This window comes from Lepus europaeus, unplaced genomic scaffold (genome assembly GCF_033115175.1).
Source record: "Lepus europaeus isolate LE1 unplaced genomic scaffold, mLepTim1.pri SCAFFOLD_3_1, whole genome shotgun sequence".
Lineage (NCBI taxonomy): Eukaryota > Metazoa > Chordata > Mammalia > Lagomorpha > Leporidae > Lepus > Lepus europaeus.
In genome coordinates this window covers 4876448-4948536 of record NW_026909276.1, presented here as the reverse complement: position 1 = coordinate 4948536, position 72089 = coordinate 4876448, and the positions used below count along the sequence as shown (strand labels likewise).

General features: G+C 43.0%; 3 pseudogenes; 2 read left to right on the top strand and 1 right to left on the bottom strand.

Moving 5' to 3' along the window:
- The first annotated feature begins 10348 nt into the window (after window positions 1-10348).
- On the top strand, window positions 10349-11250 carry LOC133755336 (calcium release-activated calcium channel protein 1-like; annotated as a pseudogene).
- Window positions 11251-24650: 13400 nt separating this feature from the next.
- On the top strand, window positions 24651-31620 carry LOC133755046 (protein-L-isoaspartate O-methyltransferase domain-containing protein 1-like; annotated as a pseudogene).
- Window positions 31621-43072: 11452 nt separating this feature from the next.
- On the bottom strand, window positions 43073-43446 carry LOC133755340 (small ribosomal subunit protein eS24-like; annotated as a pseudogene).
- Between the last annotated feature and the right edge of the window lie 28643 nt (window positions 43447-72089).

Here is a 72089-nt window from a genome sequence, read left to right as displayed (position 1 = left end):
CATAGAAATCCTGCTTTATAAAAAACAAAAGGGGGGAATGTTAGGAAACTGGTGCAGTTTTAGCCAGGTGGCTGCACAGCCCAGCTACCTGAGCCAGGCTCCACCCCCATCCTAATGGGATTCCCTGCCTGCCCTCAGGCAAAGTTTTAAAAGGGCCTGTTCCTGAATACATGCTCTCTTGGCTCTGCTCCCTGCTCTGTTGGCTTCTCTTCCTCTTGCCTCTCTCCTCCCTCCTCTCTCCTCTCTGTCTCTCTCTCTTACAGTCTCCTCTTTTTCCTTCACTGCCCCTTCACTCTAGTCTGTAGGGTATTCTCCAATAAACCCTGTCCCTTAAAAAATTATTTGATTAATAAAGAAATTACTTAAATATATTAATAACAAAACTATCTTTCCAACTATTAAATTTAAGTATGGAAACCTAACAAAAGTAGAGAATGAAGGGGCTGGCACTGCCTTGTAAGATCCCTTAAGCAGGCGTCCCACAAACCGGACCCCAGAAACACAGACTCCACTCCAATCGATGCAAAAGGCAAGAGGAAAGTTTATTACATTTGCAAATGGGCCGTCTCAGCAGCACCCTCTGGTAAGGTGCAGAGAGAGAGAGTGGCCTCGAACAATAGCTTACAGAGTATTTAAAGCTTAAAACCACAGCATTAGCATATTTGATTGTGTTACAATTCTATTGGGCAAGCTACAGGTTACTAGCATTTTATTGGGTAAGTTAATGGTTGCTAGGTAAGGGGCTTGGGATGGGGGGTCGGGAATAGTTTCTTCTTATCAGCCAAAGCAAGCAAGGACGAGGATGGCAGTAGAACAGTAAAACCTTAGTATGTCACAAGATAAGGGGTTGGAGACTTTCCGTTCTTCTTTGTTCTCTAAAAATAACACATGTTTTACAAGCTCAGCCATTATACAGAAGTAAAAAAAATTGGCTAGTGTTAACCTTAGTTCCCCCATCTTGTCTCTTGATTAGCCCTTTCAGTCACACAACCTTATTGTAACTCTTTTCCGGACTCCTGCAAGTGTTATCGCGTGAGACCATTACACAGACACAGAGCAGTTTCACAAGGCAGTTTCCCAAGTTTATTCTGCAGGCAGGTGGAGACACAGTTATCTTAAGAAATGGCTACTGTCAGCAGCCAAACTTTTTAACCCTTGCTAAAATTATTTTAATATTTACTTTTAGCAGGGGTCTTATAGCCTGAAGTGCCAGCATCCCATATGGGCACTGATTCAAGTCTCAGATGCTCCACTTCCAATCCAGCTCTCTGCAGTGGCCTGGAAAAGTAATAGAATATGGCTCAAGTCCTTGGTCCCCTGCACCCACATGGGAGACCTGGAAGAAGCTCCTGGCCCCTGGCTTTGGATTGGTGCAGCTCCGGCCATTGTAGCCAATTGGCGAGTGAACCAATGGATGGAAGACCTCTCTCTCCCTGCCTCTCCTTCTCTCTCTCTGTGTAACTCTGACTTTCAAATAAATAAATAAATCTTAAAAAGCAAAAAAAAAAAAAGTAGAGAATGAGATTTTGACAAAACATAAAATGTCTTTTCCTCATTTAATAATTAGAAATGTAAAATATTCTCTTGTAGTCTGTTTAACAATTGCTCAACCAGATAACTTGGAAATAAAACCTGATGATAAAGTACTAAAATTTAATTAAAAATTAGAACAGTGTTGTTACCAAAGGCTTGGACTCTGTCCCAAGTGCCAATTAAAATAATGAGGACATGGTTTTGGGGTGAATAAAACAGAACAGTTAATCTTTTGCAAATGAGGACACAAAAGTCTATCAAATCTTGATGATAGTTACCAAATAATCAGTCCCTTGCTGCTCAGATGGTCAATTCATCAGAGTGTTGGTAAAAGGAAAGGGTTAATTTTAAAAAGTCAGTGGTCTTGGGGGAAAGAGAGATCACCCAATCCAAAATGAGCTCTTTCCCAACAAGCCAACAGGACAGTTGCAAAGTGAGGTTAGAAATAAAACAATGAGTCTATTTGATTAACAATTATGCAGATTTTCATGCTTTGTTCTGATGTGGGTTCTACCTTGGCAGGGGGGTGCAGCATGGATCCCTCAGCTGGCAGTTTCTTGATAGGGAGCTCAACATCAGTTGGGAGGAGACTTTGTTTAGTTCGGTCAAAAGTCTACCATTCCAAATCATCCCCTTTCAGTGGACTCCTGAAATTCTTATGAAAACAATATTCACAAGATTGTGTTAGATTAGATGCCTTCATGAAGTTAAAATGAGGGGAGGGAAGGTACCTTTATTATGGCTAATAATTCCTCATTGTCAAGTTTTCTGATCCATATGTATGGAATAGGGGAATTGACTCCATTCTGGCTACTTTCTGCTGAATGAAAGTAACGTAGGGGAATTTTTGGATTGGAAAATTGACATTGTTTTGACCCTTGCTTTCTCCCTTTGAAGAGAGATAAAGGCAAGAACATTTATTTAGCTTCTGGCTCATATGTTCATTTGTAAAGTTTCTGTAACATAGTGACTTTAAACCCTAAGTAAATTCCCAATAATATTACTAGAATGTTAGTCCTAATTTAAAATTCCTCCTAAAATAGACCTGGTTCCAGATGGTATCCAGGAAATGAATTTGAAAACCAGTCTCTACCTCCTTGGGAAAGGGGAGCCACACAGGTAGTTTCTGCATGTTTTACTTTGCAGGTGCCTTATCATTTCACAGTAATATTAAAAGCAACGACATATCAACATTACTCTACCTAAACAGCAAATCATAAAACTGTTAGCAGTTTTCACTAAGAATTTTTAACCTCAAGTAAGTAAAGCCATTGACTAGGGAAAGGAAGGGGAGGGGAGGGGAAGGGAAGGGAAGGAAAGGGAAGGGAGAGGAGGGAAGGGAAGGGAAGGGAAGGGAAGGGAAGGGAAGGGAAGGGAAGGGAAGGGGAGGGGAGTGAAGGAAAAGGAAGAAGAGAGAAGGGGAGGGGAGGGAGGGAAGGGAGGGGAGAGGAGGGAAGGGGATGGGAGGGGAGTGAAGGGAAGGGAAGAGGAGGGAAGGGAAGGGAGGGGAGGGAGGGGAAGGGAAGGGAGAGGCGGGAAGGGGAGGGGAGGGGAGGGGATGGGAGGGAAGTGAAGGGAAGGGGAGGGGAGGGGATGGGAGGGAAGTGAAGGGAAGGGGAGGGGAGGGGAAGGGAAGGGAGGGGGGGAGGGGAGGGAGAGAAGGGAATGGAAGGGGAGGGGAGGGAGGGGAAGGAGGGGAGTGGAGGGAAGGAAAGGAAAGGACTAAGAATGGGACAAATATCCCTGAAGCTCCTGCATTTTCTTTTTTATTTATTTTATTTTATTTTATTTATTTTTTATTTTTGACAGGCAGAGTGGACAGTGAGAGAGAGACAGAGAGAAAGGTCTTCCTTTTGCCGTTGGTTCACCCTCCAATGGCCGCCGCGGTTGGTGCGCTGCAGCCGGCGCACCACGCTGATCCGATGGCAGGAGCCAGGTGCTTCTCCTGGTCTCCCATGGGGTGCAGGGACCAAGCACTTGGGCCATCCTCCACTGCACTCCCTGGCCACAGCAGAGAGCTGGCCTGGAAGAGGGGCAACCGGGACAGGATCGGTGCCCCAACCGGGACTAGAACCCGGTGTGCCAGCGCCGCAAGGTGGAGGATTAGCCTAGTGAGCCGCGGCGCCGGCCCAGCTCCTGCATTTTTTAAATTGACAAGGACTCCTAACCTGTCTCCTTGGGCATCAACAGCCACATACACAGTTGCTGGATGGTTTTAGGGATTTAAATGTTTACTCCATCCCATTTACCAGAAACCTCACAAAACCTCTACTATTGGAAATCTACTTAACAGGGGCTGATGCTGTGGCATATTGGGTAAAGCAGCCACCTGCAGTGCCAGCATCCCATTTGGGTGCCAGTTAGGGCCGGTCCCTGCTGCTTCAGTTGTGATCCAGCTCTCTGCTGTGGCCTGGGAGAACAGTGGAGGATGATTCAGGTACTTGGGCCTGCATCCAGGGTGGAGGGGGTCTGGGAGGAATCTCCTGACTCCTAGATTCAGATCCCAGCTCTGGCCATTGTGGCCACCTGGGACGTGAACCAGTGGATGTGTTAGGTAGGAAGTCAGATATGAGCTTATGTGTGTGTGACAGGCCTAAAGAGAAGACTATGTCCAGCATATGCATCTGTAACTCAAAGTCATCCTGATGGTGTTTCAGGGGCAGCCAGTAGTCGCATCCTGCCCTGCCCCCCTTCTACCTGGTAACCTGCCAGGTGGGGGTCCCCACCCCTTCTGCCTGACAAATCTTCCACAATCTCACAGATGCAGCCCAGTATCTGCATTTCAAACACCCTGCTCCAGGTCCCAATTCTCTAGGGGGTCCTGCTCACCCTCCCTCCTGTCTGATACCTTCAGGGGAAAACTCAGATAAAGTTTTTCTATTTACATCCAAAAAGTCCTTTGTTTCAAGAGGAGCACAGGCAGGGAAGCAAGACTCATCTCCTTAACACCCCCCACCCCCCACCCCCTGCCTCAACCGGCCTGCATTCTCAGCCCTCTGCCTCTCTGCTGAGCCACCCACCTGGCCTGCCCAGGTGTACTCTCTCCACTCAACCATGTAACCTTGCTCTCTGCCAGTCTGAGCGACTGGGCACTCTCTCCCAGGACCTGTCTGGAGAGGTGCCCATCCGTTCTTATGGATGTCCCTTCCCTAATAAATCTTGCTATTTTACCTCGCACTACTCTGTCTCACACCTGAATTCTTTCTTACACGAAGACAAGAACCCTGCCATTTCTCCAGTAACAGATGGAGGACATCTCTCTCTCTCTCTCTCCCTCTCTCTCTCTCTATCTCTTTCTCTCTCTCTCTGCCTCTGCTTCTCTGTAACTCTGCCTTTCAAATAAAATAAACATTTAAAAAATCCACTTAACAGCCACCTTCTCTTGAATTTAACACATACACAGGCCATGCAGTATTACAATAGAACACCACTTTCTTCTTAGTAATAGGATTGTAACTATAAGCTGCTCAATCTGCCACAATGCAACTCAAGGTGCTTTGGGATGGAAATTAAATTGAACCACTCGTATTTCACCAAATGAGTCCTTTTCCAAACCATACCCAAATCTTCCTCACAGAGAGACCCAGGCAAAAATCTTAGAATCTTGTCTCCCACAAACCAGTACCACAAAGAATGACCTAACCCAGGTCTAAATGCCATGAACCCAAAGAGCAGAGACAGAAATTTCAGATAGGCTACTGGTTCAACTTACCCAGTCTCAGAGCTGTTGACTCCATACACAAATGGAAGCCATTGTGCTAATAGGTAGCTAATACGCAGCAGGAAGAGAAAGGAAAGTCCAGGAGATAAAGTGCTCTCGGCAGCTGCTGGATGTCCCCAGAGTCCCAGCCACCAGGTTAGCTCACAAGCAATTCTGGGGGTGGAGTGCAAGTGGCCATTGCCCTCCTTACCAGTGTGAGAGGGCCAGGCCACTTGAAGAATACACCCCAGACTTCTGGGCTAGCTCACCAATATGGTTATTGAGCGAATAATCTGGCTCTTGATTCTCACTGCCTCAATTCACCAAAGATGAGGCCTGCCCGGAGGAAAAAGTTTATTGCAAGAAGGCAGCAGCAGCCTTGGGGTAAGAAAAAGGAAGTTCTCTCAATCCAAACAAGCACTTTTTTACCAAACAACCAAGCACAGATGATTTTTAAAGAGACAGGACTAATTGAGGGTGAATCTTCAAATAAAACAATGAGCCTATTCAATTAACAATTATGCAGATTTTCAGGCTTTGTTCTGAGGAAGGTCCCACCAGCCAGTCAGGGGAGTCCAGGGTGTCACCAGGAAGGTACCTTCTGCCTCAGTTGGGAGAGGGTTCTTTGTCAGCTGGGGCAAAAACCTGCCATTCCTAATCATCTCCTTTTCTCAGTAGGCTTCTGAAATTCTTATGCAAATATTATTCACAAGATTACAGCAAAAGAGGGTGCCTTCATTAAGGTAACTATTTGAAAATGCATTTTTTGTGGTTACAGGACTACCATTCTGTTGGAGGAGGATATTTTGAAGGCTTATATAGAGGTTATAAGGAAGGGCATGCTGCTGTGAGGACTTAGATGACCTAATGAGGAGTCCTTTTAAGAGTGGGCAAGACACTTACTTCTCCCCACAACCTGTCTATTAGCAAGACAGAAGTGGAGAGTCCACTCCTCAGAGTTTCTAGTTTTATCATGAGAATAGAAAGGAAGTAAGGATCCCACCCTTCTGACCTCCTAGTTTTACCATGAGAATAGAATTTGCCTATCTTACTGTTCCCAAGGTTTTTTGTTTTAACAAGAGCAGGCTAGACAGGAATATGATTCTGGCCTTCTGATGGTTTTTGTCCCTGCCCTCAGATAGATTGTAAGCTGTTATTATTCTGCTCATCTGTGGAGAATCCCACAGGAATCTTAAAAAGAGTCATGGGGCCGGCGCCGTGGCTCAATGGGCTAATCCTCCACCTTGTGGCACTGGCACACCAGGTTCTAGTCCTGGTTGGGGTGCCGGATTCTGTCCCAGTTGCCCCTCTTCCAGGCCAGCTCTCTGCTGTGGCCTGGGAGTACAGTGGAGGATGGCCCAAGTTCTTGGGCCCTGCACCCCATGGGAGACCAGGAGAAGCACCTGGCTCCTGCCTTAGGATCAGCGCGGTGCGCCAGCCACAGCATGCCGGCCACGGCGGCCATTGGAGGGTGAACCAACAGCAAAAGGAAGACCTTTCTCTCTGTCTCTCTCTCTCACTGTCCACTCTGCATGTCAAAAAAAAAAAAATAGAGTCATGGATCACCTACCTGAAAAGGAGATGAACTGTGGAAACTCCACAGTAAAACACTGAAAAGTTACCACTAGCCACAAAATAAAAGTAAAATGGAGTTATAAGTTAGGAGCTGAGGCAATGCCTAACGGCTGTTAGGGACACACTCCTAATCATACCAAGAAGACGTCTCTGGTCAGATAACAGTGTGCTACCCACACTGACTGGACTGTTCAAACATAAGTAAGACAGGAACAGTACTGACTGGGCTGTTCAACTAACTGCAAGCAAGTATGAGACCTGAGCTGGATCAAGGTGTAACTATTTTTAATTAGGCCTCCATCTTGTAACTTGAGCTTGACCAGGCCCTGAACTCTGAGCCAGAAGCTCCTAAAAGTAAATAAATGAACTCCCCTTGCAATAAACTCTCCTAACAACAGCCAATAACAGACAACAGAGAAATACCTAGAGTTCCTGGTGTCTTCTCAGGGCAGATAAGGTGACTGATAGTTTCCCGAGACCCTGCAGTTCAGCACGTACACCCCAGCAGCTCAGACCCTATGCTTCAGCCAATCAATTCAAAAGGCATCAACCCCAAAGGCATCCAACCACCTTTAGCAGGTCTGTTCCCGCCACTGAATGCACTAATCAATTCTAGGAGATGTCCTTTGAATTTCCCATGGGATGAAATGATTTGCTAAATGGTACCATGATGTATAGAATGTCTCTGAAAACCCTATAAAAACCCATTAACTGAAGGGTCAGGGCTCTCAATTCAGACCTGCTGGGTTGGTGTTGACTGAGAGTCTAGGCCCAGACCTGCAATAAAACTCTCATGTGCTTTACAGTGGTATCGGCTCCTTGGTGGTCTTTGGGGACAACTGAACTGGGCATAACACGAGGAGGAAACAGCATTGATTGGACAAATCAGAGGATGGCAAGCTGGAGGACTGCCAGAAAATGAGGATAAAAAGGGGAGCCCTTTCACCACTCTCCATCCTCTCAGGGATCATGGCCTGGTGTGTGTGAACCTCTGCATCTCCACACACCTGGAGCTGAAGAGGCAGTCCGCTACTCTGCATGGAGCAGGTAGCAGCACAAGCTAACTTGCAGAGCTGTCCCTGAGCTGTAACCCCACTGTCTGTGTGTGAGTGTGTATGTGTGCATGGGCCCAGTGCTTGTGAACCTCTGGATCTCCTCACACTTGGAGCTGAAGTGCCAGCTCACTAGCCCCCTTGCTAAGTGACACAAGGTGACTATGGGATCAAAACTCCAGCTGAGATGTTGCTACACCACCTTGGCTGGAGTCCTTATCAGCCTACTGCCAGAGTTGACCACGGAGCCAGTCCAGGCCTCTCAGCAGGGGACCTCTCCAACTTCCACTGCAGTTTAGTTCACAGGTTCCAGTGCAAAGAAACAACCTGATATGGGTTAAATATCCTCCAAGAACAAATCTGACTGAAACCTACATTTGTTCTCAGGAAAATAGACTTTCCTTCACCTTCCACTGCAGTTTAGCTCACAGGTTCCAATGCAAATATGGAATAGGAAACATCAAGAATATGAACATAAAACTCATTTGCTGGGACTGGCATTGCAGTATGGCACATTAAATTATCACTTATGATGCCTGCATCTCCTATCAGAGTGTCAACTTGAATCCTAGCAGTGTTCTTTCTGATCCAATCTCCTAACCTGTGCCTAGGAATTAGCAGATAATGTCCTGATTGCTTGACTCCTTGCCACCCACATGAAATACTCAGATGGGGTTCCTGACTCCTGGCTTCAGTCTGGCCCAGGCCCAACTGTTGCAGCCATTTAGGGGAGGGAACCAGTGAATGGAAATCTCTCTCTCTCTCTCTCTCTCTCTCTCTCTCTCTATTCCTCCCCTATTGAAAGGTGTCTGGCACATAACAAATCTTCCCAGAAAGATGAATTGATTAATTCACAGGCTTTTATTGGGGTTCCGCTCCCAGGAGAGGTTCCAAGGCCCCAACAGAGCAACAGAGTGGGGGCCAGGGAAGTCGCACATCAGAGATTGAGAGGGCTCTTTTTATAGATTCAGGGCATGGGGGTTAAAGGTTGAGGGGGGTCTGATCCTCATTGGTTGACCTTTAGGCACCAGCAGGGACCTTGACAAGGACTTTTCTTCCTTGAAAGTGCGGGTAGGGATTCTCCATTCCCAGAAGTGTAGGCCTTCCCCCCTTGCAGATCCCAAAGCTACCACCTATGTGTGTGTATCATCTTTCCTTTCACTCTGCCTTTCAACAAAATAAATAAATCTCTAAAATATCTCCCTTCAGGATCAAGATTCTGGGGGATATTACACTTTAGGAGGAAATGGATTGATTGTTGTTCAGAGTACTCAAAGCAGCTTCTTTATATCCCAGTTCTTTCTCTGTCCACACTGACATTTTTATAGCACTTATGACAGCATCAGTGTGAGTTTTCATTCATTTTCTCATATCTAGTGTGTGACCCATTAAAAAGCAGCATTCCTGATTGTGTGTCTTTTGCTGCTCCATCCCAAATACTTAGAATAGTGTCTAATGCCTGACATGTGAAGATCATTTGTTGAATGAACAAACTGAACTATTTACTAAATGTTAATGAAGGAGCTCATGTATAATCAGTCCGTTTATAAAATAAAGCCTAGACGACTATGAAATGTTTATATTGTATATAAAATATATATGAATTTGCAATCTGCCTTTGAACTCGGTCATAAGCATCAGCATCCTGGTCTCCTTAATTTGTTGTGGGCAGTAAGAAGACTTCTGTCTGCTCTGTTTAAAGATCCCCATGGTTCTCAATGTTCAGAGAGCTTTTTTACTGGTGACCTTCCATGTCCACCTGGTTTCTCTTTGTACCAAGCCTGGACTTGAGGATTGTGATTGTGGCTATGGATCCCAGCTCAAAACTCAAAATGTACCCACTGAAATATTTTCTGATTTCCTTTTTGATTTTCTCTTCAAGCCAATGGCTATTTGACACAGTGTAGATTGACATCCACATATGTGTGACTTCCCATTTTTCTGGAATTGATTTTTATTTTTATTCTATTAGAGTTATGAAAGACAATGATATGAATCCAATTTTCTAAAAATTGTTGATGCATATTTTCTGAATTAACTGATGATCCCACCTGGAGAATTTTTGACAGCTGTTAAGAACACATGTTCTGCTGCTGTCAGGTAGAATGCTCTCTGTGTAACTGTTAGGAAAAGTTGATTTACAATGTTGTTCGAATCTACCACTCTTGAAAGTGAAGTATTGATGTGCTACGTTTGTTCTATTGTTGTTTATCCCTTCAGAGTTCTCAACATTTGCTTATATTTTCTAGTGTTCTGAGGTTGGGTATACATGTTGTTCAACCTGGAAAAGTACACAGAGGAACACTCAAGAATATCAATAATAATATGGGAACAAAATAAGGAATTCAAAAAACACATAGAACAATGAAGAAGAATCAATAAATTTTCAAGATGTAGAAAATGGTGAATAAGGGCCGGGCCCTCGTGGGGGGCGGGGGCCACTGCCTTCCAGGCTCCCGAGCCGGCCCACGCCTTTGCAGCGTGCTCCATGCATCCGGAGCCCGCCTGCCCCAGAGCAGCAACAATCCCGAGCTTCCCCTCAGCAGCGGCAGTACCACTAGCGGCAGCTGCCGGAACCACCGCAGTGGGGATGGGGAGTCCCCAGGGTCCCCACCGCCGCTGCTGCCAGCAGTCAGCTACCCGGACTTGATCGGCCAGGGTTACTCCGAGGTGATGAGCCTCAACGAACACTCGATGCAGGCGCTGTCCTGGCGTAAGCTCTACTTGAGCAGTGTCAAGCTCAAAGCCTCCAGCCGGACCTCGGCTCTGCTGTCTGGCTTAGCCATGGTGGCCATGGTGGAGGTGCAGCTGGACACTGAGCAGGACTATCCACCGGGGCTGCTCATCACCTTCAGTGCCTGCACCACGGTGCTGGTGGCCATGCACCTGTTTGCACTCATGATCAGCACCTGCATCCTGCCCAACATCGAGGCTGTCAGCAACGTCGACAACCTCAACTCCGTCAAGGAGTCGCTCCACGAGCGCATGCATCGCCACATCGAGCTGGCCTGGGCCTTCTCCACCGTCATCGGCACTCTGCTTTTCCTGGCCGAGGTCGTGCTGCTCTGCTGGGTCAAGTTCTTGCCCCTCAAGAAGCAGCCGGGGGCAGCCAAGCCCTACCAGCAAGCCCCCAGCTGGTGGTGCGGCCTCCAACAACAGCAGCAAGAGTGGCATCACCCTGGGCCAGGCAGCAGCCATTGCATCCACCACCATCATGGTGCCCTTTGGCCTGGTCTTCATCGTCTTTGCTGTCCACTTTTACCACTCACTGGTCAGCCACAAGACAGACAGTTCCAGGAGCTCAGTGAGCTGGCTGAGTTTGCCCACTTGCAGGACCAGATGGACCACAGAGGGGACCACTCCCTGATGCCCGGCAGCCACTATGCCTAAGCCCTTGTGGTCCAGAGCCCTTCCCCATGACCTTGTCCTGCCAAAGCCTCAAGGACAGCCTGTGCAGGGAGCTGGGCTTCATCGAGGGGCAGAGTGCGGAGGGAAGAGGCTTTTTGTAAAGGAGATTACTGCACTTTGAAACTTTCCTCCAAGTCAGAGTAAGCACTTCCTGTTCTTGCAGCTCCAGGTCAACCTCCTGGTTAGGAGGTGGTGGGGGCCCGGGTGGGGACAGACACCCTCTTTGTCCCTTCTCCTCCCCCATGCCAGTGCCTCCTGGATGCTTCCTGTCCTTTCCATCTTGACTTCCCTCCCTGTTGTGCAGTGAGCGTGTGCAAGTGTGGACACATAAATATACTCACAAGGGAAAAAAGAAATGGTGAATTAAAAAAAAAAACAAATAGAAAACTTCTACTCCAAAGAAACACAATAGAAAAAACATTTTGTTATGTAGAAATGGGATTGGACTTGCATGATCCTCAAACTCTGATGCTTTTCCCTGGCCAAAATCCATGTCTTCTACTGAGAGCATCATCCAATGATTTCTTCAGGGAGTGATCCATCCCACCTGTCAGTGCAAGTGGTAATTGAGGTTAGAACTAGCTCCTGCTGCAGGGGCAAGGGTCATGCTTGTTCTTCCTGCTGTGGCATTGTTGGTGCATGAGGAGTTGGGGCTCAAGTGTGCACATTTTATGAGGGAATGCACAGGCCCCAGGATTTAGCCCTGGCTGTGGACACACTGTCTCTCTGTTCAGCACAAGGCACACCTGCTTCCACTTAGTGTAAGATGCCCAGGGGTGACCAAATTATGTCTCCCTCAAACACAGCCAGGAGGGAGGAAACCCAGGCCACACCCACCTTGAACATGGCTTCTGCACTCTGTCATCAGTGTCTTCAGTGAGAGAGGATGGCATCTGATTCCTATTTCAAAAAAAAATGACATAGCAACTCGGCAAAATGGAATCAGGAATGTTATTGTTATGAAAATGGGCAAATATAAGATACTGTACAAAATTAGTAAGTATTAACTGCACTTCTGAGAAAACATAACATATTAACTTTTATGAGATGTGTATTTGGCTACTTCTTTTCACATCAACTTTTTTTTAAAGATCTGTGTTGTTTATTTGAAAGGCAGAGTTAGAGAAAGACAGGTAGAGACAGAGATCTTCATCTGCTGGTTCACTCCCCAAATGTCCACAATGGGCTGAACTGAGCCAATCTGAATCCAGGAGCCAGGAGTTTCTTCCAGGTCCCCCATGTGGGTGCAGAGGCCCAAGTATTTGGGCCATCTTCCTCTGCTTTCCCAGGCATATTAGCAGAGAGTAGAGATAGAGAGAGAGAGAGAGAGAAAGTTTTCCACTGCTGGTTCATTCCCCAAATGGCCAAATTGGCCAGAGCTGGGCCAATCCAAAGCCAAAAGCCTGGAACTTCTTCTGAATCTTCCATGTGGATACAGGGGCCCATGGACTTAGGGCATCATCTACTGCTTTCCCAAGGAATAGCAGAGAGCTGGATCAGAAGTGGGACAGCTGGGACTTAAACTGGCACCCATATGGATGCTAGTACTGCAGGCAGTGGCTTTACCTGCTACGCCACAGCATCATCCCCAAATATATCATATCTTATGGTGAAAATACCCTAAATTATTTCTATTAATTTTCATTTGTTTTAAAATTTCTTATGGTAAACAAATTTCATTTATTTCATAAATACAGATTTAGGAGCATAGTATCTAAATAAACATTTGACATTTACTTAAAATAAAATAAGCATTATCATTATGTATTGTCACTCTACTGTGCAATGCAACAACGGAACTTTCATCCCCAATGTGTAGTGTAGGATTTTACTATCACTTGTACCATTTACATTTCCCTATCCTCTCTCACCATAGTCACTTCAGACTCTGGTAACTATCCAAATACCCTGACTTCTGAGATCAGCTTTATTATATTTCACATATGAGTAGAATTTTGTGACTTATTTTTCTGTTCCTACCATACTACCTAGATCCCCCTAGTAACAGGTGTGTTTCCTAATAGGGCTTCAGACTGCCAACTCCCACGTACCTCCCCATGATGGCCCCTGGAGTATGCTGGGAAAACCGGGAGGCACCTGCTGCAACTCTGATGGAAGTCTCATTCAAGAGGTGACAGTGACAATGAGTTTTGTACATTGAGCATGAATCAGCAAGGCCCTGCTAGAGTGGTAGAACATACACACCCACAGGATACTCATGGACTTATTTTATCCACATGCACAGTGGCACAACCATGAACTACACAGGGGAATGCAGTCCAGGGTGGGGAAAGCAAGAAACAACTGGAGTACAGCAGGAGCTAGTTTGTCAACCTACAGAAAACTGACCAGCCTCTTGCTGCCTCTGCAGGGCCAGAAGAGAACAGGAGGAGAGTAGGACTTGGAGAGATGGGGCTGCTCTTTGTGACAGGGATGTCTGCCACTCTGAGTCAGGGTCCTCCCAGTGTGCAGATATCCTAGGTACTCTCAACATCAGCCTTAGTGTTGGGCACATGAGTGTCAGGAAAAGTAAGAGTGATCCACCCCTTAACCCCTCACCTGCATCAAGAAAAGTGTCCCTGTTCTTCATACAGATTGTACAGCTCAAGATCCCAGGCAGGCTGTGCTCAGTTACACTCTCCCCTTTCCACCATTCCAGGAGGACTCCCTGGAGCCCAATGTTGACAGCACGAGAGAGATGGGGCAGTACTAGAGCAGAAGGCATCAGATTGGATCAGCAGGGCTGGTGTGAAGACTCTTATGTGGAGGAGGTTTTACCATTGTATTACTCAGTTTTTATTGAAGGAATGGAAGCAGAGTATGGGAACCTTAGGAAGATGTAGTAGGTTTGTGTGGGGCCTCACTGCAAAAATTTTGATTCAAAATTAAAAGGGCTTAAAAAGCTGTTACAAAATATAATTGCATTGGGGGAAGGAGGATGGGTTTGAGGTAGAGGCTTGCAGGAACCTGGGACCTTGTATAGCAAGTGTGGAAGGCACTGGTATAGCTGGTCACATGGAATACCTACCGCAGATCTTACTTTTTGCCCGTTTCCTAGAGAGACCCCAAGATCTATCCCTGGAGATTTTGGTTATTCAGTGTGTTGAGGAGGCTGACTTTGGCCCTAGTATCTGTGGAGTGTACCATTGTGACAGGGCTGGTTCCATGATGTCACTGTTGCCTAGCACCCCTCTATGTTCTACTGCAGTTAGAGGCTTACTGACTTGGAGTTGTTTTGTTTTTTTTTAATTTAGGAAGCTCATTCATCACAGGAGAACACAGGTGGCTGGGACCTGCTTTCTTCATTTCCTGCTGAGTTGGGGACAGTCCCTACAAGGTATGTGGCCGTGACTTCTCCTGGCTAATGAGGAAGGTGATATTTGCTATACTCCCAGTGGTGTCCACTGTATACTGCATATGAATATAGTTGTTTCTGACCCTGTGGGATGGGTGCAAATTTCCCTTTGATATGGATCTGTGGAGGGACATAAATCCCTAGGGAGCCATTATAGTCAACAGTGATCTCAGAGCTGTGGGTGCACCAGACTCAGAGACTTCATGACCTATAATGTGATGGGAATGGCCCTTTATGATGGAAAATGTGGCTGCTGGAGGATACTCATAACCCAATCTGTGTGAGGAGCAGTCTTCCTGTGTGTCAAAGAAGTTGGACAAAGACCCTAAGTCTGATGCTCCCTCTGTCCCTGTACTTCAAAGAAGTCACCTTTCTGGAAACTAGACTCCAGGTGTCATACATCTGTCTGTGGACCTGAATCTTCCTTTGATGAAATGGACAAGAGCTCTGTGAGGGGTAGTTCCCTGCAGTTATCCAGTATTGTTTTATGTACATGTTTTTGTCTTGTAGCTTCTAGCAGATGTGGGCCCTGAAGGTGTAGTAGGCAAAAGGGTGAGCAGACACCATGGCCAAGGATGATCAGTTACAGACCTGGATATTCCACAAAGGAGGAAGAATCCAACCTTGTTCTGTGCCTGTGGTCACAGGGCCCTGGGATCCCTCAGGACAGACAGGCTGCCCTGCTGCCCCTAGACTCCAAGTGCCTCTGGTCATTCACCTGAGTCTCCTTGTTGGTTGCAGCATTACAAAGGAGGGAAGCAGGTGGGGCCTAGGGAGGAGAAGGATGCGAGCTGCTGCCTAGTCATAGATGGGTTGGGGGTCCTGCAGTGAGTCATTGGTCTGCATCTCATCCTAGTTGTGAGACCATTTTTAGAAACACCTGCCTTGAGATAAGACAGGTCTCCGTAGGGTTGGGACCCTGTTTCTGGCTGCCATCACAGTGCTCATCCTGGTGAACATTAGATTAGAGCTGACTGACCCGGTGAGTGATCCAGGGTAACTGGCAGGGATGGAGCTGGATGTGAGGTAGTTGTGGTTTATGCAGTGCTGAGGCCTCTTCTGCACAAGGGGAGGGCCATTCTGAGGTCTCACTCTGTGCCTGATTGAGCTTGCCTTTTTCTGCACCATTATATAGGTTGTGTCCCAGGGTTAAAGACATCTATTCCTTAATTGTGGCCAATGGTCAGAAAGGAGCCAGTGGGTCCCTGAGTCTCTGGGGGTCAGGCTAAAATCTCTTAAAGAAGGCCCAAGGGGAGCCACCACCTTGGAAAAATACGATCCAGAAAATAAGAATTTCAGGGTAGGCCTTGTAAGTGTGCTTAAGATGCAAACAAACATGAAACTGTTCTTCCTATCTGAGACTACAGTCAAATTATGCAGATTTCCAAAGTCTGGTGTTCCTGGTGTAGTCAATGGAATCATTACAATATAAGATGGCGGTGTCTTCTAACTTGATGTAGGCTTGTGGGGCAGCTTTGGTTTTTTTCCTTGATGGATATGCAGGGATGTGCCTGTGTTATGTTCCTACTTATCTCAAAATCTTCAGTAATTCTTGCTAATTGTAAAACTTGCTCTGAGGTGTTTTGTGGGAAGTTAGAAAGTCAACTATAACAGTTTAGTTGGCTGGGAGAGCAATGCAACTTCCTATCTGAGACAGACTGTGGTCATCCTGAAAACCATCCAGGACAGTTTGAAGGCCAACTCTATACTCATGAGGGAAACTGTGGGCACTGAGGTGGCAATGTCTTAGGGTTCTGTGTCCCAACTCAGTGTTGTAAAGGAGAAAAGACAAGAATCAGAAAGATTCCTGGGAAACTCAGATCTAGCTGAGGTAACCATCAAGAGGGGCTAAATTCCAGCAATTATAGTGGACAATATTGACAAGTAATGGTTCAAAGATCATAAAAAATAAGAAAAGCTATATTTTAGCAGATATGGGGTGCACAATAACTTATGAGTCGTAATAGTTTAATGACTAGATGTGTTGACATGACTTCGGATATGTAAGTTTCTATCACTTGAACTAATGGTTCCATAAAACATAGACACTGTTAAGAATTCAATAAAAATGCTAATATGCATGTGCTTATTTCCAACCTGAAGTAATTTTTCCCATTTGTTCTCAAGCCTCATAGTGAGCATCAAGATAAAATTGCCTCAAATACACAAATATCAAACAAACTTGAATTTATTTGTTTTAAATTTTTATTTTCTTGAAAGGCACATACAGATACAGAGAAATAGTCGTTCATTTCTCCAAATGTCCACAATAACAAGTGCTAAGTCAGATAAATCATGAGAGAGGAATTCAATGAGTACCTCTCATGAAAGGAGCAAGGAGCCATTCACTTGAGTCATCATTTGCTGCATCCCAGAGTGTACAGCAGCACAAACCAGAAGTAGTCGGGATATAAACCCAGGCATTCATGTATCAGATGAAGGAACACCAAATAGTGATTTAACATCTGTGCCAAACATCCACTCAATGGTGAGCAAATTGACATAAAAATATAAGGCCATCCTATAATAGCATACTGGGATGTTATAGAAGACCAGGCAAGATTAGCCAGAGCTGGCCCAGATCAGCAGCACTGTCCACCAGACCTCCAGTACAAAATTCACACCTAAAATAATTATTTTTAAATTTCATGGCACCAGGTGCTGTTATTTCAAGCAATTAGGATTGCCAGCTTTATCAAATAAAAAGTGCAGAATGGTCTAATTGGATACATACAGTACATTGAAATACCATACATTTTGAATACCATAGTGGGCAAATTCCCAACATTATCATTTTAGTCTGATATACTGAATATACACTGGAGTAACATTAATAACTTTGAGAATTAATTTTCTTTCTTTCTTTTTTTTTGACAGGCAGAGTGGACAGTGAGAGAGAGAGAGAGAGGGAGAAAGGTCTTCCTTTACTGTTGGTTAACCCTCCAATGGCCGCTGTGGCCAGTGCACTGTGGCCAGTGCACTGTGGCTGGTGCACCATGCTGATCCAAAGCCAGAAGCCAGGTGCTTCTCCTGGTCTCTCATGCAGGTGCAGGGTCCAAGCACTTGGGCCATCCTCCACTGCACTCTCAGGCCACAGCAGAGAGCTGGACTGGAAGAGGGGCAACCGGGATAGAATCTGGCACCCTGACCGGGACTAGAACCCGGTGTGTGGGCACCATAGGTGGAGGATTAGCCTAGTGAGCCGTGGTGCCAGCCAATTTTCTTTTTTAAAGATTTATTTATATATTTGAAAGTCAGTGTTATACAGAGAGAAAAGGAGAAGCAGAGAGAGAGAGAGAGAGAGAGAGAGAGAGAGAGAGATATTCAGTGCATTGGTTCACTCCCCAATTGGCTGCAATGGCCGGAGCTGGGATGATTTGATGCTAGGAGCCAGGAGCTTCATCCAGGTATTCCCACACAGGTGCAGTGGCCCAAGGACTTGGGCCATTTTTTGCTTTCCTAGGCCATAGCAGAGAGCTGGATTGGAAGTAGAGCAGCTGAGACTTGAACTAGCACCAATGTGGGATGCTGGCACTGCAGGCACTGGCTTTATCTGCTACACCACAACACCAACCTTGAGAATTAATTTTTAAATTTGATTTTGTGGAAGCATATATCATTTTCATGTCATAATTGACTTTTTCAATCTTTAACATTATGCTACATATCTTGATCAACATCTTTTTTTCTTACAAAAAGAGCTTTATTATATGTTTTTATTCTTTGCTTCAATACTGCATATCATGATTTCACTTATTCTCACACTGGAAGAATGTTTACCAACATTTATTTACCAAAATTTATATATTTATTTGAAAGACAGAGTTACACAGAGAGAGGGGAGGAGAGAGAGAGAGAAAGAGTGAGAGAGAGAGAGAGAGAGAGAGAGAGAGAGAGAGATCTTCCGTCCACTGGTTCACTCCCCAGTTGGCCGCAACAGCTGGTGCTATGCTGATCCGAAGCCAGGATCCAGGAGCTTCTTTTGGGTCTCCCACTTGGGTGCAGGGGTCCAAGGACTTGGGCCATCTTCTACTGCTTTCCCACTCCATAGCAGAGAGCTGGTCTCAAACTGGCACCCATATGGGGTGCTGGCACTGCAGGCCAGGGCATTAACCCACTGTGCCACAGTGCTGGCCCCCCAAATTTATTTTTTTTTCAAGTTTTAAACTTCATTTCAAATATAGTCATGACAAACATCTAAATAATTATACACTTCAAATCAAAATTTATTTTGCCAGGGATTCCAAGGTAGCAGAATAGAGAAAGATCATACTACACTAGGCTAGAAGAAAATAATAAAAAAAGGTGAAGAAAGTGCATTTTCAGGAGTGAGTTGGAGGGAAAACTGCAGTGAAGATTCTGTGGAAGGAGGAGAGATATTGTGGATCTGTATGGAAGGTGCAGATGTGCAGCAATGTGCACAGACACACCACATAACCCCAGAAGCCAAGAGCTGGAGAAAGTACCAGCTTTGGAGGGTGAGGTGTGATCAGACTGCAGCACCCTGTAACACTGGTGATATAGTCGGAATGAGAGCTTAGTAGACTACACTTTGAATCTGGCCTGGAGACCTGAGGGGAACAGGGTGCATGCTCACCCAGGAAAAAAAGGGGCATAATTCTTTCTACCCACTGTCTCCCTCACACACACAACAGTGCCTGGAAACCAACTGAAAGAGGGTGGGTGCCATTTTGTACATAAGTACTTAGCAGCTATAGCAGCTCTTGTGCACTTGCCCAGAAACTAGCAAGGACAGATGCCATCTTGGCAGCTCCATGCAATGGGGGCAGATAAGGTGCCATGCTGACATTAGCAACAGTTGAAGAGACTCTTGTATGTGCCCAGTAACTGGTGGGAAGAAGGGGTGATTTTGAAATGATTAAGGCTGCAGCCAGTGTGTATTGTGCACATGTGGGATCCAGGGATTTTACCAGAGGGAAAAATCCATGTTTCCCACTGTCTTTGAGTCTGCTAGTTTGATGGGGGCTGGGCACCCATGTACAACTGTGAGGTGCCCCCAGCTTTTCAATGTATTGCTGGCACGAGGTTCAAACCGTCTATGCAGTATACTCACATGCAGCTGGCTCTGGGAACATCTCTGCCTCTCTGTGAATGGGGCCAGGCTAGTGGGGCAGAGTGGATCCTATGTACAACATGACTGTAATTGTGCCTTGTGGGATAACACTATGGGAACCCTGCAACTGAGAGAGTACAGAGTGTTGCTGGTTTTCTGGGTAATTACTGTTTATAGCTCCACACACTCTGAGCTCCCTAATTAGGGTGGGACATTGCAGCAGGATCTGTGCTCATCCTTTGTGCAATTCATATACCAGCATAGGTGAAAGTTACACCCACTGCGGCCTAACACTCAGGCATTGGACACCTTAGAAGAGCAGAGGGAAAGGTGTGATGATGCCAACACAGGTGATCATTCCCTCCCTTCTGTTGACAATTAAGAAAACATACCATGTCCAAAATGGGTGTGACCCTAGATACTCACTCCATCCTGGAGCACAGACTAGAGCCCCCAGGACACACCCAGCTCAAGCATCTGGGTAGTCACTAAAAGAGCAGATGCTCCGCTAAGCCACAGAAGCATAGTTCAAAAATAATCCATCAGAGGAAAAATCCAATAAATGTCTCCACAAATGCCTAAAAATAAATGCAGAAATTCAAGATAAAGAAAAAAGAAAGCAACATAATTCCACCAAAGGAATGCAAACACTTCAATATTAGACTTTGAAGATGAAGAGGTTGATGAAATACCTGAAATGTAATTCAAAAAATTAATCAAAGGATTAAGAAGCAATGAGAAGGCCGGTGCCATGGTTTAACAGGATAATCTTCCGCCTTGTGGCACCAGCACACCGGGTTCTAGTCCCGGTCGGGGCGCTGGATTCTATCCCAGTTGCTCCTCTTCCAGGCCAGCTCTCTGCTATGGCCCGGGAAGGCAGTGGAGGATGGCCCAAGTCCTTGGGCCCTGTACCCACATAGGAGACCAGGATAAGCACCTGGCTCCTGGCTTTGGATCAGCGAGATGTGCCGGCCACAGTGGCCATTGGAGGGTGAACCAACGGCAAAAAGGAAGACCTTTCTCTCTGTCTCTCTCTCTCACTGTCCACTCTGCCTGTTAAAAAAAAGAAGCAATGAGAAAAAATTCAAAAATGAAAGAAATTCATAAATGACATGAAAGAAAACTTGTTCCATAAAGTTGAGATTTTTAGAGAAACCAAAATAAATTATTAGAAATGAAGAGTTAAATATGTCAAATAAAAAGGCAGTGGAAAGTCCTAACAACAGACTGGTTGAGGCGGAAGAAAGAATATCTGAGCTAGAACACAATCACTGGGAATTTTTCAGTAAGAACAACAAAAAAAGAAGAAATTAGAAAAATTTAAAACAGTGTTGGAGACTGTTGGGATACTATCAAAGGACCCAGCATATAGGTCTTAGGAGTTCCTGAAGGTGTGGAAAGAGAAAATGGATTAGAAAACATATTCAGTGAAATAATTACAGAAAACTTCCCTAATTTGGAAAAAAAAAGAGAAGTCAAAGTACACGAGGCACACAGAACTCCTTATAGCCATGACAAGAAAAGTCTTCATCACAACACATTACAATCAAATTTTCAACAATAAAACACAAAGAAAAGATTCTAAAATGAGCATAAAATACCAAATTGCTCTCACAGGGTCTACAACTGCACTCACATCTGAATTCTCATCAGAAACTCTGCAGGCTAGGAGAGAATGGAGAGACATAATACAAGTCTTTGAAAAAACAGTTAACCCCGCATACAGTACCATGTAAAGCTATCATTTATGAATTAAGGTGGAATAAAAAGCTTCCATAACAAACAGAAATTGAGTGTCACCACTCGCTTACCCTTACAAAAGTGCCTTAAGAATGTGCTACACACAGAAACACAGAAAGTTAGACTTCATTATGAAAGAATGTGAAGGCAGTAAAAGTACAAAAGAAATATAAAGCAAACAATATGAATATATATAGAAAAAATGCCAGGGCCAAGCCATTACTTATTGATCATAACCTTGATGTAAATGGCCTGAACTCTCCAGTTAAAAGATACAGACTTGTTGAATGGATTGAAAATCGAGACCTATTTGCTGCTTACAAGAAACACACCTCAACAGCAAGGAGAAATGCAAATTGAAAGTGAAAGAATGGGAAAAGTTATTCCACACTAATGGAAAGCAAAAAAGGGGCTGGTGCCATGGCTCACTTGGTTAATCCTCTGCCTGTGGTGCTGGCATCCCATATGGGCACTGGGTTCTAGTCCTGGTTGCTCCTCTTCCAGTCCAGCTCTCTGCTGTGGCCCAAGGGGGCACTAGAGGATGGCCCAAGTGCTTGGGCCCCTGCACCCACTTGGGAGACCAAGAGAAGGCACCTGGCTCCTGGCTTCTTATTGGTGCAGTGCCAGTGGCCATTTGGAGAGTGAACCAATGGAAGGAAGACCTTTCTCTCTGTCTCTCTCTCTCACTGTCTATAACTCTACCTGTCAAATAAATTAACAACAACAACAAAAAAGAACAAGTGTAGTCATCCTAATATCAGACAATATAGACTTTAACCAAAATATTGTTAAAAGATTCAAAGAAGGGCACTATGTGGAGATTAAGTGATCAATTCAACATAAGATGATACAATAATAAATGTTTAAAATCCAATGCCAGGGCATCTGGTTATTTACAAGAAATAGTAACAGATCTAATGGGAGACATAGATTCCAATACAATAGTAATGAGAGACATCAACACTGATTTTCCTCAATGGACAGATCAACTAGACAGAAAATCAACAAAGAATCAACAGAGCTAATTGATATTATGGATTAAGTAAACCTAAATGATATTGACAGAGCTTTTCATTCCACAGTTGTAAGACACATTATTTTCATCATTGTATGGAACATTCTATATTATAGAACATATGCTAGGCCATAAAGCAAGTCTTAGAAATCTTAAAAATCTGAATCATGCCATGCATCTTCTCTGACCATAATGGAATTAAACAGGAAATTAACAACTCAAGAATTTATAAAACATATGCAAACACATGGAGACTGAAGAACATGTGCCTGAATGAATAGTGGGTCATAGAAGAAATAGAAATAAAAAAAAAAGTTCTGGAAATGAATGAAGATAACACAACACATCAAAACTTATAGAATACAGCCAAAGTAGTGTAAGAGGGAAGTTTATAACAATTGAATGCCTACATCAAAAAATTGGAAAGGTACCAAATAAACAAACTTTCAATACATCTAAGGTGTGGGGTTTCAAAAATGAATGAGACAGAACACAGACATTTTCACATACAGAGTGCTCCCCAGATTGCTCTGGCCAGCACTTTTTATTAGAGGATACCAGCAAGTCTAGAAGCTAGCAAGCACATAGGCACAGTTGGTGTACAACTTTAGGTGGAAAAGGAATCCAGTCTGGTGATCCATGACAGAGAACAGAGCAGTGGTGTAAATCTTCAAAGACAGGTCCATTCAAATACTTGGAAGTCTACAAATTCTGGAAAACATCCCAGGTACCAATTAATGTCCATTAGCCCCCTGCTGTCTCTGCTGCCACATTCCTTTGAGGGTAAGTGTGCCCATTCCCCAGCCTCTTTTGGTGGATATCAGAAACTGTGGCTATACCTCTAACTTCAGGGGAGTGTGTTCTCCTGAGAGACACTTAGGCAGCATCCTTTACTTCCCCCTTTTCTTTATTTTAAGCATAGATCTAGATTAGGTATGCATGAGATGATGCATGTATCAAACACAGGATGAGGACCATAATAACTGGTACCACAAAGTGCAGCAGCCAATGCAGCCAGAATCCCAATTGCCACCATTCAGGTTTAATATTTAAATGAGAAATTTCATTTTTGATGTTATCAATTTCCTTTTGAATTAAATTAGAATTATCTGTGATGTTGAAACAACATAATCCTGGAAATTATTGTCATCCAATTTGATGTTTAAGTGGTAAATAATCAATAGCAGCACAATTTTTTAATTTAATGAATTCATTTTTACATAGATACAACTTTAATAGAACAGTGGTTCTTTCCCCCTAACCCTCCATCCCCCTCCCATCCCACCTCCCATTCCCTCTCCCATCTCCTTCCTCATTATGGATCATTTTTAGTAGGACTTTATATACAGAGGACCAACTCTATGCTAATCATAGATTTCAACAACTTGCCCCCATGCCAACACACAACATGTAGGGTACAGTTTAGGGAGAGAATTTGCAGTTGATTCTTATATTACAATTCAATAGGGACAGAGGTCCTACCTGGGGAGCAAGTGCACAGTGATTACTGTTTTTCCTTTAACAATTAACACTCTTTTTATGATGTCAGTGATCATCTGATGCCCTTGTCATGGGTTGCCAGGGCTATGGAAGCCTTTTGTGACCATACACACCATTGGTATTTGGACACAGCCATAAGCGAAGAGGATGTTCTCTTCTTCCTTCAGAGAACAGTGTCTCCTTTGATGACCTTTTCTTTCCTCTGAGGTCTCACAGAGATCTCCATGTAGGATTTTTTTTGTCAGAGTTTTGTCTTTCCATGCCTGAAATGCTCTTGCAGGCCTTTCAGCCTGACCAGGAAGCCTTGAGGGTTGATTCTGAGGTCAGAATGTTATTTACTGCAAAAGTCATTCTAGGAGTCTGCTGTGTGGACTGCTTCCCATGTTGGTCCTTCCTTCCTTTTTAATTCTATTTTTTTAACCAAGTACTTGATGTTATTTATATTATCACTTTTAAACTTAGACTGGTCTATCTGTTGAAGCATAATTTTATAAAACACCTTCATGAATTTGAATTAACTCTAAATGCAGCGATGGCCTTAGCAGTTTTTTTTAAAAATAGGCAAGCTCTTCTAGGAAGATGGGTGATAACAATTCCAAAAACAGGATAACAACACAGGGTTTCCTACAGGTATCTTTACTTCAGGAGTAACAGTTGTTAAACAGTAAGAGCCAACAGGGAGGGAAAAGCATAACATAATGATTAACAAGATCAAAGTAGAACTGTATGTAAGTTGAGCAAAAATAGTGGTAAATAAAGTCTCAGGAGTTTCTAGAATGTGTTTCTGTTGTGCAGAAGCAATCAGCAATCAATGACTTCATATCTCCCCAGGTGGTCGATTTGTCTTGAGGGACTTGCAATGAAGTGGCTTTGTTTTTGATTCTTTGAAAGAGGGTGAAACAGTGGCACTGATTTTTTGTCTTCTTTAGTTGTAAAGGAGGAATTGTATCCTGTAACTGCTGGTGCCAACTCATGGTGTCTGTAGGTCAGACACAGTGGGCTGGAATCCACACAGGACCTGTAAAGGCATAAAACAGAAACAAACCCTCTTCCCCATGTTTTGAGTGGTTTAGAGCCCTTTGAGTTAGGATGGGGGGGCTACTTATAAACTAACAGTCGTGGTTCTTCATGAGCTGGATGGGAATGCTGTTGTGCTAGGGTTTTAGAATCAAGAGAGGTAGAATTGAATTTTGAAAAATAAGTTAAATGATTAAGTGTAAATAAAAGAATGGCCATTTTATGATTAATCTCCCCAGGGGTGTTTCCCCCTTTTCTTTTGTTTTTGAAGAAGAGTTTTAAGCATATGTTGGGTGTGCTCAACAATGGCTTGACCTGCAGGATTATGGGATATCTTATAATATCTTATAATTGACAAAAATGATTGAATGCAGAAGAGGTATAGGTGGGCCCATTATCAGTCTTTAATTGAATAAGTAACAAATCTTACATTATGGATAATGCTTTACTTGTCAAGATAAAACTAATGTAAATGGTTTATACCATCATCCTTCCTCCAAATAGATTTTTATAAACAAATGTCTGGGCTTGATTTATTAAAAAAAATTGAACACAATGACATAGCAAGTAGATTCTCCTTTAAGTGGAATTGTCCAAATGTAACCTGAATGGGTATTAATAATAACATGTCAATAAGAGAAGGATTTTGATAAAGGACAATGAGTTATGTCCATTTGTCAAAGCTCATTGGCATGATGGCTTGGTGTTGCTCTTATTGGCTCCATAAAGACCACGTGGCTATGCCTGGGCATGACAGATCCCCTGTCACACTGTTACCAGATCTGGTACCTGCTCCAATCACCACCATTTGCCAAGGCTAGAGGAATGCTTTCAGGAACATATCAGCTTTGTGAACTTAGAACTTTCTATACCATATGGATAGCAGTTGCTGCCCATGTCCTGGACCTCAGCACATGTCATTGTCATATTTTACATAAGATCACATCAGGGGAACCATCATCCTGACCTTGATTTGACATCTGCAGTCACAGCCCTGTTGGCCTGACAACTGCACCTGGGTGGGATGGGAGGAGAGGAGCAGCTGCTAATGAGTCCAGCTGGCTGGAAACTCCATTTCAACTACCACACCTTGGTTACCATGGGTTTGGCAAGCTGCTTTTTAGTAAATTATATATTTTTGGAAATGAACCAGTGTCAGTTGACAGACTTCCTGAAAAAAAAAACAGCCAGGTGGGCTCAGCCAGCAAGCCCTTATCTCCTTAGACTCAGAGGCTCAGTGGTGAGGGGTAGCCCTGATGAGTAGCCAGGGAAGATTGAAGGCAAGCCCTGGGAGGCCCTCTCAACCAGACTTTCCTTCACATTTGAATGTACAACCCATCCCACCTGTCAGAAGGCCTCCACCCTTAGGCCTTGCTTTCTGCTGTTATGCTGTCTCTCAGGCCTGCAGGTTCCTCTCCCACCACACACTAAGAGCTGGAACAGGTGGCCTGGAGGGAAGGACAGACACCATGGGCCACTTGGGGTAGACACAGAAACATCAATATCTGCCATAGAAGGTGTCCCATCCTCTTCACTCACAGCTAATGTTAAGCCCATTTCCCTCCATATACATGGCTTGCTACAGTCCCTACTGCCACGACAGCATTTTGCTCCCTCCCATCCATGGAAGGGACCAGGCAGAGACTTCATACTCCAAGTACAGGAAAAATAAATAGAGGAAATATATGTTTTGAACAATAAATATGGTATCTAGAATGTAACACTGCATGACATTTAAAAATGTTACAAAAGCGCTTTTATAGAATTATAATCAATATATATCATTTGGACACAGTAACACAATGGAAACCAGTAACTTTATTACTGCTATTGATTCTGAAACAGACAATAAAGATAGACTCATTTATTTGATGGGAGGAATGTCTCTGAAAGAGTGGAAATTGAAATGATACCATACACTGCCTTTAAGGGTGAATACACACGTAACTGAACAACAAGGAAGATTGTTTTTCACTAGGTTGATGTCTCAAATTAAAATGTCTAACTCATTAAAGTTAGAGCATCTTATCAACCCCATCACACCACACTCCTTGTCAACCTCCCAAATTCACCATCTCTGTATATTAGGAAAATGATTTTTTTTTTGACAGGCAGAGTGGACAGTGAGAGAGAGAGACAAAGAGAAAGGTCTTCCTTTGCCGTTGGTTCACATTCCAATGGCCACCGCAGCCATCACACTGCGGCCAGCGCACCACGCTGATCCGAAGCCAGGAGCCAGGTGCTTCTCCTGGTCTCCCATGGGGTACAGGGCCCAAGGACTTGGGCCATCCTCCACTGCACTCCTGGGCCATAGCAGAGAGCTGGACTGGAAGAGGGGCAACCGGGACAGAATCTGGCGCCCCGACCGGGACTAGAACCCGGTGTGCCGGCGCCGCTAGGTGGAGGATTAGCCTGTTGAGCCATGGTATCGGCCAGGAAAATGATTTTTACCTAAAAATATGCACACTATAGGATAATCATTTTTATTTTCAATATTTATTTTGATCTTCTGCTTTGTTTCAGTTTGTCTGTTTTTGAATAATTTTTTTTTAATTTTTGACAGGCAGAGTGGACAGTGAGAGAGAGAGAGAGACAGAGAGAAAGGTCTTCCTTTGCCATTGGTTCACCCTCTAATGGCCGCCGCGGTAGCGCGCTGCGGCCGGCGCACCGCGCTGTTCCGATGGCAGGAGCCAGGTGCTTATCCTGGTCTCCCATGGGGTGCAGAGCCCAAACACTTGGGCCATCCTCCACTGCACTCACTGGCCACAGCAGAGAGCTGGCCTGGAAGAGGGGCAACCGGGACAGGATCGGTGCCCCGACCGGGACTAGAACCCGGTGTGCCGGCGCCGCATGGCGGAGGATTAGCCTGTTGAGCCACGGCGCCGGCCTGTTTTTGAATAATTTATTTTCCATCCATAATCAGATTTTTAGGCCCTATGCTTTTAATGTTAATTTTCCATGTAAAACCTTCAAATGTATTAAAATTGTATTGTTATTTTTCAATTCATTTTTGCCTTTTTAATTTTATTTTTGAATAAAGAACAAAGAGCTAACTTTGAACATTTTGCTATATTTTTTCATGTGTATCAAGAAGACTTGCATAAAATCTGTTTAGCTTATCTTGCTTAATAGCTGCTACTGTAATTCACAATACATGAGCAAAAATATCTGTTGTGATGTATTTTCTTGGTAACTAAGATGAAAGTGGAAGTCATTGAGATAATTTTGTTGGAATGTTGATTATAAAGGAGGAAATTTTACCTGCAAAATCATTTTCTTTATCCCTTCCTAGAACACAGTGTGTTGGTCATATATGTAGCCATGAGATAAGAGTATGGAGACTATAAGCCACACGGTCATGATCATGTTAATGTTACACTCTCAGACTACTGTATTATCCCCAGATCATATAATTTGGGGAGCTTGTTAGAAAAATACAAATGATTTAGAAAAGCCCATGAGTTCAATTATCTATTATACTCAATCAGGTTTATTCTTAACTGAATGGAAACAATATTTTATTTAGTTATTTATTTATAATCATTATCAATCACCCTCCTTATCTCTTACCCAGGTTGTCCATTATGGTAATTTAGTCTCCCACAAATGATGCATGAAGCCCCTCTGGTATTAGGGAAAAGACTTCCCAGTGTCTGTCCCCCTCAGCTTCAACACAATCCTAGCATTACTTCAGGAGCATAACTGTGAAAGATTTACCAAATCATATAGATATATTGTAGATGATACTATTTTTAGAGTCTAAAACGATGCTTGTTGTTCCTCTTTTCTATTAAAAGAGACAGCTGGGGAAGCAGGACACACAGCAGACTCATAGAATGGCAAATGCCCAAAACAGCACTCCTGCCTCAGAATCAACCCTTCGGACATTCAGATCTGGCTAAAAGGTCCATGAGAGTCTCATATGCATGGAAAGCCATGACACAGTGGCAAAAAACAATCTAAATGAAAGACCCTGGTGAACAAGACCCCAGCAGAAGGAACAGGCCATCAAGGAGAGAGGCGCCTTTCTCTGAAGGGAGGAAGGAACCTCCACTGTGACACAGCCTTGACTAAACAAGTTCAGAGTCGGTGAACTCAAGGGACTTCCATAGCCTAGACAGCTCATAGCAAGAGTCTCGGGTGATTGCTGACATCACAAATAAGAGTGCCAATTGTTAAATCAACAATGGGAGTCACTGGGTACATGCTCCCCACGTAGGATCTCTGTCCTTAATGTGTTTTACTATGAAACTTTAAAACACTACTAATCGAACAATACCCTATACCTTGTGCGGTTGTGTGAATGCAGCCTGTTGAAATCCTTGCTTAGTATATACTAAGTTGATCTTCAGTATATGAAGGTAATTGAAAATGAAACTCGATAAAGGGTGGGATGGGAGAGGGAGAGGGGAGGGCCACGGGAGGGAGGGAGGTTGGGGGGGAAGCCGCAACAATACAAAAGTTGCACTTTGTAAATCCACATTTATGAAATAAAAAAATTTTAAAAAAGAGACAGCTGATTATAATTAATTTAATCAAAACAGCAGTATTATTTTTACTTCAATATGACTTCATTATTGTAGTTTTTTCCTACAATAAGCAAATGTGTAGAGAAAGCAATTTTCAAGACATTTCTTAAAATTTTCCCTTTAAATTAATAAATAGATGGCAGTCAGAAAGCTAGAGAAATTAAGAAAAGGTATTATAATTTAAATAAATACCTATTGGGGACATACTAATACTTGCCTGTTAATTATACACATTCAATTCTTGCTAGTAATGCCTGGCTCATTTTGTTATCACTTATTTTTATCCACAAAATAATTGTAATCATAGCACATCAGGTTAATCTGACACTTAGAGTGTACACAGCAATCCACCTTCCTGATAATTCACTTGTGAGGAAGCAGATAGTGGCTCAACTAGATGGGTTCCTCCCACAGACACAGGAGACCTGGATTGAGTTTCTGCCTCCTGGCTTTGGCCTGGCCCAGCTGAAGCTATTTAGGGCACTTGGGAATGTAAGTAAACAGAAGATTCATTCTTTTCTCTCTCTGTCCCCCTCTCTCCCTCTCTCTCCCTCTCTCCCCCTCTCTCCCTCTCTCCCTCTCCCCCTCTCCTTCTCTCCCTCCCTCCATCTCTACAATTCTACCCTTTCAAAAAAATAAATAAATGAATATTTTTTTTTGACAGGCAGAGTTAGACAGTGAGAGAGAGAGACAGAGAGAAAGGTCTTCCTTCTGTTGGTTCATCCACAAATGGCTGCTATGGCCGGCATACTGCAGTGATCCGAAGCCAGGAGTCAGGTGCTTCCTCCTGGTCTCCCATGCAGGTGCAGGTCCCAAGCACTTGGGTCATACTCCACTGCCTTCATGGGCCGCAGCAGAGAGCTAGACTGGAAGAGGAGCAACCGGGACAGAATCCAGCCCCCAACCAGGACTAGAACCCAGGGTCTGGCACCGCAGGCAGAGTATTAGCCTAGTGAGCCATGGCACTGGCATGAATACTTTTTTGAAAAGATTTATTTTGTTTGAAATGCAGAGGCAAGAAAGAGAGGTCTTCCATCTGCTGGTTCATTCCCCAAATGGCTGCAGCTGCTGCACCTGTGCCAATCCAAAGCCAGGAGTCAGGAGCTTCTTCCATGTCTCCTGCACTAGTGCAGGGGCCCAAGCACTTGAGCAATCTTTGACTGCTTTCCCAGGCCACAGCCGACAGCTGGATCAGAAGTGGACCAGCCAGGACATGAACTGGAGCCCATATGGGAAGCCAGCACTGCAGGCAGCAGCTTTATCTGCTATGCCAAATGCCAGCCCCAGTGAACACAATTTTAAAATAATACATTTTTAAAAGTTGGCGGTATTGTGGCAGCAGCTGGCTTCCAGGAAGCTCACCAATTATTAAGAGCCTGACCCTGCACATTGCTACAGTGGGCTGGGCTGAACCGCTGTGCCACAGGTCCTTTTAGAATAAATCATGGGATTGAGCTTCATTCAGATGTAGTGGAATACGCCAAGGAAAAACTGGAGAGCTTTGTCAAAAATAATAGCTTTGATAAATTTGAGTTCTGTGAACCTGCATTTGTAGTTGGTAACTACCTCTAGAAATGTCTTACAGTTACCAGTATGATCGAATTTATTGTGGTGCTAGGGTCCAAAAAGGCCATGAAAACTATGTGAAAATTTTACTGAATGTGGGAGGCATGCTAGTCATGCCTATAGAAGATCAGTTAACACAGATTATGTGACCGGGACAAAACACTTGGGAAAGTAAAAATATCCTTGCTGTTTCATTTGCTCCACTTGTGCAGCCAAGTAAGAATGGTTATGGCAAGCCTGCTTCTGTGGGACTCCCCCCTGTGCTGTCAGGAACCTGCAGGACTTGGCTTGTATTTATATTCACAGCCCACTTAGAAATTTCATAAACAATGAAATGCAGGCCAAAAGGTTCCACCCAAAAGGAAAAGAAAGAGAGTGAAACAGAATTAACAGGCACATCCTTGTAGGTAATCAGCTTATGCCTCAGCCTCTTAGTGAGGAGGATGAGAAAATGGAAGATCCCAAAGAAGAGGAGAAAGATCACAGTGAAGCTATGAAGCCAGAAGAGCTGCCTCAGAATTCATGGAGAAAGAAAATCATCAGCTGCCCTCCCTGAGTCTTTAAAAGCTTAATTGGCTGGCACCGTGGCTCAGTAGGCTAATCCTCTGCCTGTGGTGCCGGCACACCGGGTTCTAGTCGGGGCACAGGATTCTGTCCCGGTTGCTCCTCTTCCAGTCCAGCTGTGGCCCAGGAGTGCAGTGGAGGATGGCCCAAGTGTTAAGGAGACCAGGAGGAAGCACCTGGCTCCTGGTTTCGGATTGCTACAGCCCGCCAGCCGTGGCAACCATTTAGGGAGTGAACCAATGGAAGGAAGACTTTTCTCTCTGTCTCTCTCACTGTCTATAACTCTACCTGTCAAATAAATTTTAAAATATTTCTTAAAAAGAAAAAAAAAAAGGCCGGCACCATGGCTCACAAGGCTAATCTTCCCCCTGTGGCACCGGCACCCCAGATTCTAGTCCTGGTTGGGGTACCGGACTCTGTCCCGGTTGCTCCTCTTCTAGTCCAGCTCTCTGCTGTGGCCTGGGAGTGCAGTGGAGGATGGCCCAAGTGCTTGGGCCCTGCACCCGCATGGGAGACCAGGAGAAGCACCTGGCTCCTGGCTTCAGATCAGTGCAGTGCTTTGAACTACAGTGGCCACTAGGGGGTGAACCAATGGAAAAGGAAGACCTTTCTCTCTATCTCTCTCTCTCACTGTCCACTCTGCCCGTCAAAAAAAAAAAAAAAAGCTTGATTGACATGTTTTACAGACAAAAAACAGATTGAGAATAAAAAATGCCTACTGATAATTCCTGTAGACTTGAGCATGCAGCATTTGTTAGGAGTTAAAATAACTATTTCTTTCATCAGAGTGAATTTTAGGGAGGAAAAAGTATAACTTGTTTCTGTTAGTAACAAAAATAATGTACTGAGACATTAAAAAGAATCCCTTTTATAAAATCTATTTTTTTTAAACCTTGGGAAAATGCTGCTGTATAAGAGTCACCCACAATGCTGGAGCTCTTAAACCAAATACTTTTTTTATTTTATTTATTTATTTTATTTTTGACAGGCAGAGTGGACAGTGAGAGAGAGAGAGACAGTGAGAGAAAGGTCTTCCTTTTGCCGTTGGTTCACCCTCCAATGGCCACCGCGGCTGGCGCGCTGCGCTGGTCTGATGGCAGGAGCCAGGTGCTCATCCTGGTCTCCCATGGGGTGCAGGGCCCAAGTACTTGGGCCATCCTCCACTGCACTCCCTGGCCACAGCAGAGAGCTGGCCTGGAAGAGGGGCAACCGGGACAGAATCCGGCTCCCCGACCGGGACTAGAACCTGGTGTGCCAGCACCGCTAGGTGGAGGATTAGCCTACTGAGCCATGGCGCCGGCCAAACCAAATACTTTTTACACTGAACTATAGAAAAATGATCCTTAATAGACCTTGAAAATCGCCAGAGTCAAGATAACCTCACTAACTTTAAATACTGAAAATATAAAGGAGCAATAAAAACTGAGGGTTGTATTAAGTGTATACTTTTTTTTTTAACAGATAGAGTTAGAGAAAAAGATCTTCCTTCCGTTGGTTCACTCCTCAAATGGCTGCCACAGCCGGAACTACACCGATCTGAAGCCAGGATCCAGATGCTTCCTCCTGGTCTCCTACACACTTGGGCCATCCTCCACTGCCTTCCCAGGCCACAGCAGAGAGCTGGACTGGAAGAGGAACAACCGGTACTAGAACCTGGCACCCATATGGAATGCCAGTGCCGCAGGCAGAGGATTATCCTAGTGAGCCATGGCACCGGCCCCAAGTATATACTTTCTAATATTCACTTGCTGTGCTCTTAAAAACCTCTGAGAAAGCAGATATCCCCACCCATCCACACCCCCACACACACACACACAGGTCTTTTGGCAACAGATTAAAAAGCAAAAGTTGCAGGGCTATAAAATTTCATGAAACTTGTGTTTTTTAAAAGGTAAATTACTTCATATGTTGCATTATTATTGCACTCATATATTGCCTGGAATATATTTACAGCAACTCAGAAATAGTAATTGCAACAAAAGTAAGGTAAATAGGTCTACAGAGCATTTGATTTCCTTATAAGATAAGTTTTCATAGAGGAAATAAAATAACTGCAATTCAAATCAGATTTATATGCTTAAGAAACAGGCAAAGAACTTGAACAGATGTTTTTCACATGAGGAAATTCACATGGTCAGCACATGAAAAAATACTCAGGATCACTTGCCATCAGGAAAATGCAAATAAATACCAAAATGAGGTTTCACCTCACCCCATACAGAAATCAATAAAAAATTAATGCTGATGAGGATGTGTGGAAAAGGGTACCCTAACCACTATTGTTGGGGTTGTAAACTAGTACAGCCATTGTGGAAGACAACCCAGATGTCCATCAACCAATGACTGGATATAGGAAATGTGATACACACACACTATGGAATACTATTCAGCTGGAAAAAAGAAATCCTGTATTTTGCAATAAAATGGATGCAACTGAAAACCATTATATTTAGCGATATATGCCAGTCTCAGAAAGACAAATACCATATTATTTCCCTGATCTATGGTAACTAATAGTATACACAAAAAGTTTTTATATGAACAAAATGACATTTTGATATTCAATATTTGTTTACAGCCTTGTCTCTGCTTTTGAGGAACAGTGCTATTTCCTGCTTACTCTTTGTTGAATTCTTTACTTAGTTTAGGGTTAATCTTATGAGTGTAATAGATTATGAAAATGGATTATGAAAACTATAGCATAAGGAAGGAGGAGGAAGGGTGACAGCATGGGTAGGAAGTATCCCTGCATGCCCAAATTTGTATATATGAATTCTGTTTACCTTAAAAAATAAATTAAAAGGGACTGGCACTGTGGTGCAGTAGGTTAATTCTCCACTTGCAGTGCTGGCATCCCATATGGACGGCAGTTCTAGTCCCACTTGATCCTCTTCCAATCCAGCTCTTTGCTATGTCCTGGGAAAGCAGCAGATGGTCCAAGTGCTTACTCCCCTGTACCTGTGTGAGAGACCAGGAAGAAGCTCCTGGTTCCTGGCTTCTGATCAGCCCAGCTCCTGCCACTGAATTAACCAGTGGATGGAAGACCTCTCTCTGTGTCTCTCCCTCTCACTGTCTATAACTCTACCTGTTAAGTAAGTAAATAAAATCTTTAAAAATTAATTAATTAAAATGGAAAAAAGCAAAAAAGTATGTGAAACCAAATCAGATTACTCTGCTGGAATTTCATCAATGACTTTTAACTTCCCATTAGAGTTGTAATTGTGCTGCTCATTCTAACACTTAGGAATGATCTTTCTTCCTAACGTTCCTCTATTAAGTGGACACCTAGAATTTAGTAACCAGAGGTAATTAGGAAAAAAATCTCATGAGCACATTGTGTGGGATTAAACAGAAACTTTAATTTTGGTTCTAAAGAGCAAAAGGCTAGTATATGCCAAGGTAATCTGATGTAAAGATGAAGAAAATGATCATAATGGGCAAAGAGTACACAGAAACATCTCAAACAATCTGGAATTATGTCAGTGTACTACATTTTGGTGAGGATCAAAGATGTAGTTAAAAAAGAGACCAAAGAGTAAGAAGAGTTACTGACTTTGTAAAACAAAGACAGTGATCTTGTGATGAAGAAATTAATGTTTTAAACAATTCAACCATAATTCCAAGTTCTGATATTTGCATTTTAGATATGAAAATGAGGCTGACTATATATATATATATATATATATATATATATATATATATAGGCACACACATACATATATATCTATTTAAAGATTTATTTGTTTTGAAAGTTAGAGAGGGAGAGACAAAGTGGTAGTTCTTCCATTTGCTGGTTAACTCCCTAGATAGACACTATGGCCAGCACTAGGCCAGGCTGAAGTCAAGAGCTAAGAGCTTCATCTAGATCTCCCACATGGGTGGGTTATGGCCAAATGAGCCATCTTCTGTTGCTTTTCCCAGGTCAGTAACAGGGAGCTGTATTGAAAGCATAATAGCTGGGACATGAACCCGTGCCCATATGAGATTCTGGCATTTCAGGTAGTAGCTTTATCCACTATGTCACAACGACAACCCCACAAAAATATTTTTAAGTTTTTAACATCATAAGAATTTTTATTTGAAAATAACATATTCTCATATAAATCACATTACGTGCCTATGCCCTATATTCTTGACCTTAAATTCCAAACAGGATCAAATCTAGTTAAGGTAAGAAAGTAGACCATGGAATTATTGGGATGACCTCGATGGGAATTCCCTTATGCCACTAATCCCTGACACTCTGAATCTTTCCTGAAATCAGCGATCACAATGAAGTGACTGGCATAGCCTGCCATGATCTTCCCAAGTCAGGCAGCCTCTCTGGGTGTGATCCAGGTCACTGAGGGTTAAACCATGCAGCAGCATGCGCTGCTGGGCCTGGGAGACTGACTTTGTCCCTTCTGCAGGGTTTGAGCAAATATACTGGTGACAAGAAGAAAAGTGAGGAGAGTGAAACACCTCGGATATGCTTTTGTCTCCACAGCTGAGAGTGAAACAGGAGCAACTAAATCTTGTCTGTATTCCCACTTCCTCCCAGGCTGCGGGGCCAGGACCCACCAGCAGAGAGTGCTGAAGGCTTATTTCATGTCTCTTACTTCTTGTTATCATTGAAGGTGCCGGAAGTTATTTATCCTTAACCATCCCCTCTACCTGGGTCAAATGTGTTTAAACGATTATTGTTCATTCAAAATGCACACTAATAGAAAACAATCAATAATATAATATTATACATTTGCTAATGATCTAAAAAAGGCTACCAATGACAAGGACAACAAATAATCATTGGTTTAACTTACAGTGATTTTTTTTTTTTTTTGTAAGACGTCTAATTAGAAGTTACAAACACTTTATGTTCAAGCTCCCCTTCAGACAATGTGGCTGTTGGGCCAGGAAGAACTGGTGGGGCAAGAAGCTGGGGAGCGACTGAAAGAGCGAATACGGAGAGGCCCAAAAGGAGAAAGTGGAGAAGCAGGAGGGGAGCCCGGCCCAGCCGAACAGTCTCCTCGGAGAAGAGGGGCCGGCACAGGGAATGGTGGCATCTGAGGAGGACACGGTCACTGCCGGTCAGGGCGCCCCTCACTCCCCCAGGCTCCGGGTGGTGAGGAGAGTGGCCCAGCTCTCTGTGCAGCACCCACCACTGCCATGGCTGCCCCCATAGCACAAAAAAAAGGCGCGGGTTCAGCCTGCCTGGGCTCCGCATCAGGCTCGCCCCACTGTCTTCTAACTTTACCTCAGGACTTGGTGCCAAAGCGGCCTTCAGACAGGGTCCATGACTGGGAAGCAGCAAGCAGCGAGGCCCCGCTCTTGTAGTAGGCAGGTGCAGGGAAGATACTGGAGAGGAGGGCGGCCCCGGAGTGCCGCCGGAGTCACAGGGACGGAGGCGTGTTAACTGTCAGCGTCTCTGACCCTGGTGCCATTGCTGCCCCTGTAACAGGGAAGAGGCCAACGTTCCTCTTCCCGGCTCAGTGTCGCCCCGGGGAAGGGCGGGTGAGCACGCCATTGGCTCATGGGAGTGAGTTGGTCCATCTGGGCCCCTGAGTGTGGGCCAGGGTTCAGACAGTGTGGCCCCTGGTACGCCAGGGCTGGAAGTGACGCAACCCGAGGCCTCAGAGCATCATAAAGCCTAGCAGACACTGTGGCTGTGATCCAAGCTCTGAGCCGAGGGCAGCGGGGAAGGACTGCTGGGCGCCAGGAGCCTCTGCTGGGCCTCCCGACGCATGGATCTCTGAGGCGCTAAGGAAGCCTTAGGAAAAGAAGCGGGGACCCTCGCCCGCGTGCTGATTTGTGCAGCCTTGCCACAGAACAGAACGCCTGAGATTGGCAGTGGCTGCCGTCCTGGGTAGGTATGGGGACTTTTTGTTAGTTCCTGGATGCCGAGGTTTTTTTTTTTTTTTTTTTTTTTTTTTAAGATTTATTTATATTGTTTGAAAGAGTTACAGAGAGAAGGAGAGGCAGAGAGAGAGAGATAGAGAGAGGTCTTCCATCTGCTGATTCACTCCCCAGTTGGGCACAACAGCCTGAGCTTCACCAACATGAAGCCAGGAGCCAGGAGCTTCTTCCAGGTCTCCCACATGGGTGCAGCAGCCCAAGGACCTGGGCCATCTTCTTTGCTTTCCCAGGCCATAGCAGAGAGCTGGATCAGAAGTGGAGCAGCTGGGTCTTGAACCAGGGCCCATATGGAATGCTGGCACTGCAGGGGCTTTACCTACTATACCACAATGCTGGGCTGGCCCCATTTCCTGGCTGCTGGTTTTTATTTCGTCTTCAAAGACCCAAGATTGTGTTACAGGTACTCCTTATACATCTCTGCCTCTTCATTAGGATTGTCTCTTGTCTGGAAAGGTGCAGCAGGTTTTGATCTTAGACATGCAGGCCGCACCTGCCTTCATCCTCATGCTTTGTATGTCACAGAATCTATACCAATAGATTATTTCCCCTCTGTATTTTCTTCCACATTAGGAACAAATACTGACTCCAAGACGGATGGACTAACTTTTTTTCCTTCAACACTTCCCATTGGAGCTTTTTATCAGCTTCCCCCACCCAACCTGTCCATAAGCTTATAATATTTCTGTTTGATAGGAAATGGTTGAAACACACCTGTTTTCTCTTCCTGCTTTTTCTAACCTTGCAGAGTAGGGAAAAAAGCTAGATTTGTGTAACTTCAGTGTGAACCATAAATCCTGAGACTGAAGAGAGTCAACAGATGTTACTGTCAAATCATTTTCTGGTAAGATTGTTTTCCCTAATTTATATGCAAGGTGCCTAAAGTAACACAATATTTGTATCATGAATCCTTAAAAACAGCACTCCAGTGTGCTCGTTTACTCGAAAGAATTAAGTTTTTAATATTAAGTAATTCTTCCAGATGTAGTGTAAAACTTACATATGAATGAGAGGGTTTTGAGACTGAACTTGTACTAGATTTTAAGATAGATAATGTTTTTGTGTTACTTATAAGTTTCTGATTTCTTTCATGTAATACTAGCTGGGAATGAAGTCCTGTTACTTCCATTTTACTGAGGTGCTGCAACTGACCCAGATGAGAAATGTGCCCATGTTACAGGTGTAATAAGTGAAAACATGGTTGTGATCTAACCCCTTGGACATGTCTGTTCAGGCAAACAGCTGTATCAATTTACCCCATTTGTAACAGTGTTCAGATTTTCTTTTAAAAACTAGTTGTTTAATATTGAAAATATTGTCAAGGATTCATAACCTTTATTTGTTTGCCCAACTCTTGTTTCCCTGGAAGAAGATACACATGTATGCATGCACACAAATTATGCATAGTGTCAGCTGAAGTCAGCACTGCTGTGGGCCATTTGTTGTTGCTCTTGTGTTTTGATTAGAAGTCTTTTTAATGAGAACTTTAAAAAGGTTTGTGACACTTATTGTTTTATGGTAAAAAAATACAAGTGGTATGGCAATGTGTGTGTTCCTGTTAAGAATGATCCAAGTTTTTGTTAGCAGTCTTTGAAATGAAAGAGTTTGACTAGGGAGTTACTTCAGAACTGCCAGGCTCCTAGAGGTTTCTAAAGCAGTAAGTGTTGGGTGAGGCAGTGCATGTGCACTTAGCATCACAGGTAATTCTGATGCGCACTGATCTCATTCCAAACATCCATGACAAAAGATAGCAAAACTTTGGATGTTTCACCTTCTGAAATGCAGCTGAGGAACTTTTAAAATCTTTGATCCTTTTAGGAAATTATGTATTGATAGAGAGGTCAGTGCTAAGTGATGATACATCCAACAATCCTCAGCCCTTTTACCTTCTAACCACACCGGGACCCTATGGGATGTGCTTTATTTCTCTGAACCCTTAATACAGTACCTGGTGCAGAGTGAGTGTGACTCGGATAGGAATGCTTTTCCCAAGGACGTTGTATGATGAGCGATATTTCATTGTTCCAATGTGTACAGATGAACTCAGTTAAAACATGGTTTGGTGACTTCCTTGAGCTAGGATGTAACCACGGATTCCTTGCCCAGAGTTCAGTGGATTGACCCCTTTGTTCTCTCCATTGTACCAGTGATTCTCTGGGCAGATCTTTTTGACAACACTTACCAGGCTGTTCTATCATCAATCTGATTGATTTTTCTGCCAACTTTTGAGCCAGAACTGTATTGTACCAATTTATTTTGCACAGAATAAACATTTTGCCATCAAATGTTATTTTAAATCTGTAAATAACAAATATTGAGTCAATGAAAATAAAATTTTGATTAGACAGTGGTTGTAGATGTGCTAAATTTCTCAAATTATTATAAAACAAAATTTTTCTTGTAAATGTTCTGATTTTGTGTGCATAAATATTTTTAATGTAAATTAATGACTGATAACTTTTGTAGTCTTAGATGGGAGATTTAACACCTTCATATGTATTTGTCTACAAGTTTATATCACTGTTCTGTAATAGTACATGTTTATTGCTATAATAATCTTATCAGACATGTAATTTGTAGAATTGCATATGGCTGTAAAATAATTTTAAACATCAAAAATTTAGAAATGTGAGGCTAGCAGTGACCTAGAAGTTTGGGGTGAGGTTCAACTAAGAATGGCTGTCCAAAGGCAAGTCCTATGGTGACAGATAATAGGAACTTTATCTTGGACTGGAAGTTTGTATACACAAACATAGTCAAGTGAACATGGCTATCAAAATGATCCCAGGCATGGTGGACACAGGTCTGTTCATCAACGTGGCTGAAACAGTCTTCTTTGGGATGCAGGAGGTTAAGTGAATGTGTGGCAGAAACCCTTCTGTTGACCCCATGAGGATCAGATGTGTTCACCTCGATCTCCAGTCCACATTCAGGATTGACATGCCTTTCCTGGAGCCTTTGCCTTAATATATCTTTGTGTGGGTGGAGGGACTAAATCCAATCTTCTCTAGTACTGCTACTATATGTCTTTTTAAACAGAAATTTAAAGATATATATTTTACTATTGAAAATATTCATTTTAGTGGGAGACACAGCAGACTCATAGAATGGCAGATGTCCTAAATAGCACTCTGGCCTCAGAATCAGCCCTTAAGGCATTTGGATCTGGCTCAAGAGCCCATGAGAGTATTTTAGGCATGGAAAGCCAAGACACTTTGAAAAAAAAGACCTAAATGAAAGATCTCTGTGAGTGAGATCCCAGTGGAAAGAACAGGGCCATCAAAGAAGGAGATACCTTTCTCTGAAGGGAGGAGAGAACTTCCACTTTGACTATGACCCTGTCGGAATAAGATTGATGTCAGTGAACCCTAAAAGCTTCCATAGCCCTGGCAACTCATGACTAGAGTCTAGGGAGATTACTGATGCCATAAACAAGAGTGTCAAATTGTTAAATCAACAACAGGAGTCACTGTGTACTTACGTCTCATGTGGGATCTGTCCTTAATGTGTTGTCCAATGTGAAGTAATGCTATAACTAGTACTGAAACAGTATTATTACACCTTGTGTTTCTGTGTGGGTGCAAACTGATGAAATCTTTACTTAGTATATACTGAATCAATCTTCTGTATATAAAGATAATTGAAAATGAAAAAAAAAACTTGGTGTTAAATTGGAAATTACATAGAAAATTAATCAATTTTAAAAAAAAATATCATGTAGGACCTCTGTCATTAATGTGCTGTACATTTTGATTTAATGCTATAACTAGTACTCCAACAGTATTTTTCACTTTGTGTTGCTATGTGGGGGCAAACTGTTGAAATCTTTACTTAATATATACTAAACTGATCTTCTGTATATAAAGAGAATTGAAAATGAATCTTGATGTGAATGGAAGGGGAGAGGGAGTGGGAAAGGGGAGGGTTGCGGGTGGGAGGGAAGTTATGGGTGGGGGGAGACATTGTAATCCATAAGCTGTACTTTGGAAATTTATATTCATTAAATAAAAGTCTAAAAAAATTCAGTTTTTATATAAAGCAGAGTTTGATTTCATGTTTTGTCTGAAATATTTACCAAAAAATAAAAATAAAAAGAATAGGGCAAGAAGGGGAAGACTATCTCTAAAACCTTTGACTTGAACCTGCTCGGTAAGCTTCTGAATGTTGGGTTTGCTGAGAAATGAATATCAGAGTTTTTCTTGAAGCTGATAACATGAAGGACCTGGCCAGCAGTGATCTCCTGATGCCTAACAGGATGCTTGGTTTACTTTTCTGCCATTATCTGTTGTGTTTTTAGTCTATTCTCATTGTAATCATGCACAATACAGTTACTTATGAAGATCAAGTTTACAAAGTCTGCTGAGTAGAGCAGTGTGACATGTAGTGACTCAGAATGTAAACTCTCGGGGGCAAATGTGGTAGTACCTTTGCTCAGATCAGGGAGTTCTTCAAATCCTTCATTTTTGAAGAAGTTGACCAGAAATACTTGCCAATGCTGCCAGAGCACTGCTGCAAAATGTGACATGTTTGTTTTTTAAATAATTTTCTTTTTTTTATTTTTATTTTTTATTTTTTTATTTTTTATTTTTGACAGGCAGAGTGGACAGTGAGAGAGAGAGACAGAGAGAAAGGTCTTCCTTTTTGCCGTTGGTTCACCCTCCAATGGCCGCCGTGGTAGCGCGCTGTGTCCGGCGCACCGCACTGATCCAATGGCAGGAGCCAGGTGCTTCTCCTGGTCTCCCATGGGGTGCAGGGCCCAAGGTCTTGGGCCATCCTCCACTGCACTCCCTGGCCACAGCAGAGAGCTGGCCTGGAACAGGGACAACCGGGACAGGATCGGTGCCCCGACCGGGACTAGAACCTGGTGTGCCGGCACCGCAAGGCGGAGGATTAGCCTAGTGAGCTGCGGCGCCGGCCAATAATTTTCTTTTTGTTGTTAATTGTTTTGCTGTTCCTTTATTATCACTGGCATGGTTTGGCATCAGATGTCATCACCTCTTTATATTCTTTGAAGGTTCAAATAAAAACTGTGGTGCCAAAAGAAGAAATACAAAATAAAATTCAAAGATAAGATTAGTAATATTTTTATGAGAATAATGGTATCAGTGACTCAACTTTGACAAGAAATGTATAAAAGTTTTATTATTTGATGAGATCCTTCAAGGTATGCTTGGCAGAGAACCTGGAAAACTTTCTTTAAAGCACTGCTGCCATGAGGGGATGATTGGGTTACAGAAAAAAAGTATTCCAACCACTGGTTGGACTTCATCATCCAAGTGCAATTTGCTAGAATAAACAGTGCAGGAAAAGGAAAAGCTAGAACATGGCTGTGCCTGAGATTGAGCTAATAATTGCCCCACACTCTAGTATTTGCAGCACAAAGTAGTCACTGTAGACTGTCATCATTTCTTCTTTGTAGTTTCTCCTGCATCATTTAACTGAGTAAAGCACTAGTACCCCACAGTTCACTCCATACATTTATTTTTTTAAAGTTTTACAGTTTATTAATTCTTATGAAAAATTCACAAAATCACCATAAAGTCACTACAAAATCTTTACTCCTTCAGCTTTTTGCCAGCACTAACATTGGCTTTAGCAGTTCCCCTGAACTTCTTCAATGTGTTGTTACACTCCTGTTGCTGTTGTGTTGAGTCTTTTTCTTCTCATACAGGCCATGTCTTGCAAGTCAATGTTTGGATTCATTTTTTAACATAATCCAAGGAATCATAAATCATACCAAAGTCCATTGTCTTGCCACCGCCAAAATGGGTTCTAAAACCAAATACAAAGATGCCATCAGGAGTTATCTAGCACATTTTGGCTAGTTTTTCCCAAATCTCTGTGGAACAGTTGCCTTCCCAGAGTGGAGCACGTCAATGACCATTTGTTCCCTCTGAAGTGGTCAGTTAGTCATGAACTTCCTGGTACAAATAGTACTGTGTCATTCATTATGTCAGCTGATCACTACAAAAAGAAAAATGCTACTATATTGCTATAAATCTCAAATAAAATATAATTCAATTCAACTGAGACAAAAGGTATAAAGAGTGATACCTGGGGCTGGCGCTGTGGTGCAGCAGTTTAAAGCCCTGGCCTGAAGTTCTGGCATCCCATATGGTTGCCAGTTCTAGTTTCGGCTGCTCCTCTTCTGATCCAGCTCTCTGCTATGGCCTGGGAAAGCAGTAGAAGATGGCCCAAGTGTTTGGGCCCCTGTGCCCATGTGGGAGACCCAGAAGAAGTTCCTGGCTCCTAGCTTTGGATCAGCTCAGCTCCAGCAGTTGCAACCATCTAGGGAGTGAACCAGCAGATGGAAAACCTCTCTCTATGTCTCTACCTCTCTCTGTAACTCTGTCTTTCAAACAAATAAAATAAATCTTTAATAAAAAAGAGTGATACCTTATTCATAAAGTTACAGTCCACAAATAAGATAAAATAGCTGTGATTTTTTTATATACTTTCACAGCAGTCTCATATTCACAAGAACTAATCTGATGAAAACAAGTTGATATTACAAAAACAATACTATGACAGATAAATTTGGAATGTTCTTACTGTGAATGAACAGATCAAACATGGTAAAAAGTTTTATAAAATAAGATTCTACTAGTTAACCTTCAAGTACTAAGAAAAAAATCTGTTGTTCCTCAAAACAAATTTTGTGCATGTTATAATCACTGATCAGCACACAATATTGAAATTATGGCAAAAAATAGAATACATATATATGATTGTACTTTGGATAATGCATGGAAGAATGGAATTAAAGATGTGTTTTGAAATCCATTTATAATTTTAATAGCATAAATATTTCATACAAAATTCAAAAATTTGTTGTATATATGGATTTCAAAATTCCATTTCCGGGGCCAGCATTGTGCCATTGCAAATGGTGCCTACATAAAGAAATTGGGAAAACAAAAAATAAATGAGCTATCAATGCATCTCAAGGATCTCAAAAAAAAAAAAAAAAAAAAAAACAAAACAGCAAACCAAACCCAAAACCAGTAGGAGAAAGAAATAATTAAAATTAGAGAAGAAATTAACAAAATTGAAACAAAAATACAAAATATCAGCAAAATGAAGAGATGATTTTTTGAAAAAAATAAAACTGATACATCATTGGCTGAACGAGCAAAAAAAAGAAGACCCAAATTAATAAAATTAGACATGAAAGAGGGAATGTAACAGACACCATAGAAATAAAAGGAATCTTCAGAAATTACTACAAAGAGCTGTATGCCAACAAACTAGGAAGCCTAGAAGAAATGGATAGATTCCTAGACACATGCAACCAACCGAAATTGAGCCATGAACACACAGAAAACCTAATCAGACCCATAACCAAGATAGAAATTGAATCATTAATAAAGGCTCTCTAAACAAAGAAAAACCTAGGACTGGATGGCTTTACTGCTGAATTCTACCAGACATTAAAGAACTAATTCCAGTTCTTCTCAAGCTATTCAAAATAATTGAAATGGAGGGAATTCTCCCAAGTTCTTTCTTTTTTTTTTTTTTTTTGACAGGCAGAGTGGACAGTGAGAGAGAGAGACAGAGAGAAAGGTCTTCCTTTTGCCGTTGGTTCACCCTCCAATGGCCGCCGCGGTAGCGCGCTGCGGCCGGCGCACCGCACTGTTCCGATGGCAGGAGCCAGGTGTTTCTCCTGGTCTCCCATGGGGTGCAGGACCCAAGGACTTGGGCCATCCTCCACTGCACTCCCTAGCCACAGCAGAGAGCTGGCCTGGAAGAGGGGCAACCGGGACAGGATCGGTGCCCCGACCGGGACTAGAACCCGGTGTGCCGGCGCCGCAAGGCGGAGGATTAGCCTGTTGAGCCACGGCGCCGGCCTCAAGTTCTTTCTATGAAGCCAACATCACCTTAATCCCTAAACCTGAAAAAGACGCGACTGAGAAAGAGAACTACAGACCAATTTCCCATGAACACAAATGCAAAAATTCTGTACAAAACTCTAGCCAAACAAGTCCAACAACACATCAGAAAAATCATTTACCCCAACCAAGTGGGATTTATCTCTGGTATGCATGGATGGTTCAATATTAAAAAATCAGTAGGAGCCAAGATGGAGTAATAAGAAGGGAGCTTACTGAAAGACCAGGAGAAGGCAGATTAATAAAAGTGAAGATAGTGTAATCTCAGGGAAGAATTAGGAAAAAAAACAACAGAGGAAACTCTTGCATAATTAGAGGGACACAGTTGACCTATGTGGAGGGCACAAGTACCCACAGCTTGGGACTCTAGCTGTTGAGAGGCTCTGCACCTGCACTGGAAGGAGAGGTGAGATAAAACCACAGCCTGAGACACTGGCAGAAAAGTGGCAGGAAGAGCCTAAAGGGAACAAGGCTTGAAGCCCCATGGGGGAAAAAAACACCAGCTTAACTAGAGGAGAGAAAAAATAAAAGGGACAGTACAGACATGATTCTATCTCTCCAATCACCTTACAAAAGCCTAGGAGCCAATAGAGCAGGCACCATTTTGGACATATGTAACAGCTGCGCCAGCTTGGGGCTGCACCCAGTAATCAGCCAAACAGAAAAACCTTACTCTGGTGGGGAGTAATAACAGGAGACTAAGACCTAGTGAATGTGTGGAGCTTATGAACTGGGACAGTGAAGAAAAACCTGTGTGTGTGTGGTATAACTCACAGTGTGGCTGAGACTTGAGTAGTCTTAGTGGGAGATGCTAAGCATGGGCCACACTGGCTACCCGGTGAAAGACATTGCAGGGGAATCTGAGCTTACAGTGAGGACTGCACAGATTTTTTGTGTGGTCCTTGGGACAGAGCAGATGAATATTGCACCCACAGGGGCTAGTGCTCAGGCACTGATTGCTACCAAGGAGAAGAGCTCAACTGAGCAGAATTACTTCCCTTCTGAATAAAAAGAAAAAAAAAAGAGGGAGAGAAGATTTACCACACCAAACCTGGGTGTGTCACCTTTGGCACACCCTTAACCCTGAAGAACTGAACAGTGCTCTCTGGCCACACCTATCACAAGCCTCTAGAGATTTATGAAAAGCAGGTAGTCCACTTAATCTAGAGACATAGTATAATGAAAAAGCCACCACAGCAAGAAAAAAAAGAAGAAACCAAAGAATATATCCACAATGCCAAAGAACAGACACAAAAACCAAGGAAATAAGAAAAAGGAAGACATCATGAAGCTCCCAAATGAACATGACACTTCAATACAAGAATATGAAGATGATGAGATAGAAGAAATAGAAGATATGGAATTCAAAAAATTTATGATAAGAACATTTAGAAGTTATCAAAAACAAATGCAGTGGCCAGCACTGTGGCTCAATAGGCTAATCCTCTGCCTGCAGTGCCAGCACACCGGGTTCTAGTCCCGGTCGGGGTGCTGGATTCTGTCCCAGTTGCACTTCTTCCAGGCCAGTTCTCTGCTGTGGCCCAGGAGTGCAGTGGAGGATGGCCCAAGTGCTTGGGCCCTGCACCCCATGGGAGACAAGGATAAGCACCTGGCTCCTGCGGGATCAGTGCGGTGCGCTGGCTGCAGTGCACAGGCCACAGCGGCCATTGGAGGGTGAACCAACGGCAAAGGAAGAATGTTCTCCCTGACTCTCTCTCTCACTTACTGTCCACTCTGCCTGTCAAAAAAAAATGAAAAACAAATGCATGAACTACAGAAATTCATTCAGGAAAGGACAGAAAATCTCTCTCATGAAAATGAAATCTTAAGGAGGAATCAAAATGAAATGAGGAATTTAATAGAACATGAAATTGAGATACTGAAGAGAAATCAAAATGAAATGAAGAATTCAATAGAACAAATGAAAAACACATTTGAGAGCCTAAAAACAGAATCAATGAGGAAGAAGAGAGAATATCGGACCTAGAAGACGGAGCACAGGAAGGTATACAATTAAACCAAAGAAAAGAAGAGGAAATTAGAAATCTAAAACATATTGTTGGGAGTCTACAGGATACTATTAAAAAAACCAACATTTCGGTTCTAGGAGTTTCTGAAGGAATGGAGAGAGAGAAAGGATTAGAAAGCCTTTTTAGTGAGATACTAGCAGAAAAATTCCTGGGTTTGGAGAAGGAAAGAAATATCCAAATATAAGAAGCACATAGAACCCCCAATAAACAAGACCCAAAAAGATCCTCACCATGACACATTGTAATTAAACTCACCACAGTGAAGCAGAAAGAAAAGATTCTAAAATGTGCAAGAGAGAAACGTCAGATTACTCTCAGAGGATCTCCAATTAGACTCACAGCTGACTTCTCATCAAAAACCCTACAAGCTAGGAGAGAATGGCGAGATATAGCCCAGGTACTAAGAGAGAAAAACTGCCATCCCAGAATATTATATCCTGCAAAGCTCTCATTTGTGCATGAAGGTAAAATAAAGAGCTTTCATAGCAAACAGAAATTGAAATAATTTGTCACCACTTGTCCAGCCCTGCAAAAGATGCTTAAAGATGTGTTACACACAGAAACATGGCCATCAATATGACAGAAGGTAAAGGAAAATCATCTTCCAGTAAAAGATCACAGGAAGTTCAAAGCACATATTAAAAATATCTTGGCCGGCGCCGTGGCTCACTAGGCTAATCCTCCGCCTTGCGGCGCCGGCACACCGGGTTCTAGTCCCGGTCGGGGCACCGATTCTGTCCCGGTTGCCCCTCTTCCAGGCCAGCTCTCTGCTGTGGCCAGGGAGTGCAGTGGAGGATGGCCCAAGTGTTTGGGCCCTGCACCCCATGGGAGACCAGGAGAAGCACCTGGCTCCTGCCATCAGATCAGCGCGGTGCGCCGGCCGCAGCATGCCTACCGCGGCGGCCATTGGAGGGTGAACCAACGGCAAAAGGAAGACCTTTCTCTCTGTCTCTCTCTCTCACTGTCCACTCTGCCTGTCCAAAAAAAATATCTTTGAAAAATTGCAGGGCAAAGTCACTACTTATCCATAGCCACATTGAATGTAATGGCCTCTACTCTCCAGTTAAAAGATACAGACTGGCTGAATGGATTAAAAAACAAAACCCATATATTTTCTGCTTACAAGAAACATGTCTTTCCAACAAAGATGCATGCAGACTGAAAGTGAAAGGTTGGAAAAAGATATTCCATGCCAACAGAAACCAAAAAAAGAACTGGCATAACCATATTAATAACAGACACAATAAACTTTAACACAAAAACTGTTAAGAGAGATAAAGAGGGGCACTATATAATGGTTAAGGGATCAATTCAACAGGAAGATGTAACTATTATAAATGTACATGCACCTGATTACAGGGCACCGGGTTATTTAAAAGATATGTTAAGGAATTTAAAGGGAGACTTAGACTCCAATACAATAGTACTGGGGGACTTCAATACTCCACTTTCAGCAATAGACAGATCAACCTGACAGATGATCAACAAGGAAACAACAGATTTAATTGACACTATTGCCCAAATGGATCTAACAGATATATACAGAACTTTTCATCCTACACTTGAAGAATACACATTTTTCTCAGCAGTAAATGGAACCTACTCTAGGATTGACCACATACTAGGCCATAAAGCAAGTCTCAGCAAATTCAAAAAAACTGAAATCATACCATGCATCTTCTCAGACCACAGTGGAATGAAGCTGGAAATTAGCAACTCAGGAATCCCCAGAGCATATACAAACAAATGGAGACTGAACAACATGCTCCTGAATGAACAGTGAGTCATAGAAAAAAACAAAAGAGAAATCAAAAACTTTCTGGAAGTAAATGAGGATAACAACACAATATATCAAAACTTCTGGGATACAGCAAAAGCAGTGTTAAGAGGGAATTTTACCCACTACACCACAGTGCCGGCCCCATTGGAAATGGCATAGAAAATTAATTAATTTTTTAAAAAAAATTATGCAGGATCTCTGTCTTTAATGTGCTGTACACTCTTATTTAATGCTATAACTAGTACTCCAACAGTATTTTTTTTCACTTTGTGTTACTATATGGGGGCAAACTGTTGAAATTGTTACCTAATATATACTAAATTGATCTTCTGTATATAAAGAGAATTGAAAATGAATCTTGATGTGATTGGAAGGGGAGAGGGAGTGGAAAAGGGGAGGTTTGTGGGTGGGAGGGAAGTTTTGGGAGGGGGAAGCCATTGTAACCCATAAGCTGTACTTTGGAAATTTATATTCATTAAATAAAAGTTTAATAAAAAAAGAGGGAATTTTATAGCAATATGGGCCTACATCAAGCAACTGGAAAGGCACCAAGTGGATGAGCTATCAATGCTTCTCAAAGATCTAGAAAAACTGCAGCAAACCAGACCCAAAACTAGTAGGATGTTGCCGTTGAATTCTCAACAACATTGCAGTGGATTCGTTTCTGAGAGAAGCAGCGTGGTGGGGGCAAGAGGCGCAGAGTCAACACACAGACCCCGGGAGTCGAGTGAAAGCAGGCTTGAGGCGAGCAGCCCACAGACTCGTTTATTACAGTTGGTACAACAGCTTATATAGCCAAGACCAGCCAATTTGGTCAGGGGGTGGTCTATGCTCCAACCAATCACAGCCTGTTGCCAGGCAGTTTCCAAAGCCATCCAATCACAGCCTGTTGCCAGGCAGTTTCCAAAGCCATCCAATCACAGCCTGTTGCCAGGCAGGCTCCGTTGCCAGGTGGGTTTCAAAGCCATTCCTGAGTAACTGATGCTCACTTGCCAGTGGCCACCTTGGCATGGCCTTCTCATTCCACTACATTTCCCTCTTTTCATTTATTTTTGAGCAACGGGAGGCATGATTCTTGGCCATACCATTGTTGACCCCGTTTCCATGTGGTCTCCGTATGCAGCTGTGCCTGTCTTAGGTTGTCCCCCAGGGGATCTTACCCGTCATTGGCTAACCAGCACTCAAATCGAGAGACCATAGGATCGCTTGCTCAGATAGGGGTAGGAATGAGGAATAACGGTTATCAGGAATGGCATGACCACACACAGGCTGTGGGCCATTTGAGTGGCTGACCAGAGCTAGTGGGGTATACAACAGTAACAGATATGGCTTTAGGCAGTTTCTCAGGGTAGGAGGATAGGGCAGGTGCGTCTGCTAACAAGGCAGAGTCTCGGTCTTGTTCAGCTGGTTCTGGTTGGCTGTCAGTTGCAGGCTTGATGTTTCTGGCTGGTACCCAAATGGGCTGTTCCGCATTCTCTGGAAAGACACAAGCATATCCTCGACCTTTGGTTAGCAGAGGGTGTGGTCCTTTCCATTCTCCTGTCAGGGGGTCTTTCTACCTAACCATAGGGGCTGGGGTCTGGGATGGAAAGGATCCCCGGTGTTTATAAGCTGGGCTGATCCCTTGGGAATCAAAAGTAAGAAAATTGATAGTGAAAAGGACCTCAGTCAAAGCAAGCTGTGGGTCTGAGGGAATATGATTATTTTTTGCCTTTGTAAGAGATCTTTAATCGTCCTATGAGTTCTTTCAATAATTGCCTGTCCCTGTGGGTTGTATGGGATACCTGTAGCAGACTGTATGTTCCAAGATTTCAGGAAGGAAATGCCGCGGACCGGCTCCCGCGGAGTCACAAGACCGAGGGAGAATGAGGGGGCGAAGGCCAGGAGAAACAGGAATCGGCGGGGAAATGACAGACAGACACACACACACACTATGAGTATGCTGCTGCTGCAGCAGTTTATTAGCGAGGAAACCAGAGTTTATATAGGGAAGCCTACATTGCTGAAGACAAAAGAAATTCCAAGATTACAAAAACTTGTTAAGGCTAATGGGGTTACATGATTAACTTTACAAAGGACACAGGGAGACATTGTGGTGATGGTTCGCAGTCCTACTTTTAAGAAGAGGTAAAGGTCAGGTTACTAGCTAACCTCTCATTAGGAGAACCTGGGACAGGGGAGTTATCAGATGGTGGTGCTTGTTAGCCCAAGTCCCATATTTCACCTAAGTAAGATTGAATGTAGCTTTCTCATCCCCATGTTGCCTAAACCTTCTGATAACCCGGAATCTAAATCACACCTCAGCTCCCTTTGTTTTATCTTGTCTAGGGTGTGCTGTTTCTTGTCAGTGTTTAATGCCTCCTCGTAAATTGCCCCAATGACTGGTGGGCCAAAGTCTAAAGTGTTTTTTGTTAATTCTTGTGAAATGCTTATTGGCACTACTTGATTCCCTTGTTTCTAATCATGGTGCACTTGTCCTGACGCACTATGTGGCATAACTACTAAATACAAATAAAGCAAGTAAATCATGCATAACAAAATCACTATCAATGCTGGGACACATTGCTTTATTAACCAGCAGCAATTAGGTCTTGTACTTCTTAGTACGTGAGCCGAGAGTCTTTACGACCATTGGCTACACAGAAACTGCTCGAGGCCCCACTCCACGGAGTTCCCACCTCGTCCCTGCAGCCGCCGTGGACCCCCAACGCAACATTTTGCTACGCAGGTGTCACAACAGCTGTGGGTGTAGCAAGGAAGTAAATTCCTGTGATGTATACACTGGCCCGTTATCAGTCTTTATGGTCCAGGGGACACCAAGGACCAGCATGGCTGATTTAACTGCCTTTATCACATTACTAGCCTTTTTTCCAGATTGGGCTGTTGCAAATACAGCCTTTGAATAAGTATCTACCACCACATGGACAAACTTAAGTTTACCAAAGGAATTAATGTGGGTGATGTCCACTTGCCATAGTTTATTAGGAACAAGGCCTCGTGGGTTCACTCCTGCTTGTTGCAGTGGGCCTAATGGGGCGAGGGGTGCACAATTCTTGCAAGAGTGCACTAGGTGTTTGCATTGTCTCATTGTTAGCTCTGGGAAAAGCAATTTTATGTTGCTTGCTGACATATGAAATTTTTGGTGTAAAATACGGGCTTGTTCTAAGTGTCCAATGGAAGCCGTGTTGCGGGAGATAAAATGATCAACCTTTCTGTTGCCTTGGAAAATAAAGCCAGGTAACCCAGTATGTGATCTTATGTGTGAGATATACCATGGGTATTTTCTGTTCTCAGTTAGCTCTTTAAGTGTGGTGAACATCTAGTCAATTGGCTTACTGGTTGGGTTAAAGATTGCAAAAGGGATCGTCTTGCTACCTGTACTGAGTATTTGCTGTCTGAAAATATATTTACCGGTCCATCTTGGCTAAGGAGTAGAACCTTGACTATTGTTTTTATTTCTCCCAACTTTATTGATCCCCCATGGGGTTCTACATGGATCTTATCTTTTTCTGTTAAAGATTTGATCACTATTCCAAAGAGTGGCTTGTTGGCATCCGTAAACGCACATGGTGCCATGGGTATAGGTTGATTAGCTGGGAAAGCATGTTTTGGATAGTCTATTTCTAAGGTTTTTAGTGTCTGGAGTAGCCTGTCTGCTGGCAGGTGATTGTCGATCTGTCCTGGAAAATTTATCACTAAAGTTTGAAAGAGCATGCTGTTCTGCATCAATGTTGACAGTTCCAATTGTGATAGTGGTAGGACCATTATGTCTGGCTCTGCATTAAATATCTTATTGGTATAATATCTTAATTTAAGTCCTATCATAAGGATGGCATCTACTTTGTTTACTATTTTATGACAATCGCTCCAGGCTATGTGCACACAAAAAAGTGGTCCATGTCGTTGCCAGATAACTCCTAAGGGGGCCTTGAAGGTAGATATGGTATGGCAAATAGAGGCACCTGAGGGTCTATCTAAAGGTTTTTAAATTTGACAACTGGGTGTTAATCTTTTCTATAGTCGATTTGAGCGCTGGTGTCAATATGATTTTTGAGGAAGGGCTGTTTCCTTTAGTCAATAAATCGTATAGCGGTCTAAGTTCTGCAGGTGTTAGGGGAAGGAAGGGCTTCAGCCAATTGATTTGGCCACATAGTTGCTGGAGTTCATTAACTGAGTATTCATGCTTGACTTAGGTTTGGGCCCAGTGGAGATATATGGGAGGAGATTTGATAACCCAAGAATTGAAAGGGAGGAAAATGCTGTACTTTTTCTGTGGCAATAGACAAACCCAGGAATTTTAAATTTCTTACTGTCTCACTTAGACAGGCATTCAGAATTGATGCATTCTTGTGAGCAAGTAAGATATCATCCATATAATGTATGACCAAGCACTGATCTTTAAGTGTGCTGGTCGCATGAGAAATGTATCTTTGGCAAATGGCAGGGCTATTTTTCATGCCTTGTGGGAGTCCACTACAGTAGGAGAAGAGAAATAATTAAAATTAGAAAAGGAATCAACAGAATTGAATCCCAAAACACATTACAAATGATCAGCAAAATGCAGAGCTGTTTTTTTTAAATAAACAAAAATTGACACCCTATTGGCCCAACCAACTAAAAAAATAAAAGACCCAAATCAATAAAATCAGAGATGAAAAAGGGAATGAAACAACAGACACCACAGAAATAAAAAGAGTCATCAGAAATTACTACAAGGACTTGCGAGCAAACAGGGAAATCTATCAGAAATGGATAGATTCCTGGACACATACAACCTACCTAAATTGAACCATGAAGACACAGAAAATCTAAACACTCATAACTGAGACAGAAATTGAATCAGTATTAAAGGCCCTCCCAACAAAGAAAAGCCCAGGATCGGATGGATTCACTGCTGAATTCTACCAGACATTTAAAGAAGAACTAACTCCAATACTTCTCAAACTATTCAGAACAAATAAAAAAAGAGGGAATCCTCCCAAATTCTTTCTATGAAGCCAGCATCACCTTAATTCCTAAACCTGAAAAAGATACAGCATCAAAAGAGAATTACAAAACAATTTCCCGGATCAACATAGATGCAAAAATCCTCAATAAAATTCTGGCCAATAGAATGCAACAACACGTCAGAAAGATCATCTACCCAGACCAAGTGGAATTTATCCCTGCTATGCAGGGATGGTTCAACATTTGCAAATCTATCAATCTGATACACCATGTTAACAAACTGCATAAGAAAAACCATATGATTCTCTCAGACGCAGAAAAGCATTTGATAAAATACAACACCTTTTCATGATGAAAACGCTAAGCAAATTGGGTATAGAAGGAACGTTCCTCAATATAATCAAAGCAATATATGAAAAACCCACGGCCAACATCCTATTGAATGGGGAAAAGTTGGAAGCATTTCCGCTGAAATCTGGTACCAGACAGGGATGCCCACTCTCACCACTGCTATTAAAATTATTACTGGAATTTTGAGCCAGGGCCATTAGACAAGAAAAAGAAATTAAAGGGATACAAATTGGGAAGGAAGAACTCAAACTATCCCTCTTTGCAGATGATAGGATTATTTATTTAGGGGACCCAAAGAACTCTACTAAGAGAATATTGGAACTCATAGAGGAGTTTTGCAAAGTAGCAGGATATAAAAATCAATGCACAAAAATCAACAGCCTTTGTATACACAGGCAATGCCATGGCTGAGGAAGAACTTCTAAGATCAATCCCATTCACAAGCTACAAAAACAATCAAATACCTTGGAATAAACTTAACCAAGGATGTAAAAGATCTCTATGATGAAAATTACAAAACCTTAAAGAAAGAAGTAGAAGAGGATACCAAAAAATGGAAAAATCTTCCATGCTCATGGATTGGAAGAATCAATATCATCAAAAGCAATTTATACATTCAATGCAATACCAATCAAAATACCAAAGGAATTCTTCTCAGATCTGGAAAAAAATGATGCTGAAATTCATATGGAAGCACAGGAGACCTCGAATAGCTACAGTAATCTTGTACAACAAAAACAAAGCCAGAGGCATCACAATACCAGATTTCAGGACATACTACAGAGCAGCTGTAATTAAAACAGCATGGTACTGGTACAGAAACAGATGGATAGACCAATGGAACAGAATAGAAACACCAGAAATGAATCCAAACATCTACAGCCAACTTAGATTTGATCAAGGATCTAAAACCAGCTCCTGGAGCAAGGACAGTCTATTCAATAAGCAGTGATCAGAAAACTGGATTTCCATGTGCAGAAGCTTGAAGCAAGACCCCTGCATTACACATTACACAAAAATCCACTCATGACCTGATACAATCAAATTATTAGAGAACATTGGAGAAACCCTGCAAGATATAGACAGCGGCAAAGACTTCTTGGAAAAGACCCCAGAGGCACAGGCAGTCAAAACCAAAATTAACAATTGGGATTACATCAAATTGAGAAGTTTCTGTACTGCAAAAGTAACAGTCAGAAAAGTGAAGAGGCAACCGACAGAATGGAAAAAATATTTGCAAATGATGCAATAGATAAAGGATTAATAACCAGAATCTATAAAGAGATGAAGAAACTCCACAACAACAAAACAAACAACTCACTTAAGAAATGGGCCAAGGACCTCAATAGACATTTTTCAAAAGAGGAAATCCAAATAGCCAACAGACACATGAAAAAATGTTCAGGATCACTAGCAATCAGGGAAATGCAAATCAAAACCACAATGAGGTTTCACCTCACCTCAGTTAGATTGGCTCACATACAGAAATCTACCAACAACAGATGCTGGTGAGGATGTGGGGAAAAGGGGGCACTAATCCACTGTTGGTGGAATGCAAATTGGTAAAGCCACTACGGAAGTCAGTTTCGAGATTGCTCAGAAACCTGAATATAACTCTTCCATACAACCCAGTCATCCCACTCCTTGGAATTTACCCAAAGGAAATTAAATTGGTAAACAAGCTGTCTGCATCTCAATTTTTATTGCAGCTCAATTCACAATAGCTAAGACATGGAATCAACTTAAATGCCCATCAACAGTAGACTGGAAAAGAAATTATGGGACATGTACTCTATAGAATACTATGCAGCAGTAAAAAACATTGAAATCTGGTCATTTACAACAAAATGGAGGAATCTGGAAAACATCATGCTGAGTGAAATAAGCCAGTCCCAAAGGGGCAAATATCTTATGTTCTCCCTGATCAGTGACAACTAACTGAGCACCTAAAGGAAACCTGTTGAAGTGAAACTGATACTATGAGAAACAATGACTTTATCTGCCCTTGTACTGATTGTGGAGGAACAACTTACTACTTTATTACTCTTAGTATTTTTTTGGTTCTACTTAATACCATTGGTTGAACTCTTTAATTAACACACAATTATTCTTAGGTGTTTAAATTTAACTGAAAAGTGATTCCTGTTAAATATAAGAGTGGGAATAAGAAACGGAGGAGATGTACAGTTCAACACATGCTCAATCGGACTTACCCCTAATGGTAGAGTTAGAAACGTGCTAGGGGATTCCAATCCAATCCCATCAAGGTGACATGTACCAATGCCATGTAACTAGTCAAATTGATCAGCTTCAGTTCATAATTGATCACAATTATAGGATTAAGTGTCAAAGGGATCACATAAACAAGAGTAGTGTCTGCTAATACTAACTAATATAATTAAAAAGAGAGAATGATCCAACATGGGAAGCAGAATACACAGCAGACTCATAGAATGGCAGATGTCCTAAACAGCACTCTGGCCTCAGAATCAGCCCTGAAGGCATTCGGATCTGTCTAAAAAGCCCATGAGAGTATTTCAGGCATGGAAAGCCAAGACACTCTGGGAAAAAAAAAAAAAAGACGTAAATGAAAGGTCTCTGCAAGTGAGATCCCAGTTGAAAGAATGGGCCATTAAAGAAGGAGGTACCTTTCTCTGAAGGGAGGAGAGAACTTCCACTTTAACTATGAGCTTGTCTAAAAAAGATCAGAGTTGGTGAACTCAAGGGCATCCATAGCCTTGGCAGCTCATGACAAGAGCCTCAGGTGATTACTGATGTTGTAAATAAGAGTGTCAATTGTTAAATCAACAATAGGAGTCATTGTGCACTTACTCCCCATGTAGGATCTCTGTCCTTAATATGTTGTACTATGTGAATTAATGGTATAACTAGTACTCAAACAGTACTTTATACTTTGTGTTTCTGTGTGGGTGCAAATTGTTGAAATCTTTACTTAGTATATACTAAACTGATCTTCTGTACATAAAGATAATTGAAACTGAACCTTGATGTGGATGGGATGGGAGAGGGAGTGGGAGATGGGATGATTGCAGATGGGAGGGTAATTATGGGGGGGGGCACTATAATCCAAAAGCTGTACTTTGGAAATGTATATTTATTAAATAAGTTTAAAAAAAACCAGAGAATCCAAGATATGCTACACATGAAGTTCTCATTTCCTAGCTCAGTTACTAAAACAGCAAAGAAGAAACTCTTGAATAGAATTAGACTCATATTCGCCCTACTACTTAGAACAATTTAAATGCCTCAAGAAAAGCTAGAGGTCAGAATCAAATCACCCTGCTCTCTAAACTTTTAAGCTACAGGAGATGACTGACAAACTGAGGAAGTTTCCAACTAAATGCAAACTGTAAAAAAAAAGAAAAGTTGCAACATGGGAAATTACAATCAAATATGGGTTGAAAAACTCTAAGAGCAGAGTTCAAAAGTCAAAGATCAAAACTTCTTGTCAACTTTTTTCCTAACAGAAAACCTGGTTGTTTTAACATTAATATGTAGGACCAAATTCTATCTTCATGTCAATGTGCCTTTTGTATTAATGCTCAATTTTCAGAAACTCATGTGGCCAATTCCATGATAACCTCAGCCAATCTACCACAAATCTACAACACTTTATATTTTCCTCAGCTGACTGTCCTGTTTTGTTCCTCTTTCTCTGTGCCAAACACCATTGTACTTTAGGACAAATATTACTTTTTCCTTTATTTAAAACATATCTCTTATATTCCATAACTTCACTAAAAGTATGTCTGTGTATCACAGTTTTTTAACCTTTTCTCTTAATTTTGGTTACCATATACTTGTTAGAATTATTCCTTATTCTAAGTAACTTAATTTCTAACAAAAGCTTAGTAAACAATTTTGAACCGACATACTTCAATAATTGATGAAAGCACAGTTACTTGTAGGTCCAGTGCCTTTTATAGAATTTAAGATGTCAAAAGTTCATGAATTTACATTTAGGAACATTTACCTCTTTCAGCGGTTAATCTGGTAATGCACAACTATAGTAAAAAGGGTGGTCCTTACTAGCACTTCTTGCAGGCTTATGCCAGGTGCTTGGCTGAGGGATCTACACACCTTAAGCTTTTTGATCCTCATCACAGCTTTCTGGGGCTGTAACTATGGTTATCTCTACTTCTCAGTTAAGACATGACAGACATACCCTGAGTAAATTTCCTCTAGTCACAAGTGAGCATAAATTCTAACATGATAAAAAGCTTCAGAATATTAGATAATATGAACTTACCATGTGTAAAATGTTTATGGAAAATATGTATCATGACAAAGCTATGCATAGATTATCAAAAAAAAATTATACCAAAACAAACATACAATTTTACTTCCCACAAACTTTTTCAAGTACAATAATGTTGCTCCGGCATTATTTAAAGTAATTAGAAAAAAAGCTGTCAAATAACAGATAACTCTTCCAAAGCCAAGAAACACTTCTTTAGTGAGCCAGAGTGTTCTGCCCCAATTCAGTCCTACAAAGTGATCACAAGCCAAAAAATGTTTCATTCTCAGCCTGAGTCAAATTCTCCATTTTCTCAAACTCCTTATCAACCCAGTTTTCTTTCAGGTAAGCTCCTTCTCGAATCCCAATATCCTGGAGACCTTTCTTGAAGTTTCCTAATTAACACTGCACTCATGCTCCAGTCCTTTCAGAAAGGTCCCTCCTCCCAAATTCTCCTTTCCCCCACTTTTCCTAAGGATTTTCCACAGGCCCCATCTCATATCCCATGAATCCCTGCTACAGCTCTTGCAAAAGTCATCTGCTTTCAGCAATAATATTCTTCCCTTTTCCTATCTATCCTCGGATGGAGACACACACAAATTACATGTTCTCCCCTCCCCCAGCTCTTTCAAGGCACCTAACCCTCCCCCAGAGTTTCCCGCCAGTGCTGTCAACCTTGGTCCTGAACTCTAAACCCTGACCTTTTTTCTCAGTTTTTCAAATCCAGAAGTGCTGGGGTTTTACTCTTTGTCAACAGCACACGACTTTCCCCCCAGGTCTACCTCCCATGCCGCCACACCCAAGTCTTCTTGGCCCCTGATTCCCAGCAGAACCCCAGAGAAACTCAGTCCCCAATATCCGTTCTTCCCCTCCTGTCTCTGTGGCCCCTAATTCTCCTCTAGGTGCCCTTGGACCCCAGATTTCTCCCCATACCTGCGGCCCCTCTCTGCTGCAGGACAGAGGCCCACCTCACTGCCTCCAGGGCTTGGGGGTCCTTTCCCTTAACCTTGGTGCCCCCAGGCTGCTGACAGCGTCAATCTGGCCAGACTGGCTCACCTGCTGTTCCTGTCCAGGAGGAAGGCACAGGCGGCCAGGTTAAGCCAACGCCGAGCAGCATCTGAAACTCGGAGAGGAGCACGTCGTTGTTGAACTTCAGTATCACTTTCAGGTCCAGCTCCAGCCCCGTGTCCTCCGGGGCCCGGCTGACTCCAGTCTCTGCTCCTCCTCACGTCTGAGCCTCTGCTGCTGGGACCCTAAGAGGCCTGCTGCCAGCAGGTGCTGCGACTGCACTCCACTGAGGTAGGCCCCGGATCTGTCACTGCCTTAAAGATAAACTCAATCACCAGTGAGCTCCTCAGGCCAGCGCCGAGGCCGCCACCTCTGCTGCAGCCCCAGGCTCCCCTCGGCAGCCCCAGGCTTCCTCACTGCACAGAAGCCTGAGGTCTAACTTCGCCCCCACCGCCGCTGGGCCCACGCTCAAGGCCCGTTGCTTGACCACCGCGGCCACCATCTTCCCACGCTCAACATTGCCTCCTCCCCACACTTCGCTTCCAATGCTGCAGCCTTGCCAGGATTCATGGCTGCCACTGTCGCAGCCGTCCCACTCTTCGGGGCCACCCTACTCTTTGTGGCTGCGGCTGCCACCCCCACTCTTCAGGGCAGCCCCACTCTTCATGGACTCAGCCTCCGCCAACGTCCAGAATTCGTGGTTGCTACTTCTGCCGCTTGGTGATATCGCACCTGCTGCGTCACACGCCCGGCCCCGCCCCTTCCTCCTGGTCTCAGTCGTCCCCCTCCTACTTTTACTTTCACCTGTCCCGTGGACTCCATGGAGTTGACCCTCTGAGAGCTTTTTCCTTACCAGTGACCTGGGGGTATAGGGCCCTCTTCTGACATCTCTAAGTAGTAAACTTCTACTACTTCATAGATGTGGTTGAGTTGCCTTGACTCACACTGAATCTAACTTTACTGCTGGTCATAGTTCTCCTAGAGCGGCCACCTTGGTAGAAATAAGCTAGAAACAGATCAGACAAGTCTCAAGGGCATCTGGAAATCTTAATACGTGTCCTGTAGAAGGAACGCCTGGTCGTTGGCTGCACACTGCCCTGGGCCCTCCATTCCCTCTGTGACGTGTCCTGCCTGGTGGCCATGGTTTTGTGTGAACTGCATGCTCCTAGACACGGCGTGCACTGCAATGTCACTAGATGATGGACAGTAACAGTCCCATCCTCTGATGGCCACTGTTGTATATGCAGTCTGTCAGTAACTGTCACGTTGGCACGTGGTGACTGTTTTCTTAGAAGTTCTGTAATGGAGGTTAATAGCTCCCAGGTGTGTGAGTATCCAGGCCATACTAATTGGGGTTGAGTGGTGGAAACCAGGCCCTCAGGGCACATGGCTTTCTGTAATTCTCTGATCATCTTCAATGTATATATATATACTGTATTTATTTATTCTCAAATAAAAATTATGTTTAGAGACATCACAGAGAATAGGACAAGAATATCTGAATTGTTTGTTATAGCCTCCTTTAAGTCAGAAGTTTGTGTTGCTTGTGTTTAACTCCCAACTCTCCAATAAGAGTTTTTGAAGCTTCCGATTCTTTCTTCCATAGTGCAATGATAATTGATAAGATAAACAATCATAGTTTTAATTATATACATACATATTTAGAGATTTTTTTGAATATGTATTTTTGGCACAATCCACTCTAATTGATCCTTCTAGCTGTTAAAATTTCTTGTTTCACAGTATAGTTAAGAGTGTTTCCCAACACAGATTTTCAACTCTTTCATGTTCATATTAGAGACAAAATATATTATAAAATCTCATTTTGTTGCAGTTATACTTCACAATAAAAACAATCTACACACTAATTGAATATCCCTATTTTGAATTTTTTATGTGTTTGTACATAAAGATTGAACTGACAACAAAGAAAACTAGGTTAAAGTAAATGTCAAAGGGGCCGGTGCTGTGGTGCAGTGGGTTAACGCCCTGGCCTGAAGCACCAGCATCCTATATGGGCACCGGTTCAAAACCCAGCTGCTCCACTTCCAGTCCAGCTCTCTGCTGTGGCCTGGGGAAGGCAGTGGAGGATAGCCCAAGTCCTTGGGCCCTGCACCTGCATGGGAGACCAGGAGGAAGTACCTGGCTCCTGGCTTCGGATTGGTGCAGCACCAGCCATGGCGTCCATTTGGGGAGTGAACCAGCAGATGGAAGACCTTTCTCTCTGTTTCTCCTTCTCACTGTCTGTAACTCTCTCAAATAAACAAAATGTTTCTTAAAAAAAGTAAATGTTAAAACACATTGTCATGCTCTAGTATTTAACAATCTGAGTAAAGAAAAGTTAATAAAATACATGTTTTTTTAATTACAATTGTTTGAAATATTAATTTTTAATAATATGCATATATGTAAACCTTTTGAGGACCCTCTTCCTACATACAGTGGTAGAGCATAGCCTGAACATCTGCATATTGTAATAAGAGGGTAGAAGTAGCACTAATTAATTGTGATAAGAGGATAAAAGAAGCATGAAGCACTTTACTAAAGAGCCTGAGGTATAAGCTTCCAATGTTAAAAACTTGGAAAAGAGTGTTACTGGGGCCAGCATTGTGGTATAGCAGGTTAAGCCATTGCTTGCAAAGCCAGAGACCCATATGGGTGCTAGCTCCTTTGTGGCCACTCTACTTCTGATCCTTCTCCCACATGTGAGACCTGAATGAAACTCCTGGCTCCTGGCTTCAGTCTGGCCCAGCCCTGGCCATTGTGGCCATTTGTGGAGTGAACCAGCTGAGGGAGATTTCTATCTCTCTATGTCTCCCTATCACTCTATAAGTTTGCCTTTCAAATGCATAGATAAATATTTTAAGAAGGAAAAGAGTGGCATTTTCAAACTCAATGACAAAAGGAGTTTGCATACATTTTATATGGTAGTTGATATGGCTGCATTATTGGCTGCACTTGTTAATTCTAAATCACTATACATACATTCTAAAGCAGAATTATCATGTGATGGGAATCAATATTCTCACTGTTAAGGAAGGAGTAGAGATGATGAGTAGGGAAGAATGAAGCATGTAATATTGAACTAAATATATAGTATAAATTCATGTTTTCTTGATATAGATATTTTACCAAAAACAAGGAAAAGTTTCTCTCTGCTTGCAGACCAATATTTAAGAGTCAAGAACTGATGCATGAAAGCAGGTTAATTCAAGAAGCCAGAAATGTTGGGAGAAGGAGGATGTGATTGTCACCAAGACTATCGCAGCATCTCAGGGTAGCAGGATTGTCTCAGATGAGACCAGAATGGGGAATCAGGACTAAGGGGCATCAGTGATAGGCCCTGCTGCATGTTGGGCTCTGGCCAGAAAATAAGGAGGATGGTCAGAGTCAAAGAGGTTAAATTTGAGCGTATAGTCACAAATCCCAGCCTCTGGTCCTGCTGACTGGGGTAGGCTATTTACTTGGCAAATTCATTTTTTTAAACTTTTATTTAATGAATATAAATTTCCAGTGTACACCTTATGGATTACAATGGCTTTCCCCTCCCATAACTTCCCTCCCACCCGCAACCCTCCCCTCTCCCGCTCCCTCTCCCCTTCCATTTGCATCAAGATTCATTTTCAATTCTCTTTATATACAGAAGATCAATTTAGTATAAAGATTTCAACAGTTTGCACCCACATAGAAACACAAAGTGAAACATACTGTTTGAGTACTAGTTATAGCATTAAATCAAAATGTACAGCACATTAAGGACAGAGATCCCACATGAGGAGCAAGTGCACCGTGACTCCTGTTGTTGACCCAACAAATTGACACTCTAGTTTATGGTGCCAGTAACCACCCTAGGCTGTCGTCATGAGTTGCCAAGGCTATGGAAGCCTTCCAAGTTTGCCAACTCTGATCATATTTAGACAAGGTCATAAAAGACAGAGTGAGGATAGTAACCAATGATCGTAAGAGTGGTATTTACCAGGTTTGAACAATTATACAGCATTAAGTAGGGAAGAGGACCATCAGTACACACAGGTTGGGAGTAGAGCCATTGGTGGTAGAGTAGAGGTTATGATTACAAAGGAATGAGGCCCAAGTGTGCTAGACAGGGTCTAGAAAAAAGGACAGAGTCATTATTAGAGGAGCTAAGAAAGGTGCTGTCTAAGCTACAATTAAGTTTTCTGATTGAGAGGCAAATAGAACCTGATAGAAGGGGCTTGATAATAATCTGGTGGGCTTTAGGCCTTCTAAGTTAAGAGGCCCAGACCTACCTATCTCTTCACATGGGGTATATCCTAAGGGAGGTGTGAACCTCCTAGGGGAAGGCCCTCTGTTGACTTTCATTACTTAGCTGGCCTGGGAGGAGAGCTGGCCAGGTCAAGGCAGGGGGCATCTCTAACAAGAAATTTACAGTTCTGCCTGCAATGTTGCTGACCCTACTTGACCATCCCCTCAGCTGCAGTGGTCACTTTGGAAGTTGGGCTGAGTGAAGGGCTTTTCAGCTTAGAGCCAATAAGATCTGTGGCTCTGACGTGAGCATCCTTCGACTCCAGCGCAGGTCCATTTCCAGTGATCCAACTCTTGGCAGAGCTGCCAGGGCTCTTCACAAGCTGACTTCTGCTGAAGCCCAGGCTTACCACATTGAAAGCCACTGTAGTGGACTGGCCTGTTGGGTCTCCTTGAGGGCAGATCACTGTACAGATCAGCCATTAATAGGCCTGCCACCCATTGCTTCTGATGTCTAGCTTTCTTTTCCTCCTGGTTTGTGTTAAAGCAGACCAGAGGATACTAGGCAAGGGAGTGCCCAAGTCTCATCTCTAATCTTCGGTGGCCTGAACTACAAGTCTATATTCACAGGCATGTTCTGTAGTAGTTTTTCTAAGGTAGACAATGCCCATGAGGAAAATTATATTCTCACTTTAATACTTTCTTTCCCTTTGGTCTGAAAGGGAGGTTTTTTCTACTTACTCTATACTTCACTGATGGCGAAGTGAATCTAGCTATGAAATTATAATTTAAGTTCTTATTTTGGCTATGCTGTTACAGAAAAATATTAGCCATCTCTTTTATAAGGTCTAAAGATTAAATTGTGCATCCTACAGATTCAAATTCAGCTGACTTTCTCAAGACCATATTCTAAAATCCTCAAGCAGGCATAACTTGTTTCTTAAGCATAAGTCTAGTCACAAATACAATAGTTTTTACAAAGCAAAATGGAGTCATTTGGGCTACTATCACAGTTAAAATGCTGTATGTAAAATCTTTACTGCTATGTGTGTTATGATGAAGAGTAAGATTCTGGTTTTTTTTTATTTTATTTTAACTGAGGCATCTTTGAAGCCTCACCCAAGTGACTTCTACTACTTTTCTACATCTAGGGAGGCTGTTAAGAAAACCCAAGTGTTCCCTCTTTGCACCAGTATGAGTTCAAGTCAAACACAGGGTCCTTATCCCAGCCCAAACTGTAACCCTTACAAAACCAGAAACAAATCTCCTTTCCCTGCTATTTCAAGTTATGTGTTTGAACCTCCTGGGAAGCCACTCTTCTCTCTCCAGAAATTCATTTTGTGTGAAATAATGCATAACAGATTCTCATAGTCTATGTGTGTGTGTGCACACTTGGAATCATTGTTCTCAATATCCAAAGTTTGAGTGAGAGTCTTGTTTGTTTCTACACAATGGCAATAACATGTATCCACATAGGTTACTTAATATGGTTACTCCTGCTATTAGCTGAGTGGGCCTAAAAGTAACTTCTTCTCTGTAGCAGCATGCATACCTCATAATCTGATCCTCAGTTTTTATGCCATTCTCCAATTAAAGGCACCCAAATTCTTCAGATGAATGACTAAGATGAGGCAAGTAATATACAAAATAAGCCAGGAACATCTTGCAGCACTAGAAGTAAAGAAGTGCTAAAAAGAAATGGTTGTGAGTATGGTCAAGGATACAGAAACCAATTGAAAAATCTCCTGATGGCCAAAGTCGGAATATGTCCATAAGAAAGTAAATGAAATATCATTGGAATATACCCAAGATATAAAATAGCTATCTATAAATCTACACTTACAGAAACAACTGGATGCATAAATACATATGATAGAGCATAAAAACCCTATGCAGAAGAGTTTAGAGATAATTTACATGTAAACTCTGCTCTCATGGAGAAGTTGTAGCATTCCAAACTGCTAGTGTAAGCTGTTCATACCAGCCTTCATCTAAAAGTAACAGATGTAGCCAGTGTTGTTGTGCAGCAAGGTAAGCTGCTGTGAGCAATGCTACCATCACATATTAGAGTAGTGATTTGATTCCCAGCTACTCCACTTCCAATCCAGCTTCCTGATAATATGCTTCCCCGGGTTGGGGATGGGAAGGGCAACAGAAGATGGGCCAAGCATTTGGATTCCTGCATCAATGTAAGAGACCCAGGTAGGGTTCTAGGCTATTGGCTTCAGCCCATAGTATCCTTGGCTGCTGCAGGCATTTAGGGAGTGAATTATTTCTGCTGATTGCCAGGTTGGTCCAGCCACCCCTGTGTGTTGGCAGATAAAAATCTACTCAGGGGCACATTCAGGTAGAAAAAATGTGAGGGACAGGGGACTGCAGATTCACAGGTCTGAGCCCTGCCTTTCAATGTTCATATACTTTTATTTGCTTTACATGGGTCAGGGTTGAGGGTCAGGTAGCCTAAACCATCTCTTGTGTAGGCATGTCTTGTTCCCTAGGGCTGTGGCCTTTTGCATGCTCTAGGTCAGCCTCTGCAGACACAAGTCTTGCCTATTTCTCCCTGCCTCCAAGCTTTCACATACATTTTAGAAAACCAAGAATTTGACAGAAGTGGTAGTTAATAGAATGACAAGTCAGCTACTAAAATGTTCAAAGCATGAGGGAGGGAGTAGTTGGTGATGGAATATGATGTCATCACATTCAATGGCTTCCAATACCTTTATTGATCATCAGTGAAGTTTGATACTGTTCATCAATGAAATATTTTCATTTTTCCCAACTTGAACTCATTCATCAATTCAGACTCTTAAGGAAGAAGCTTAAAGAATAGAAAAAGTAGAAACATGGTAATATGTGGCCTTACTATTTCCCTGGGAGCTATATCACAGTGCTAAGATGATGTCCAGCATCTAGTATTATCACATAGATACTCAATTAATATTTATTGAATGGCTTTATGATGACAAAAATGTCAAAACAACCTAAGTGGCCAATAAATTTAACCTACCTTTGTTTAAGAAGTTATCACATATCTATTTAATGGAACATCACAGTCATAAAAAAAAATACTCCCCAAAACTATCAATGTATGACATGAAGTGGTGGTTAGTCTGGTGATTAAGGTGCCTGCATCCCATATCAGAGTGTCTGGGTTCAAATTGCACTCTAGCTCTTTAGTCCAGCTTCCTTAGCCACAGGTGATCATTTAAGTAATTCGATCCTTGCAGATGAGAAATCTGGAATGAGTTCTTGGCTTCTTGCTTTCTCCCTGCCTATCCTGCATTGTTGCAGGCATTTGGAAAGTAAACCAGTGGATGAGAGTGCTCTGTTTCTCTGTTGTGTCTCTCAAATAAATAGTAAACATTTTTAAGAGCCAGGATAAAACATTGCAGATACATTATATCTGTGTAAAAATCAGGATAAGAAAAGGGATCAACACTATAAAAGCTGTGGCTTTGGGGGCTGGCACCGTGGCGTAGAGGGTAAAGCTGCCGCCTGCAGTGCCAGCATCCCATATGGGCTCCAGTTCGAGTCCTGGCTGCTCCACTTCCAATCCAGCTCTCTGCTATGGCCTAGAAAAACAGTAGATGGCCCAAGTCCTTAGACCCCTGCACCTGTGTGTAAGACCCAGAAGAAGCTCCTGGCTCCTGGCTTCAGCTCAGCCCAGCTCCAACCCTTGCGGCCAGCTGGGGAGTGAACCAGAGAATGGAAGACCTCTCTCTCTCTGCCTCTCCTTCTCTCTCTGTGTAACTCTGAGTTTCAAGTAAATAAATAAATCTTTAAAAAAGAAAAATACCTTACCAAGCTCACAAAATCTTGGGTATTTTTTTTCTTTTTACTTTAATCTAATACAATGTAGTTCATTTTGGAAAAAAGGGAAATGCTGAAAAGATCAATCAGGAAAAAAAAAAGCAGTACCTCCATCATCCAAGAATGCCACTACCAATACCCAAGTAGGTTCTGCTTTGTGTCTGGCCTTTCCCCCACTAAGCCTATTATTTGATACATCATGATCTATTTATGTACAACAGTGTTTAGCTTTATAATTTGTTTGCTGCTTTTCACTGGAAAAAATAAAGATCAGAGCCACATCTTTACTCAAATTCAAAAACCTCTTGGGGAAGAAGCCATTGAAGAAGGGAAGCCTGCTGGAGAGCGGGGTTGTGTGGGGGTTAGGTCCACCTCCAGTGGAGACTTCAGAAATCTGCCCCCGTGAGGACTTCTGGAGAAGCTGTTCTGCATGGCTTAATGAAGTGAAACCTCTGAGTTTTCCACTAAAATGATGTAATCGCCATCCGGAGGGCCAGATAGGCTGCATTGGCAGACATCATTTTTAATCCTCAACACACCCCTGTGAAGGGTATTCTTATTTTTCAGATAAGAAAACAGGCTCAGAAAGGTTATAGTCCCCTCCATCACCCCAGAACACCACCCCAGAATGCCATATCACCCTGGGGCAGGATTCTAGTACGAGCCACACACACAGAACCTTGGGTCCAGAGGGCCTGGCAAATGGGTCCCATAGAGGCCTTTGAAGCAGATGTGAGAGTCCATCCTGTAGTGAGATTTTTGTACAGAGATGAGACACCAAAGCCTTTAACAGGAAGTATTTATTATTTATGCCAGTATACGGCCCAGGTGGATTTTTATTCAAAAGCCTAAGACCCAGAGAGGGGTATTTTCTCTTTTTTTGTTCTTAAGATTTATTTATTTATTTGAAAGTCAGAGTTACACAGAGAGAGGAGAGGTAGAGAGAGAGAGAGAGAGAGAGAGAGAGAGAGAACGCTCTTCCATCCACTGGTTCATTCCCCAGATAGCCACAATGGCTGGACTGCACCAATCTGAAGCCAAGAGCCAGGAACCAGGAGGTTTTTCCAGGTCTCCCACATGGGTGCAGGGGCCCAAGGACTTGGGCCATCTTCTACTGCTTAACCAGGCCATAACAAAGAGCTGGATGGGAAGTGAGGCAGAAATCTTTTTCTTCATGCAGCCAAACACAGCTTCTCCAGTCTGCTGCTGATAGAGGTCCCACGAGGCTCAGCCTTTGCCACTCTGTGAACTTCTCTCACCACAAGAGCACTCAGAAGGATGCCTGGACAGCTCAGAATCTGAAATAAGTTTCCCACAACCTAAGGGATACCTCCCTCTTGTCATCTTCCTGAGAAATAGACTCAAGTATACATTGACTGGAGAGGAGGTAAAGAAGATATGTATGTGGTGTTGGATCAGAATCAGCAGCAAGGTTCAAACTGATGTCACATACCTTGCTGGATTCATGGATATGTGTGAGATGGAACAAACATCAACATTGAGAAGACAGGTTTCTCATGAAAGATCAGTGGAGTAACCAAAAATTTCCAGAACTCTGAAAAATAATAGATGTATGAAACTGCTGATGGAGATAAAACAAGAGAAAATAATTATATGAGACTCAATGAACTGGTGAAATTTATTACAATTTCAAACATTGGCATCTCTGAAAATTGTGAACAAAATTTCTTATTTCAAGTGTCCCAGACTTTTTTTTTTTGACAGGCAGAGTGGACAGTGAGAGAGAGAGACAGAGAGAAAGGTCTTCCTTTTGCCATTGGTTCACTATCCAATGGCCGCCGCAGTTGGCGTGCTGCGGCCGGCGCACCGCGCTGATCTGATGGCAGGAGCCAGGTGCTTCTCCTGGTCTCCCATGGGGTGCAGGGCCCAAGCACTTGGGCCATCCTCCACTGCACTCCCTGGCCACAGCAGAGAGCTGGCCTGGAAGAGGGGCAACCGGGACAGAATCTGGTGCCCCGACTGGGACTAGAACCCGGTGTGCCGGCGCCGCAAGGCGGAGGATTAGCCTAGTGAGCCGCGGTGCCAGCTCCAGACTTTTGAACTTTGTGCCTAGTACCAAGAACAATTCCTAATGAGTTATTATTTTCCTGATGCTTGGAGATTATGGCTCTCATCTGCAGAAGTAATTTTTAGTGATGGACTCCAGGTTTTCATCAAACAGCAGAGTTACATGAGAGAAAAAGATGTATCTGCTGATTCACTCCCCAAGTGGTCACAAGTGCAGTGGCTGGATCATGCAGAAGCCAAAAACCTGGAATTCAGCTGGGTCTAACATGAGTGGCAGAGACACAACCACCTGAGGTATCATCCTCTGCTTCCTGGGCATATTCACTAGAACCTGGACCCTAACCAGGACTTGACTGACACTCTAATATGGGATACATGTGTCCCAAGTAACACCTTAATCTTCTGCTTCATGATGCCTGTCCTCTGGGGGAGCTTCTACTAGGTACCTAGCTATGGCAAGATTTTACCAAAGTCAAACTACAAATCTTGCTATCCTGACACCAGGTCCATCTGAATATGGATATTGACCTGATCTTTCACACAGAACTGTTCATAGCAGTTTCTGAAATGTAAAAATAAGCAGCTTTTTGAGTGCCTTTATTTGGCTCTCAGGTAGCCAGGAATTCCCAAAGATTAAAGCCAGGAATCAAATCTGGGGCAGAACAACTCAGGTGGAGAGCCTCCCCATGATTTTAGTTTAATGAAAATAGGAGGGTGGTTGCTAATGCCTCAAGGGAGTTTAGGAGAAAAACGTCCCTCTGGGAAGATTTTTTCTGAATCCACAGTTTAGAAAAATGTCACAACAATGGGCCGGTGCCGTGGCTCACTAGGCTAATCCTCCACCTTGCAGTGCTGGCACACCGGATTCTAGTCCTGGTCGGGGCACTGATCCTGTCCCGGTTGCCCCTGTTCCAGGCTAGCTCTCTGCTGTGGCCAGGGAGTGCAGTGGAGGATGGCCAAAGTGCTTGGGCCCTGCACCCCATGGGAGACCAGGATAAGCACCTGGCTCCTGCCATCGGATCAGCGCGGTGCGCCGGCTGCAGTGCGCCAACCGCAGTGGCCATTGGAGGGTGAACCAACGGCAAAAGGAAGACCTTTCTCTCTCTCTCTCTCACTGTCCACTCTGCCTGTCAAAAAAAAAGAAAGAAATAAAAATGTCAAAACAAGATACACAAAATGCAATCATAAAGATTGTACAAGTTGAGTAGAGAAGGAAAATAGGATGGAGGGCAAAGGTTCCGAGCATGGGTATACTGGGAAAGAAACATGGGGAAAGAATTTCCCTTTGAGGCCAGCCTGATCAAACAAAAAAGCAGAAGGAAAAAGAGCCAGGCATTTCTGACAATTTCTCAAATCACAGATGCTAACAAGGATCCTAGTGCCTTTGGAAGGATTCAAGCCCTGCTTTGTCAATTGCAAAATCTGCAAAGAGGACTCTAACCTGCTTGTGTAGCCTACCTCAAATTGGCTAATCAGGGGCCGGGCGCTGTGGCACAGTGGGTTAACGCCTGAGGTGCCAGCATCCATATGAGAGCTGGTTTGAGACCAGGCTGCTTCACTTATGATCCAGCTCTCTGCTGTGGCCTTGGAGAGCAGTGGAGGATGGCCCAGGTCCTTAGGCCCCTGCACCCACATGGGAGACTCAGAGGAGACTCCTGGCTCCTGGCTTCAGATCGACGCAGCTCTGGCTGTTGCAGTCAATTGGGGAGTGAACCATCAGATGGAAGAACTCTCTCTCTCTCTCTCTCTCTCACTGTCCACTCTGCCTGTCAAAAAAAAAAAGGAGAGAGAGAGAGAGAGAGTTCTTCCATCTATTGGTTCACTTTCCAAAAGGCTACAATGGCCAGGGCTGGGCCAGGATGAAGCCAGAAACTAGGCATTTCATCAGTCTCCCATATCAGTGGAGTGAGCCATCTTTTTCTGCTTCCCACAGCATATCAGCAGAAAGCTGGGTTGGAAGTGGAGCAGCTGGAACACAAACGGTTGCCCATATGGAATGAGGACCTCATAGGTGGCAGCTTAACCAACTATGTCACAAATGTGCCAGCCCCAAATCTTTAATTTCTGTCTTAGAATCAATTATTTTATACTGAGTTTTTCTTTTTTAAAGATTTATTTTATTTTATTTGAAAAAATTACAGAGAGAGGTAGAGACAGAGAGAGAGAGAGGTCTTCCATCTGCTGGTTCACTCCCCAAATGGCTGCAATGGCAGGACCTGACCCAATCCAAAGCAAGCAGCTTCTTAT